Source organism: Eurosta solidaginis, chromosome 3 (genome assembly GCF_040869045.1).
Source record: "Eurosta solidaginis isolate ZX-2024a chromosome 3, ASM4086904v1, whole genome shotgun sequence".
Taxonomy (NCBI): domain Eukaryota; kingdom Metazoa; phylum Arthropoda; class Insecta; order Diptera; family Tephritidae; genus Eurosta; species Eurosta solidaginis.
This window is the reverse complement of record NC_090321.1, coordinates 233,320,773-233,392,861: the sequence shown is the minus strand read 5'-3', so window position 1 is coordinate 233,392,861 and position 72,089 is coordinate 233,320,773. Positions and strand designations below refer to the sequence as shown.

General features: G+C 34.8%; 1 protein-coding gene across 1 annotated transcript; it reads right to left on the bottom strand.

Annotated features, from left to right (window-relative positions):
• Positions 1-46,147: 46,147 nt before the first annotated feature.
• Positions 46,148-64,477, bottom strand: LOC137245244 (U-scoloptoxin(19)-Sm1a). The gene is made up of 3 exons (XM_067775585.1): positions 63,789-64,477; positions 47,170-47,319; positions 46,148-46,735 (listed from the first exon to the last, which is right to left on the bottom strand). The coding sequence occupies exons 1-3, from the start codon at positions 63,904-63,906 to the stop codon at positions 46,614-46,616; spliced, it is 390 nt and encodes a 129-aa protein (XP_067631686.1). The 5' UTR covers positions 63,907-64,477; the 3' UTR covers positions 46,148-46,613.
• Between the last annotated feature and the right edge of the window lie 7,612 nt (positions 64,478-72,089).

Genomic DNA, 72,089 nt, shown 5'->3' with positions numbered 1-72,089 from the left:
ATACCATTTGGGCAATTGCCAATTTAAAAAAAATTGCGTAATAAGTTGTTTCAAACTGCAAATTCAACCTTGTAAAGTATGTTTATTGAGTCGATTTAAACGTCAGTTACGCATGGCTCAACCATATGGTTGGCTCATTTCATCAGCTGATTATATGTTTTTCATTTCACTGGATTAGGGATTGTCAAAAGATGATGGATGGCAAAATAAAAAGCCAAAACATTGAACACATTTTCTAACAACACACAAAAATTTCAAAGTTTTATGTTTTCAGTCCATTCCATTCGTCTAATACGAACACGAACATTTTAACAGTCTGGACAAAGGTATGTTGTTGCTGTAGAGATGAGGCAACCAGCTATCAAATTACTAATGTGCAAGCTAAATTGAGTTGTATGAACACCACTCAATTTAAATCGAAATTGCCTAAATTTATTTTTCCGTTTGAACATAGTATAAAGATATTCAATATTTTGTTAAAAATTTGACTTAAAATTTTTTTTTTAAAAAAGTGGGCATGTTCGTCATCCGATTTTGCTAATTTTTATTTGGCGCACATATAGTAGTAGGAGTAACGTTCCTGCCAAATTTCATTACGATATCTTCTATAACTGCTAAAATACAGCTTGCAAAACTTTTAAACTACCTTCCTTTAAAAGTAGGCAGTGCCACGCCAATTGTCCAGAATTTTACTAAATTTCTATTCTCCGTCATAAGGTCAACCCACCTACCAAGTTTCATCGCTTTATCCGTCTTTGGTAATGAATTGTCGCACTTTTTCGGTTTTTCTAAATTTTCTATATCGAAAAAGTGGGCGTGGTTATAGTCCGATTTCGTTCATATTAAATGGCGATCTGGGATGAGGGCCCAGGAACTTACATACCAAATTTCATTAAGATGCCTCAAAATTTACTCAAGTTATTGTGTTTACGGACAGACGGACGGACGGATCATTTTGATTTATAGAAGTCTATATCTATCTCGATTAGTTTATGCGGTTAGCTCTGTTCAGCTGAGTATAAAAATAAATGCGCCTAAATGGCAGCCAATCGACCGACTTACCCCAACACGTATAACGCTGTTTCATATCCACAGAAAAATGTTAACCTTACATTATGGTATTTTGCTTTGTGGACACAACGGAGAATAAATAGCTTCTACTAGACATTGAATTTCACAAATTTTTTTATGGAAGCGCAAATCACAATATGTACACTGAAACGTTTTTAAATTGAAAAAAAGTATTAGTTTAAATGTTTAAAGAATTTTGGTGAAGGAATAAATTTTGAATTAAAAATTTTCACAGTGCTACAATATTTTTGAACAATATTTTGGTGTCAATTTGTTAGTGTAAATTTGAAAATCATACCGAAGTGCCTTGCACTTTCATATGAAATTCAGGCACTTTCATATGAATCGAATTTATATGTGAGGACATATGGGAGTGCTATGCAATTTTTTTTATATTCAAAGTGTGAATTCTCTGTGTCTATTCTTTAGGGCAGACAAAAAAAGTGCTTAAGTATATAGGAGTTGAGCAACTCTGTTCAAGACAATAAAAATCATGATTTTTGGGAATCACATCGGCAACATTCCACAAAATTTTCAGGAATATTTTTGTGGCTAGAGCAACACTAGCTAGCTCTTCCGCTATCCCATTCAGGTATCAAGCATCAGTATCGATATAGCAGGGATCTATAAATTAAGTGATAGGGATTTTGCTTCTTTTCGACCTCCACTCCACGTATAAGTTTTGCGGGAAAACCAAATTCAGACATAGAGGCAAAACATACATTCACGAAGAGGTGATGTATGGCAACTCCCTTTCCGCGGGTGTTTGTAAAGATTTTGCCCTTGTTGATGATAGATTTTCCGTGTCTGAAGTCAGGCGATTCGCGGGGCTTCAATCTTTCGCACAAACCGCTTGACAAAACTTTATATACGACATTTAGAAGGCTGATTCCGTAATAGCTGACTCAATTTGCAGGATCCCCTTTTCTTGTGAACTATGAAAAGAGCACTTAGATTCTAGTCATCAGACATGCACACGTCCAACCATGTTATGCACAGCATCTAATACATGTGCCTTATGAACTATGAAAGATCCGGGATTTTTTCCCCAAGATCTCGGAGACCGTTCAAAATATTTCAGGAGTAGCTCCTTGCGGAGGGATTGTTCCTCGTTCACTTACTCCAGAAAGGCTTCGAACCTAAACCCGATCTTTGGAATTGGTACTGCTGCATCTGCTGAAAAGAAATAGAGATACATTAAATAGTCACACTTTTGTCTATATATGTATATGTTCAAAGCGTAGTTTCACCTAGGGTTAACTCCTAGTAATCGTCGCGAACACAATTTCTTTAAATCATTTGTGGTTCCTTGGCGGTCACGCACAAAAGCGACTTACGGTTGCTATTAATGGTCTATTAATACTCATGACTCTCGTGCCACAGGGCGCCTCCAGTTTTTTCGGCTGTTTTTAAGAGCTACAATTCCCGATGTGCGAACAGTAGCAATCCCGACCACCAGTCGCTACCTCGCCTCCTCACATTATATGACAGCGCAGAAGCTATAGGACTGCGACTTCGAACTCATACCTTCGTTGACGTCTCTTTCCTAGAAGCTCTAGGCGTAGCTCCGAAGACTTTCCAACGGATGCTTTTATCGAGCTATGCTTCCGAGCTACACCAGAGAAGCACCTTGAAATGATAGGGAGTGGCAATTCGGCCAAGGATGCCGCCCTCGTCTATGTGGATATCATTGCGGATTGGGTGAAAATCGTATAATTCTCGGCGCATCTACATAATTAAAATTTTACAATGAACCTGGATAAAATTTTTAAAATATAGACCAAAGTTTGCAGGCGTTTGTGTTCACCACATTGATTTCAATAGTCTTCGTTAAATCAAACCGATATTTTAGAATGAAAGTCGACCGACTTTAAGTTGAAAGATGTTAACTGTTGTTTTCCAGCCTTATGATATAAGAGCTAATTATGGATGCCCGCGTAACTTCAGACTAGTTCGACTGTCTTGGGAAAGCTTTTACTTCACCATTTTGAGTGTTCTTGCGAAGAACAAGCCTCACCTGGTAAATATATGTACCTACGTATTCACATTTGTAAAAGGAGCCGTAACGTGTAGGTGATATTCAAACTTGGTTGATAGGCTATAATCAATGTTATTCACTCCAAGGGACTAGTTTTGGATAGGGCCGCCAACTTTAGGAATTGTCAAAACGGGGACTTGGGTGTTGAAGGATTAAGTGTGAAAATCAAAATTACCATTTCAGACGCTTTGTATAGTTTCGCAAATAAACAACAGGTGTTTGAATGTAAGCCCAAGTGTTTTTTCAAATTCTTCTCATACGTACATATATCCTCAACTTAAGTATGAGGTAAGAATGACTTCAAAGGGTTGTTTATGCCCCTAAAACCTTCTAAAGGATTTTGCATCACTGATTTCGCTTATTCTTTCAGTCCATCGCAATATAAATTTTTTTTTAAATCGGCACTTTTTGGGTATTTTGCTTGTTTTAACGACTTGAGGACAATTTGAAAACATGTTCGCCGTGGGTCATTTTATTGGAATTCAATGTTCATTATACATTTTTTGAAAAAAAAAAATATGCAAAGTGAGCATATAAATTTATTCTATAACTTTTCTTTTAGTCTTTTGTTTTAATAACTTCGTAAATTGGGTGATGCAAAGTCCGTGCTAAGCTGACATCGAAAGTGCCTGTTTTTATACTCAGTTGAGCAGAGCTTACAGAGTATATTAAGTTTGATTGGATAACGGTTGGTTGTACAGGTATAAAGGAATCGAGATAGATATAGACTTCCATATATCAAAATCATCAGGATCGAAAAAAATTTGATTGGGCCATGTCCGTCGTCCGCCCGTCCGTTAACTCGATAACTTGAGTAAATTTTGACGTATCTTGATGAAATTTTGTATGTGGGTTCCTGAGCACTGGCCTCAGATCGCTTTTTAAAATGGACGATATCGGACTATAACCACGCCCACTTTTTCGATATCGAAAATTTCGAAAAACCGAAAAAGTGCGATAATTCATTACCAAAGACAGATAAAGCGATGAAACTTTGCAGGTGAGTTGAACTTATGACGCAGAATAGAAAACTAGTAAAATTTTGGACAATGGGCGTGGCACCGCCCACTTTTAAATGAAGGTAATTTAGAAGTTTTTCAAGCTGTAATTTGGCAGTCCTTGAAGATATCATGATGAAATTTGGCAGGAACGTTACTCTTATTACTTTATGTCTGCTTAATAAAAATTAGCAAAATCGGAAAACGACCACGCGCACTTTTTAAATTTTTTTTTTTTAATTCAAATTTTAAGAGAAAAGTTAATATCTTTACAGCAAATAAGTAAATTATGCCAACATTCAACTCCAGTAATGATATGGTGCAACAAAATACAAAAATAAAATAAAATTTCAAAATGGGCGTGGCTCCCCCTTTTTCATTTAATTTGTATAGGATACTTTTAATGCCATAAGTCGAACAAAAATATACCAATCCTTTTGAAATTTGGTAGGGGCATAGATTTTATGACGCTAGCTGTTTCTGTGAAAATGGGCGAAATCGGTTGAAGCCACGCCCAGTTTTTATACACATTCGTCCGCCTGTCCTTCCGCATGGCCCTTCCGCATGGCCGTTAACACGATTCACGTACTTATCTGAACTCCATTTATCTTGGCATAAAAAATTGAACGAAATCCAACTATGACCACGCCCACTTTTTCGATATCGAAAATTACGAAAAATGAAAAAAATTTCATAATTCTATACCAAATACGAAAAAAGGGGATGAAACATGGTAATTGGATTGGTTTATTGAAGCGAAATATAACTTTAGAAAAAACTTTGTAAAATGGTTGTGACACCTACCATATTAAGTAGAAGAAAATGAAAAAGTTCTGCAGGGCGAAATAAAAAACCCTTGAAATCTTGGCAGGTATTACATATATAAATAAATTAGCGGTATCCAACAGATAATGTTCTGGGTAACCCTGGTCCACATTTTGGTCGATATCTGGAAAACGCTTTCACATATACAACTACCACCACTCCCTTTTAAAACTCTCATTAATACCTTTAATTTGGTACCAATATCGTACAAACGCATTCTAGAGTCACCCCTGGTCCACCTTTATGGCGATATCTCGAAAAGGCGACCACCTATACAATTACCACCACTCCCTTTTAAAACTCTCATTAATACCTTTAATTTGATACCCATATCGTACAAACACATTCTAGGGTCACCCCTGATTCACTTTTATGGCGATATCTCGAAAAAGCGACCAGTTATAGAACAAAGGCCCACTCCCTTTTAAAAATACTCATTAACACCTTTCACTTGATACCCATATCGTACAAACATATTCTAGAGTCAACCCTGATCCACCTTTATGGCGATATCTCTAAATGGCGTCCACCTATAGAACTATGGCCCACTCCCTCATAAAATACTCTTTAATGCCTTTCATTTGATACACATGTCATACAAACACATTCCAGGGTTTCCCTTGGTTCGTTTTCCTACATGGTTATTTTCCCTTATGTTGTCACCATAGCTCTCAACTAAGTATGTAATGTTCGGTTACACCCGAACTTAACCTTCCTTACTTGTTTTAAATAACGTTTGAACAGTTAGAAATAGTTAAATTTCGCAACTAGTTTCTTATAACTAGCAGTGATGCGCATCCGTTGATACCACTTTCGACCATATCCGCCCAATTTTCGACATGAACAATAAATGGCCTAAACAGTCTTAAACGAGAAAATATAGTAATGCGCTGAACGCCGCCGCCGCGCCGATACTTTTGACATTCGGCGACGGCGTTTATTGTCGGCGTATATCTCTAATTCACACAAGCCTAGTCAAATTTTCGCGTATTGAATGTTGTCAATATTGTTGCCGCTGGCGGTTTAAGCACCAGCTGGCTGCCTTTCATGTTAACATACTCATAGATAAGCTCAGGTGTGTTCACATGCTCACTTGCATAGAAGCACTGAATTACAAATACATACGTATAAACGGGCTTAAATATACACATAGTATGTACAAATGTATGTTTGGCATATATTAACCGCTAAACTGCAACCTGTTTACTTTACCTCCGGTCCGCTAACTATTCCTAAATTGCTTCAACAATCAAGTGTGTGTATGTATGTTTGTATGTTTTCATGCTCATGCGACGTATCGTTTCAATATGAACGCACCTAAATATGTATGTATATATGTGCGTTTGTTTATGTGTTTACATTGATGTGTAACAGGTGCAGATCTAAGATTTGCCAATAACACTCACTCACACAATACATACATACAAACATATTGCCGATATCGAAACAAAATTGTCCTATCAGCACTATCGATGGCGGTTTAATTGGGTTTTAGGTGTCAACGTTTTTAATGGTTGTCTCGAAGCGATACTTTAAATAATGCGTAGTGTGATGTGTGAATGAGGATTAGATATACATATGTACATCTAAATGTGTATATATGTATGTAGATGTATATACGTATCCGAATGCGTGTGTTTAGTTTATATAAAAATGTTTGATGTACAAACATATTTGCTCTCCATCCAGAATGTAAGCGTAAGCTTAGTTTGTGCGATTGGTATGCTGTATGATGGAATACGAAGTGTAAGCGTAAGTGTAGCCACTACCTGTAGAATAATGTGGGAACAATGTGCGTGCTGGAGCTGATAAGACTGAAATCACATAGTAAATTAAGGCAAGGAAAAGGCAGCGTAGTACACACATATGTAGGTGATGACGATTTGTTATCAATGAGTTATCGGTTTTTTTATCGACGTTTACTGATCGCGTTATCCATTTCTTATCGATGAGCTATCGCTTTTTTGTTGTTTTTCGAAGAGGTTATCGATTTTTTATAGCATTTTATAAGGTTGCTATCGGTAATAGATGTTATCAATGAGTTATCGGTATTTTATCGACGAGCTACCAGTATTTTATCGAAAATTTGTAGATTATTTATCGAACAGGTACTATTTTGTGTTCGAAATGTTATTGATTTGCTATCGAGAAGTTATCCACTTGTTATCAAAAAGTGTTTATCACACTCAATTGAAAATGTATCGATTATTGAGCGAAACGTTATCGATATTTCATCAAAAAGTTGATGATTTGTTATCGGAACGTTGTCGATTTGTTACCGATGGTATGACAATTTAATAACGGCGCGTTTTACTTTTGTTATCGAAAAGTTATCAATTCGCTATCGAAAAGTTGACGATTTGTTATTAATTGATAACGCGGTTGTAACCGATGGGAAGCCCATGAAGGTATTTTCAGAAAGCCCAAAATTATATGTTTCTGCTTAATTATATTTTGGTTTAATTTTAACTACTGGGCGAGCTTTAGTTGATTAAAAAAAATTTCTGCGCAGTTTCATTGGGTGGCTCAAATCCTAATTTCGGCGTAATCGAGGATTATTTGAGAACACAAAATTTTGTCAGCGGATAAATTCTGGGAGCATGTGCGCCAATATACTAATATCTGGGGACCTTCATCTGTAGTTGACTTGCAATTTGCTCTTTCACGAATAGTCTGTTGAGAAATTAAGCAGGACGAGCATTGGCACTACTTTTTGTAAGGCGGCAAAGTGTTTTTGTTCTAGTATTGACGCCAGGCGCGTAGTTGACTTCATTGGTTCCGGTCAATTGATTTATCAAGCTAGGTGGTTCATAGGACGTTTCTTGAATTTCTTTGCCGCAGAAGGGGAGGAGATTACTTAGGTTTAAACCCCAGAAGCAGTGTGTTTATTCAATTGAAAAAAATGAACAAAAGTTAAACTGAAAAATATAACAAAAAAATTGTATCTTGAACTAATATTTGTTCTGATGCTTAAGCAATCAAATTCAATAAATTATAAAACATTAAGAAAAAAGGCCTCCTTTGAAATAAACAAATAAATAACAAGGTATAATTTATTAAAAAAAACCACCCGACGAAAATGAAACAAAACAAGTAAGGAAGGCTAAGTTTGGGTGTAACTGAATATTACATACTCAGCTGAGAGCTTTGGAGACAACATAAGGGAAAATCACCATGTAGGAAAACGAACCTAGGGTAACCCTGGAATGTGTTTGTATGAATGGAAGGTGGTAATGAGTATTTTAAAAGGGAGTGATCCTTATTTCTATAGGTGGACGCCTTTTCGAGATATCGCCATAAATGTGGACCAGGGTGACCCTTTCTTCTACTTAATATGGTAGGTGTTACACCCGTTTTACAAAGTTTTTCCTAAAGTTATATTTTGCGTCAATAAACCAATCCAATTACCATGTTTCATTACTTTTTTCATATTTGGTATAGAATTATGGCATTTTTTCATTTTTCGTAATTTTCGATATCGAAAAACTGGGCGTGGTGAAGTCGGATTTCGGCCTTTTTTTATACCAAGATAAAGGGAGTTCAGATAAATACGTGAACTGAGTTTAGTAAAGATATATCGATTTTTGCTCAAGTTATCGTGTTAACGGCCGAGCGGAAGGACAGACGGTCGACTGTGCATAAAAACTGGGCGTGGCTTCAACCGATTTCACCCATTTTCACAGAAAACAGTTATCGTCATAGAATCTATGCCCCTACCAAATTTCACAAGGATTGGTAAACTTTTGTTCGTCTTATGGCATCAAAAGTATTCTAGGCAAATTAAATGAATAAGGGCAGAGCAACGCCCATTGAAAATTTCTTTATTTTTGTATTTGGTTGCACCATATCATTACTGGAGTTGAATGTTGACATAATTTACTTATATACTGTAAAGATATTCAATTTTTTTTTTTAATTTGACTTTAAAATAATTGTTTTTTAAAAAGTGGGCGTGTTCGTCATCCCATTTTGCTAATTTTTATTTAGCACACATATAGGAATAGGAGTAAGGTTCCTGCCAAATTTTTTCATGATATCTTCAACGGCTGCCAAATTACAGTTTGCAAAACTTTTAAATTACCTTCTTACCATTTTCCTAAATTTTACTAATTTTCTATTCTGCGTCATAAGGTCAACCCATCAACCAAGTTTCATCGCTTTATCCACCTTTGGTAATGAATTATCGCACTTTTTCGGTTTTTCGAAATTTTCGATATCGAAAAAGTGGGCGTGGTTATAGTCCGATTTCGTTCGTTTTAAATAGCGATCTGAGATGAGTGCCCAGGAACCTACATAACAAATTTCATCAAGATACCTTAAAATTTACTCAAGTTATCCAGTTTACGGACGGACGGACGGACATGGCTAAATAAATTTCTTTTTTCGCCCAGATCATTTTGGTATGTAGAAGTCTATATCTATTTCGATGAGTTTATGCCAAAGTTAATATACTCTGTGAGCTCTGCTCAGCTGAGTATAAAAACCGTGCAATCTGAAGCGCAGTTAATAAATTCTGTAGGCCTGAATGCAGTGGTTCTAAAACTTTTAAGTTCCTTCACAAAACTTTGTAAAGCTTCCTTTGGCAATTACTGATGCGGGATCACTTACCAACGCACTTTAAAGGAATACGCCTTAATCGGAAAATGCAAGCAATTTATTACTATGATGCCTCTGAAGAGAAGAGAATTTGTGACTTGAGGAAGTATATTTCTAACATGTGCTGTCCAGTTCTATGTAATTACGACTGAACTAGCTATGTTCATTTCGAGGTGTAAGACTTTTGCAGAAGTATCTTGGGATAGTACAAAATAGAAAGCTTTCCCGCAAAACTTAATGTAGAGACCAGAGCTGAAAAAACGTAGGTTCTATTTCTGACGCAAAGTATTTTTGCGGGGTTTCTCAGGGGGCCCGCGATTTAGAGGTACTAAGACATTTTTTTTAATTCAGGAGAGTCTTTAGTTGTTCCATGTGCAAATTTTAAGCCGAATTTCAAAAGCAACGAATATTGATAATGATTTTATGCCTGAGCCGGAGGAGACAATAAAAACATCAAACAAAAATGTATGTTTACATGAATCTTCGGATCGTAAAGTCTTCGTGGTGACACTGATGAAGGTTCATCTTCAAAAAGTCTTCCAACTATACCACCAACTCTGTACCAAAGTCCAGATTATTTAAACGACTTCGAAATTTGTACCGTGATTAATGAGTTTTTGCGATCTGAAGAAGTCAACGAAATAATTCGTCGAGGTCATCAAAAGTGTCCTGTTATTTTTCCACGTGATTGTCATGACGATTCATTTCCTACCTCGTTGTTAAACAGAATCTTGCCAAACGGAGAGAAAGTGGAGCGTGACTGGTTAGTGTGGAGTGCCGGTAGCAATGCTTTTTATTGCCTACCATGTCGTCTGTTCAGCACCAATACTTTAGATCGACCTAAAATTTGTTGTCCTGGCGGATATTCGAAATTCCACGTATGGAAGAAGCTATACGATAAACTGCCATCACACGAAAATACTCAACATAACAGTAAATGTTATATTCAATGGCGATCTTTACAAAATCTAATACAAAAGGAGGCTACAATTGATACACTTATCAATGACCAGCTAATCACTGAAAATCAAAAGTGTAAAGAAATTGTATATAGAATTTGGACACTATTTTATTTTTGGGTGAAAGAGGCCTAGCTTTCAAAGGCGAAAGTATATACAAATCTTGGTGAACGAAACGATGAACATTTTTTGAGCATCTAAGTCTCATAAGCCAATATGATCCGATACTTAGAGACAATTTGGAGAAAGTTAGGATTTAACAACAGCAGCACAAACGTTTAGAAGTTCACTATCTTTCCGCAGACATTCAGAACGAGTTTATAGAAATTTGCGCAAAGCACGTGAGGGAAACTATATTAGATCAATTCAAGAAAGCTAAGTATTTTGCTATTATCGTTGATGCTATGCCTGATGCCAGCCACGTTGACTACGTTTATTTTACGCTAACTCCATTTCAATTCGAAAGCAACAAATTTTACAATTCATGAACTGTTTTTGGCTTTTGTGGACTGTAACCATAAAACTGGTAAGGAAATCGCGGATTAATTTGCCATATTCTAGGTAAACATGAAATCCCATTAAAAGATTATCGTGCTCAAGGGTACGATAACGGCGCCAATATAAAAGGAGCATACAACGGGGCACTACGTCATATTCTCGACAAAAACTCGAATGCCGATTACTCGCCTTGTGCAGCCCACAGTCTCAATTTATGTGGATTTTATACTGCAGAATGTTGTACGGCTGCAATTACTTTCTTCGGAATTGTACAAAAATGTTTTACTATTTTCAGCAGCAGTCCACAACGATGGGCATCCTAAAAAAAATATACCGAGCTCTTATATGAGTTAACCGGGGATTGTCCGTATCGCTTTAAATGTATGAAAACATTTATTTCAAGCAATTTTTAATTTTATAATTTATTTAATAATTTGGGAAAAATTTAAACAACGTGACATCAGGACGGAAAAGGCGACAGCTGTTTCGATTATACCTTGTAAATCTCTTCAAAGCCTTTTCACCCGGTAGTGGAAGTCGAACCCGCACTCCTACGATAGTTTAAGTGGTTATAAACGCATTCAGCTACGTCATGCCTTAGTTGTTGTAAAGTTTTTCCCAATTGCCTTCTTTCGCATATATTATCTTCCACACATCACATAATTCGTATGTAGTTATGTGTTGAAGTTATGCCTGTTTGTAAGGCGTTTTTCAGAGAAACTTGGTGTTTGTTGTTGTTTTTGTTCTACTTATAGAACTACAACGAATTAACCAAATGTTGTCTACTTATAAGAGTCAACCGTGGATTGCCCGTATCGCTTTAAATGTATGAAAACGTTTATTTCAAGCAATTTTGATTTTATAATTCTTCACATTCCTTCAGACACTAGGTGGTCGGCTAGAATTTGCGCAGACGTTTCGCAAACCATGTTCCAGGATTAACACAAGCACTAAACGCATTACTTAAGCTAAATTTGACTGCACAAGCATACGGATATTTTACCGGCACTCTCAAGTACATCACCAAGTTCGAATATATCTTGCTGTCCTCAATATTTACTACCATTAATGAAAGAAACGTGGTCCTCCAAGCTAGAGACGCCACCATAGATGTTGAAGTCCGACATCTTATTAGCTGATTTGAAGTTGATCAGGAACCATTGGGAAACAATTTTAAACGAATGCAAAACAGTTGCTATTCAATTGAACATCTCGCCAAAGTTTCCGGACATTCGAAAAAGAAAATCCAAAAGGCGTTCTGAAGATAATTTAAATGAGATGATTACGGATGATTCAGAGTTGATTTTAAAAACAATACATTCCTGGTGATCTTTGATTCGGTAATCTCTGGCATTACTGAACGATTTGCAGCTATGAGAAATTTGAACGAGACGTTTTCGTTTTTGTGGCAATTTGTAGACATGGATGAAACTACGGTTCGGGCGAGCGCGGCAAAATTGGTCGAAAAATACAATTAGGGCGTTTCTCAAAGCTTAGAATGCCAAACAATTCACTTGAAACAAATTTACGAAGCAAATTTTGACAAAGGTCTATCACCATAGGAATTGCTAAATGCCATCTATGTTCAAAATCTGTATACAATTTTCCCCAACATTGTTGTTGCTTTACGTATATTTTGCACTATACCTGTCACTGTAGCTAGTGCAGAACGTGCTTTCAGCATCCTTGCAAGAATCAAAAACTTTCATAGATCGTGTTCATCTCAAGAGCGAGTTTCAGGACTTCCCACGCTTTGTGTTGAATCCGTTTTGGCAAGACAGTTAAATTTTGATATTGTTATAAAAAATTTTGCAGCGAAAAAAGCAAGTAAGGCCACTCTTTGATATCCGAACTTTCTATATTTAGTAATTAAAATTTATAATCATCATTGAATTTATCAGAAATATATTAAAATATCACCAAATAACTAGAAAAGCTTATTTGAAACAATATGTGGCTGTTAAAAGAGAATTTTATTTCTACGTTACAATAAAAAAGTGTAAATAGTAAATATTCTGTCTTAATTTTATTGTCAGCTCCTAGTCCCAAACATTTTTGTGATGTAATCCATCAATAATGATATATGAATGGGACGTCATTAACTCAAGTTAATCAAATGTATTAGTGGATTTTTTTAGGGGGCCCGTAAATTGTTTAGTCCCGGCGCGGATTTTCTCTCCACGGCCCTGGTTGTGATTCCCAAAAGAGTTATAGGTTGTTCTTGGAGTGTCGGGCAGTTGAGCAAGATCTGTTAATACACACATCCCTATTACCAAGTATATTTACCAAAGTTTATTTGACACTTCTCTTCGCTGAGTGGAGTTTTAAAAGATGTATTGTACAATGGACTAGCTTCAACATTCTATGCAATTCTGGACTAATTTTACAAAAACATTGCTAGAGTAGTTTATTTAAGGTAATGTCAAACATCTGAAAAACTAACCAAAAGTCGAATTATCCTCTATTGGAATTACATCGTCGCAACACAACATTTGGGTAGCAATTGGAAGCTTGTGTTACAGCAAGTGTTGTTCCGATACCATCCTGCACTCAGATCGGCGACTACATGCTTTATGCTGAATCCGAACAGCATCTACAAAGCAGATAAGTTTTGCGCTGAGAAGCTTTTCAAGGCAGAAATACACTTGGAATGGTTTCCAAAATTCATCTGAACGGCGACGCCGCTTAAAAAAATGTGTTCGTAATAAAAAAATTTCTTCTAAAGATTTTGTTGCCCGCACTTTGGAACAAGGAGTTTCGTCTTGGTTGGTAAAAAAAAAAATTGTTTTCTACGGTTCATTTAAGTAAGGTAAGTGTCGAAGATTATGTGTAGGTCTTACAACCTTAAACTAAAAAAGTTACCTCGTTCATTAAAAAGAGAGGGCTGTAGACTCATGATGGGTATGCTGACTGGACATTGCTATCTGGCGTCATAAGCCTTTAAATTAGGCTTGGTCAGTTATAGCAGATGTAGGAAGTTCGGATTGGAGGAGGAAATGATCGAGCACGTTCTGTGCTAGTGCCCTGCGCTTGCCAGGCTAAGACTCCAGCTATTAGTTAACTCCTTATGATGTGGATATGATTTTAGGTGCGCTTATGAAAGCTTAGTAACATTTAACATTGGTTATCCACACCATTAGGAATAAACTACATACAGAGTGTATGTTCCTAAATGGTGAATAAAAGGAATAGAAACTAAAAGGCAATTCTTAGAGACCAATTGTAAAGCGAGCAACGGGACATTCATATGGCTGATTAGCTAAAGGCATCTGCCTCTGCACTGATATGAATGTTGGAGATTCGAGTTGAATGCTCAGCTCCCGAAAAGCTAGCTGATGAAGAAGTGAAATTCAGAAACATGTCCTAGTAACCATCGCCGTTTGTAAACTTTACAATTTTTCTCTAATATCAATAACAAAAACCATTGTATAAAGCAATATAAGCAAAGCCCGCTAATTAAATACATAGTTCCTGGTTTTTGATAGAATTTTTCAGTTTGGTCGTTAAAACAAACTTCTGGTAACACTACGGACTCATTCAGTCTATATGAGGTCCTCATGGACCGGCCATTTCAACCTAACCTAACTTCCGGTTCAATTACTATATTTACTTTACCAAGATAACGTATTTCCTATCTACTGTACGGGAAAAAAGTAGGGTTCCGAATTCTTTCTCCTGTAATGAAAACGCGTCGTTGAATATCCCATTAAAAGAAATCCCAATTTTTGGTGCACCCTATTAACACAGTTAGCCTTGATTTCCCATTTTTTCTAAATTGTATGTGTGCTGTTGGTGCCAGTTTGGAGATAGTCATTAAACCTGTAGTCCGAAACTGTCGCTTTACGTGTCAGTTTCCATATTCGCTGCAGGGCAGTTACAGATAGTTTTCACAAAAATTTAGTTTGATGTCTTTCTTTTCCTTTGTTGTTGTTGTTGTTGTTGTTGTAGCGATAGGGACACTCCCCGAAGGCACTGGGGAGTGTTATCGATGTTAAAGGTCCTTTGCCGGATGCAGATCCAGGACGTTCCGGTAATAAGCACCATTAAGGTACTAGCCCGATCATCTCGGGAACGATTTGGTGTGAACACATGAAACCTTCTAGGCCATAACGCCCTCTCACCCCCTAATCCATGAGGGGTCGCCAGAGCCTTGGCAGAAAGGATTCGGCGCGGGTAGGTGAGGTTGACTATTGGATTTGAGAAGCTGTATATTGCGCTGGCAATCCTATTGAAAGGGCTGTGCTACACAACCCTTTGAATCAATTTTCTAATAACTAGCGGTTATCATTTCGTGTTTCAATAAATTTAACGGCTTCGAAATGCTACGATATGGTTTTGGTTTCATCTCTTAAATGACAGTACGATAAAAGGTGGCCGATCCACGAACAGGCTTGCTCCTCCCATAAGGTACTTAGGGCGATGAAACGACCTCTGTTATTATCTTACCTCTCAGCCCATATAAATATCAATTTTCTAAGAGAATATTCAAGAATACTGCAAATAGTTTGAGAAACACTAACACAATTAAATGTACTGAGCTTAACTAGAAAATGCAAGTATCATTACATCACTGCCATACGTCGACGATTCTTATATATTTATTTACGTCCACTTAGGAATTTTTAATTTTATTTTATTTCTTAAAATTAACAAGAACAATCTCTAACAAGGTCATTCGTCATATTTACATGGCATTGTATGAGGTTAAGTGAGTATACAATTCGTTTACAATTACATAAATGATGACAATGGCAATGAAAATCGCAACGGATGCTTCATTGCACATGATATTTACGTAAATTAATTGAATTGTTTTATTTTTCTTAAACAGCAATAGTGGAATTTGAAATTATTCTGCTCTTGCCACTGTACAGCGAAGAATAAGTAGACTTACATAAGTGGTGATGTGAAATACTGCAGTTGTCTAACTTACTTACTTTATTCACCTCTTCCTCTGCCTCTGAAATTGTATCTGTATTTTTCTAAGCTGTTTCTGAGGCATTCTTGAATACCTTATCTTATACATATGTAAGTCACTATTTTGTTTTCAAAGTTCAAGTAATGTTTATTTGGAATAAAGATTGCACACTTAATTCCCTTCCAATTAATAAGAAACACAATTGCCCTAACCAAAAATAAAGTTTTAGTCCCCCGAATTTCGCAATTTGCAAGGATGAGATGACCTTTTTACAATGAACGAATCATTCATACCAAAAAAAGTAATTCGAAAAAATTCCAATGAACGAATTTCAAATGACTATCGATTAAATGAAAGTTAGTGAGCTATCGAATAACTCGATAGATTTCATTCGATAGTTCCCAACACTACTCACTACGATACTGCTGAGATACGATGTTAATGAGTAAACTTTTAAGATACTACCTTTCTATTTGGAAACTCGATATAAAACGTTTTTCGATAGTCTTGAAATGACATATCGTGTTCTAAGTGTAAGATCACGCTATCCCAATATCGAAATTCTGTAGTACCATGAATGTTTCGATCAATTTAAGCCACTTTATTGTTCAGATTATACATCACGTAAACAAATTTGAAATAGAACGTTTCGAACCTTTTTACTGTATGCAATAAAAAAAACGTTTTTAATGTTTACTCAATTCCCGAAGAACCAACTACTGAATATGGAGCTATGATACAGAAATCTTGATCGCTACACTGAGATAAATCTATGCGGATATTGCATGAGATTCGTCGGAACTAGAAAGAAATTGGCACAGCAGTCAAAGCATTTCCATCAGTTGTAAATTTTGGTTTCCCTAAGGGGTATCTTCCTCCACTGATACTACTTATATTATTATTTTAAATACATATTTTTCGTATTTACATGTCTTTTTAGGCTTATCACATACTCTACAGCTGAAACCTTGTAGCATATAAAATCACATGTGCGTTGAAGTGAGCACGTGATTATACAGAGTCGGGTGACGCTGTGATTGATATGCTAGCAACCATAATAAACTTAATCATACTGATATATGTATGTAATTATATGTAAACGTGGCCGCAAGTTCAATTTAAGTACGTTTCACAGTGGCGCCTCTGCCATTAAAGCATGGCAAAAATCAAAAAAATCATGAAAGCGTTCGCCAAATCTAATACATGTTTCTAATAGAGAATTTTCCAGGGATCAAGAATATACAACTGTTTTTTCACATAAAATTATAGTTTACCAGGTAGAGCCGCTCAAAGTTGACCAATTTTCAACATTGGGAAAAATTTGAAATTTTTCTTCTTCTTCGTTGTATTTAAAATGGTTTTGTGAGTAAATAAGGCGGCCGGTTGTCGTTTTCTTGTATAGCAATTAAATTGTTTTTTTTTTTTTGTTAAAAGTTGGCGGATATACCTGTTTTTCGAAATGCCTATTTTTAGGCCCTTTTTAAAACTTTAATGGAATAAAAAAAATGTTAAAATATGTGCTCCGTCAAATTAACAGTAGTTATTTGTGAAATATTCAGTTACCTAAATTCATAAAGTCTACCTGCGTCCAGCTGCAACTTCACTTTTTACATCAAATAAAGTTAAACAACCTTGGGCATAAATACGCGCCTGAGCAGGTATATATAATTCAGTACGGCCGTAAGCTCGGTTTTGTTATTGGAACTTGTTAACAACATCTTTTGGAGATTAAGGAACTAAGTATTCTGTTTACTTAAATAAAGTGAATAGTATTTTTAAATATTTATTATGTTGTTTGGGCCAATTTATAACTATTTGGTTTGCTAAAATGAGCATTTGTGGCCATAAATTAAATGGCCAAAAATGCTCATTTTAGCAAACCAAATTTTTAAATATAGTTCACAGTTTAATATTTAGTCAGATACACTCGAAGCCAATTCTAATATGTATCTAGAAAACTATTTGCGGTGTTTAAATCCACAAAGTCAAGACGGGACTTCGTTGAGGCTATTATAAGAGAATTAGCGAGTGAAACAAGCATTAAAGAAAAGGAAGGCCTGGAAGAAAAAATTGGTTTACAATACATTATGATAGAAAGAAAATGGAAGGACATCTATGGTTACAATTCAAAATTTCTAAGTATGCATGAAAAGCGCTAGCTGACGTGTAGCTGGACGAAGAAACGCCTAGCACGTCAGCTAATCCAACTAGAGGGAGACCAACAAAACCCATAGAAGAGTGTTCTACCTACACAAAGAAAAGGAAGCTGTCTCATACCACAAAAGCTATGGCCATGACTCATCTTTAAGAAGCACTGGCTATTAAATATAAAAAAGACGAAGAAAACGTGAAGTCTCATATAATAGAAGCAGTTGCGGTAGCAAGTCCAGTGCGACTGATGAGGATCAAAAACAGCATTCCCACACCACCAAATGCGCTACCTAGGAAATACACTCCCGAAGAAGCTTTGGCGCTGTTTATAGATCTCGGTTTAACGAAGAAAAAATATATTATGTTACGTAAGTCATTATTGCAACGTAATGCTCATATTTTACCTGGATACAAAATAATTACTCAAGCCAAGAAAGGCGCAGTTCCTCTAAGTCCCAAAATAACCGAAGTACCAGCTGAAATTGAGCTACAAAGCCTAATTAGAAGAAAAGTTGAAATCACTGCCAAAGGAGCTAGCGTTGATAACTAAGTGGGGCTGTGATGGATCATCTGGACAAAGCGCATATAAACAAAGAATAAATGTAGACGATGAAACAATTACAGATAGTAATATGTTTATGGCTTCTATTGTTGCATTACGACTAAAAGATGAAGCTTCAGAATATTTGAAAAATCCACGTCCGTCATCAACTATATTTTGCCGCCCGATATTATTTAAATACGAGAAGGAGTCTTCGGAACTCATAAAAGCTACAGTGAGTGATATAAAAAATCAAATTGCCAAATTAGAACCAACAATGGTTGAAATTGAAGAGGGGAATGTCATTACAATAAAGCATGATTTTCTTCTAACAATGGTCGATGGAAAAGTTTTGAACTTAATAACAAATACGACATCTACAATGAAATGTTCAATTTGTAAGAAGAGCCAAAAGGACTTCGAAAATCTTGATGATTCAATAACTGACGAACTAAATTATGAGTATGGAATATCTCCTGTGCATGTTAGGATAAGATGTATGGAATTTGTTTTGAAACTGGCTTATACACTACCACAACAAGGAGAAGTTTTCGACGGCAATACAACATGTAAGGAGAAACAAAACAGGAGAAAAAAAAAATAATTCAGGATGCATTCTATAAAGAGATCGGCCTTAGAGTTGACTGTCCAAAGTATGGATACGGAAATACAAATGATGGTAATTCCTCAAGAAGATTTTTTTGAAAACGATGAAGTGACTGCTCGCATAATAGGAGTTGATAGAGATATTGTGAAAAGATTGGGAGTAATTTTAAATATTAATATTATTAATATTTAAACTGCCATGAACCAGTTAATGGACCCAAATTTGGAGAACATGCATCTAAAACTACAGAGTTGCTGCATCAAAAGTATCCTGAGAAGAAATTTACACCAACGGTACATAAAATTTTAGCACATGGAAAAGATTTAATAGAGTACCAGTGCTTACCACGAAGACCTTTTCAACATGTTAGCTATCCCTTCTGATCCAGTCATATCATCTATGAGGTATGTAAGAACACAAAAAGATCTTACAGATGCGTATAGCTCAGAAATGGTTGCTTTGTTAGATATATGTTCCAGTGACGATGGCTATGTTAAGATAAAATAAGTTTCTCACTTCTTATCACAACAATGAAAAAGAGATTTACTAATCAATTTCGTTACTTTATTCAAAAATTAGTATCTATGTACAAGCTAATTTTTTATTTCAAATAAAAGAATTAATTAATTTAGTAATTTATAAATATATACTTTTCTTTATTGCATTTCTCTAAAGTTTATCAAATTTATTTTAAAGCTTAGGCATTTCGCCTTCAAACGAGTATTATATTTTTATAGAAATCAGTACATCTATCGAGTGTGGTACAAATTGGTAAAGCGGTTACTAAGATCAAAATTTTTAGCATAAATGGGCAGTGCCACTCCCTTTTTCCAAAATTCATTGGTTGTTTAATCTTTAGCTCAAATAAAATTTCATTGAACCATTTTCAATAACTTTTAGTTATTAATAAAATACTTATTTGGCTTGTAAGTTAAAAAAAAAAATGTAAAATTTTACGATGAATTTTGAAGCACCTTGTTATTGTGGCACCAAAAACGGACATTTGAGTTTTATACGAGTATTGCCATTTAAAAGAAACAATACGTCTATCTATTTTGGTAGTTATTGATTACGTGACTACTTTTACTAAAAATATTTTGTTTTTGCATTTTTCTAAAATTTTCGATTTTGACAAAATTTTTGAAGCACCCTGTATCTGTGACATTCTGAGCTTTAACACAATAAATTTCCAAATAATTAGCTTTCATTTGCATTCAAAATTTTTAAAATATCTTCATTAGTTCAAAAGTTATGATTTTTGCAAAGAAAAAACTCAGAAGGCGCCACTGTACGTTTGTAAAAAAAATTATATACTCCAGAAAAAATTAAGGGCGAGCTTTTCATCCAATTTGTGATGTGCTATATTTTAACTTTTTCTACAAGTGCGAACGGTATTTGTTAACGCAAATGACCTTTTCCTTAGTGCTTTTCAAGGAAAACGTATACCAAATTAGTTTTCTTTTTTGTAGGACTGCATAATTGTAAGATGCACTCTCACTTGCTAGATACATACATGTTCCCGCTTTCCATTCATGAAAGGTATAAGCCTTCTACAAAGCTGAAGACATCGTTTTCCTTACTGGTTTCATTTATTTCTACATATTACCGAATCAAAACAAGACTTTTCATTTTATTATATTTATTTGTTTAACAATAATAAATTTGTTTAATAATAAGTTTCAATCTGTCCAGACACAACTCACGCACTGGTACAACTGTACCCAGCAGAAAATTTTAAATGGGATCATGTATTACATGACATAACAGCTTAACGAATAATTCTGTCCTTTAAGAGAGTTTGTCTTACTGTCTTGTTCATATGGCATACTAGCCTTATAGATTTCCACCAGCCGAACTTTAAGAAATCGATACAAATCGGATGCTCTCCCATTATCTTCCATGCAGAAATCCATAATATAGTAGTTTGAGGAAGAGAGTTTCCACGAAGAGGTTTACCCTCGGTGGGAATTAACATTACATGCGCGTTCCTCTTTTAAGCACAACTCCTAAGCTAGTAGGTGGTTCGATGAGAGTGCTAAATGATAAAACAAGGGAACGTGAATAAACAGACCATATCACCACTGAAATTCACTAAATTGAGAAGATAGCACTTACGAACTCTGAATTGGTACAGTGGGCTAAGATAGATAAACTAGGTTAAGTTGGCCGCGGTGGTGTGGTGCTAGCGTGCACCGCTTACTACAGCGAAGATCCTGGCTTCATACCCCGAGCCTTTGAAAATTTAGAAAAAGGTTTTTTCAATTAGAAACAAGTTTTCTTACGCGGGGTCGATCCTCGGCAGTGATTTCGCAAACACTCCGACTGTATTTCTGCCGTGAAAATCTTCTCAGTGAAAATTCATTTTTCTTGCAGATGCCGTTCGTGCCGTTATAAAACATGTAGGTCCCACCCTGCAAATTTGTAGAAACGTAAATTAGAAAACCCGTCAAACCTGTCCGATACACAAATGGACCGCTTTTTTTGACCTGCTTAAGGGCTGCTTTAGCGAGACTAAGACTATATGTTGTTGTGTTATCAGTGTTTCGCCCCGTTCAAAGGGTGCAACCACTCACAAATTGTCATGAAAGTACCCTAGCGGGAGTCCAAAGAAACTAGCAGTTTTCACAGGATGGAAGTTGGAGTTAGAGGCGTAGGTTCCACATTACAATTGAAAATATTGTTTGCGTTATGTGAGCACACATCGTATACAGGAAATACATTACGTATATCGGGGTTGATTCTGAACAAGTAAGAATTTAGCGTATTACCAGAACGAAGTTGATCCAAGGACACACTCTTGGTAGTTTGCTTTCTTTTTCTGCAAGAATAGGATATTGTATATTGATAGCGACACTCACCGGCGCGTCCTGGCAAAATCTTGTCTGGATCAAACGGCTTTGTTGGCAGGTACTTATGGAGACATTCTCTTAACCCTCTTGGAGGCGAGGCTAGACAAAGCAGTTGTTTGATAGGGTGTCCAGGTTTGTGGCAGTTAACCAAAAACTGCCTGTTCAACGATTCGTTATGCTCTTTAACAATGAGCTCTTTCACTACGTAGATCATCACCGGGAGCATAAGGAAAAATCCCGTAACAGCTCTGAATGCAGGCATGCAACATTTTCCAGTGTGTGTTTTTAAGACCAGGCGACTAAAGTGGTGACGCGTGGCACATGAGCGGCCGGTCAATTGTTTTGTACGTGATTAACATCGTAACGTATCTTTTCCCAAGTGCTGCCGGCAAGTGACTTGAGGATTTTGTTTCGGCCTTGTAATTTAGATACAATGTGATGGCATTCGCCTCGAAGATGGGAGCGTTGCCCACAAGGCTAAGGTAACCGACAGTCGGTAGCGTAACACCATCGACATGAACGTGCAATATTTGAGTCATCTGTTCCTTCCACGTGATGAACAGTGTGACCTTGGATTTAGTTGGTTATAATAGCAGGCTGCGCGAGGTGAAAAAACTGGAGAGAATGGGAAGATAGCTGTTTATTCTTCGTTTAGTAATTAGTTCGTCAATTGGAGAGCCAGGTCCGGTTGCCATTCGTGCAGTCGACGGCGTAGAAAATGATAGTAACTCCTTCTAATGAGGGAAAGGAGCTTTGATATTTAGAATTTAAAACAGAAGCGGGGATGGGATACCACCCTGCCGTAACCTTTACTACCCTTTTTTGTTTCCAAAATAAACCAACGCTTGCCGAACATTCAGATAACTTGCGGTCCATCTTTATAGACAAAGGGGAGTGTTGGAGTAAAATGCCTTGGTTGATCTTGTCAAAAACTTGACAGGTCTAGTGTCATGAGCATCATGTGGGGTTTTTGCTGATTTAGTACGTAATTTATTGGCGTGCCTATGGCGTTTAGTGCGGTGGTAGTGATTTGTATTTTTCGGAAGCCATGTTGATGGGTGGCTAGGAGAAGATTCGCAGTGAAGTTGTAAACATTTAAATCAATTGAAGATGCACACTTATTGCAAATATATTTATATATGTACACTATCAGACCAGGCAGACGTTGTTCTGTCCTACATTTGGCCTACCTGCATACATTTTAATAAGCTTTTTCCGTCTAACTCTGCCCTGCCCCCCTACACTTTTTCCTAATCTTTTTATTCACTCCTCCCTGCATCTATAACCGCACTGCGTTACACGCTTTACGCAACAAAATGCACCCCTGAGTGCAAGTGGCATCGCCGTCAGCGTTGCTGAAAAGCAATGCCAATTGCACTCAGCAGTGGTAATAACATTCAGCGATGTAAAATGATGGCCGCTGAGCTTGGCTGGAAAAACGAACCCGATGAGTTTCGTTTAGTCAGTCAAGGTAACCGGCCATCTCCTCAGCACGCGCAAATAGTTAAAAACTGAAAAAAAGTTAAAGAATAAAATAAAACTAAGTAGTGGATGAGTGAACTGTAAATTACAAATAAGTCGAAGAAAACAAAAGGCTTACCACATTTTTATAGCTCAAACAAAAAGAAACGAAACAGAAGTTTGTGAAAGAAGCTATAAGTTAATTTATTGTGAAAATATAAAGCTATGGTTATTGCGTTATCCTAAAGAACATTTAAAACTAAGGTTGCGATTAAATAAAGACTAAATAAAATTGTAAAACTGAACTAAGTGTACTTTATTGAAAAAAGGAGGAAAGCGAAGAAGGTTTGTGTGACCAGGCGTGCGAGTGGGCAGCATACCCACGAGCAAGCGTGAGTATTTCCCAAATCAAAGGAAAAATGGTTGGCGTTAAAAGGCCAATCTTAAATGGCGACCGTGACGCCGGGCCTCAAAATGGCGGCCATAGTGGCGAAGAGGCAGGCCTCTTAAAAACGCAAAAACTTCAAATAAAAATTTAAAATCAAAAAAAAATTTTTTTTTAATTGAAAATGAATTAAACCTACAAAAATTACAAAGAGAATCAAAATGAATTATTAATAAATTACAACAAAATACACATATACAAGAAAAAGTCACAAATAAATATCCAAAAAAAAAATCTACAAAAAAAATCATAAAACCAAATAAAAATCCAAAAAAAAATACAAAACGAAAAAAAAAACCAACCAAAAAAGAAAAAATTTAAACATGCAAAAATTTTACAAAAAAAATTTTTAAAATTCAACTATACAAAAAAAAAAAAAAAAAAAAAAACGTTCTTTAAAAAAAAAAAAAACTACAAAAATTACAAAAAAATTACAAAATTTAAAAACCATTACAAAAAAATATATAAAAACGCAAAACTCTTACAAAAAAATATTTAAAAATTAAAAACTACACAAAAATTTTTTTTTTCTTTAAAAACAAAAAACTATAAAATCTACAAAAAAAATTTACAAAAATTTGAAAAAACCCTACAACTATGTGGAAAATTACAAAAAAAAAAATAAAAAACGGTTAAACATTACAAAAAAAATTATAAAATTGAAAAACAAACACAAAAAAATTTACAAAATCTAAAAATCCAATCTTAAATGGATTTACAAAATCTAAAAATCCAAAAAAATTTCGAAATTAAAACACTAACTTTAAATGACTGTACCAAAATTTTTACTATAAAAACGGCATTAGCCACGCAACATATAACGGCCCTAGCCACGCTACCAACATAGCGGCAAACCACCGTAAGCAAGAAAAAAGGTAGCAACAAACACCTTGCAGTACATGGCAGAGCACAAACGCAGCAGCTGCAGCGAAATAGCAACCGAAGCAGCAGTCCATTAGCAGCAGCAACATAACGGCAAGCGAGCAAACGGTATCGAAACAGCAGCAGTTGGTATGAAATAATTTTTTTAAATTAAACTTACATTTTTGTCAATTTCTTATGAACATTCTTACATTCATTTTCATCATTTTCTATCAAAAAAAAAAAAAAAAATTATTTCATATTAACCTTTTTCTACTACAAAGTAATACATTTTAAATTAAACTTCAAATTTTCAAAATTACCATTATAATCATACTTATGCAATTACATTAAACAAGAAAAAAGAAGAAAAAAAAAAAAAAAAAAACTTTTAATTTCCCGACGTATACATACACATATAGATGTGTGCAAAATGTGTGAAGGTAGGCACTGTGGGACAGGGTCGGACAAAAACCGAAACTTTTTTAGTCATCATTAAGGGCGTTGTTGGTTTGTGACTTGCATAATAAATGTTGAAATTAAATACATTTTAAAAAAAAGTTTTCTAGTTTTAGTCCCACTCTGCCCTACAGTGGGCTCCATCAAAGAGAAAAATAACATGAAAAATATTTTTTTTTTCGTAAACGGTGGTCCCGTAAACAACCAATGAATTTTTTTATCCCGGTGCGTCCGAGGATTTTCGTATTATAAATTTGGAAAGATGCGGTGCGCCCGTATCTACAAAAATAAAGCCATACAATTTTAATAAAAACGGTGCGTCCGTAATAACACAAACACATTGAGATCTTTTTAATAAAGCGGTGCGTCCGTTATCAGCAGCCAAGTCCTTTTATCAAATTAAAATATTTTCCTTTGAAATCAATTTAAATTAAATTACTTCAAGATACATTCAATTTATCATTAAATATTCACTCTTTCATTAAATTGCCGAATAATTCTTCCAATTTCAAATCAACATTCAATTCAATTTCAACTTCTGTTAAATTTTCGTAAGCAATTTCTACAAATTCGACTTTAATCAGTTTAAATATTTCTACCTTTGCTTTCTACTACATATGTTCCTTAGAAATCAAAAAGTGGTTCCTAGAATTTCAGAACAAAACTCAGATTCCGACAATTCCGAAAATTCCAAAAATTCTGATTCCAATTCCAAAAATTTTAATTCCGAAAGTTCCGATTCCGAAAATCTCAATTTTAAAAGCCCAGTTTCCGAAGGCTCAACCACATATTCGCCCAATACAATCAAAAACCTTGTTGTTAGACTTTCTTTGTCCGGAGAATTTCACGGATTTGAGGAATTGCCCGAAACTAATATTTCAAATCCTCCTAATTCCGATACAAATATGGCGACTCCTGAAGAAAAAAGAACGTTTATCGGCATATGTGCTGGTATTATGCGTGAAAATTATAGCGGTGAGCCCCTAGGTCTCGAATCTTTCATTACTAAAATTGAGTTAATCGAACAATTTGTCGACGAAAATTTAACTAGCATTTGTATTTCATATATTAAATCCAAACTCGATGGTAAAGCTCGAGAAGCGATACCAACTCAAGTACTTTCAGTTAACGATATAAAAATAGCACTACGTAACCGTATAAAACCCGACAACTCCAAAGTTGTGGCCGGAAAATTTGCAGCTTTGCAAGTTAATAATAATAATTACACCGATTTTGCAAAACGCGTTGAGGAATTGTCTGATGCTTTAGAGCGTTCGCTCATTATCGAAGGGATTACTCAGACCAAAGCCCGTGAAATGGCCATCGAGCAAACAGTTAACGTTTGCCGATTGAACGCAAAAACCAGTTTAGTAAAATCAATCCTTGCTTCAACCAATTTTTCTGATTCCAAGGACGTAGTAGCCAAACTGATTGTAGAGCAATCAAATGAAATAAAAGAACGTCAAGTTTTGGCATTTAGAGCGCGGAACAATAACAATTTTAGAAATTTTCAAAGTAATAACCGAGGTCGAAATTTCCAAAATCAAAATCGTAACTTTAACAATTATAGACAAAATAGACCATCCTTTAGTAACAGTAACTATGGCAACAACTTCAATCGCGGCAATCAAAGGCAAAATTTCCGTTCCAGCGGCGGAAATAGGAATCAGCCTAACAATAATAATAACAGCAACAATAGTCGTACTAGCAATAATAGCAGCTCTAACACATCCAATAATAGAGCTAGAAATGCAAGCGTTCGGGCTTTAAACAGGGAAGCCCCTCAGGAGCGAACACTGAGGGAGGACGAGACAAATTACTAACTGATTCAGCTCACAATTTTTCTTCAAAAAACGTTTATTGTCTTAACTTAAATTATTCCGATTTTATACAAATAAATATTACTGGCTCTAACAAATTTTGTACATTTCTAGTCGATACACAAGCCGACATTTCGTTAATCAAAATTTCCTCTCTTAATAAAAATTTGTCAATTAACAACAATGATACAATTAATATTACTGGAGTAACTACAGATACAGTTTCTACATTAGGTACTTTTACAACTAACTTACACTTTTCAAATTTTTATATCAAACATACGTTGCATGTGGTAGACAATGATTTCAACATTCCATCAGATGGAATACTTGGTAAGGATTTCCTAAAAACAAATAAATGCGATATCAGCTATGCAACAAATTGCATTTCCTTCTGGATAGGCAATGAAAAGATCGCACTTCCCATCCATCACGGAATGGAAAGCGATACATTTGTTATTCCACCTCGTTGCGAAGTTTATAGAATTTTCGCTTTAAAAAAAGACTCAGAACCACTTTTCGTGGATTCTCAAGAGATTTCCGACGGTGTTTTCACAGCGAAATGTATAGTTGATACTAGTAATCCGATCATTAAAGTAATAAACACCACAAATAGCGTAAAATACGTAAACAACCACAACATTCAAACCGAAAAACTTTCTAATTATCACGTTTATAAAATTAATAATCCAGTAAAGCAAGATAGTCGTATTAAAGAACTTAAAAGCATTTTAGAAAAACAAATACCTAATTATGCTGAAAACAAACTTATTAACTTATGTTTACAATATTCCGATATTTTTGCGCTAGACAATGATAAGATGACAATCAACAATTTTTATGAACAAAAACTAAGACTAAACGATACGACGCCAGTATACATTAAAAATTACCGCCTACCGTATTCTCAACGTGAAGAAATCAATAAACAAGTTAATAAATTATTGGAAAACGATCTGATTGAAAATAGTTGTTCAAATTATAATAGTCCCTTGATTTTGGTACCGAAAAAAGACCTAAATGGCCAAAAATCGTATAGAATGTGCGTTGACTTTAGGGCTGTAAATAAAAAGTTAATTGCCGATAAATTTCCTTTGGCACGTGTAGACGATATTTTAGATAACCTTGGCCGTGCGAAATTCTTTTCTACATTAGATCTTTTTTCGGGTTTTCACCAAATCCCACTTCACAAAGATTCAAGAGACATAACATCTTTTAGTACTGACCGCGGAGCTTTTCGATGGAAGGTTTTACCATTTGGTCTTAACGTAGCTCCAAATTCATTTTCAAGAATGATGTCAATTGCATTTTCTGGTATTTCACCCAACCAAGCCTTTATGTATGTAGACGATATAATAGTAATCGGATGTAGCGAAGCACATCATCTCAATAATCTAAAAAAAGTTTTCGAAACCTGTAGGAAGTTCAACTTGCGACTTAACCCAAAAAAGTGTAATTTTCTTAGACCTGAAGTAACTTTCTTAGGGCATAAATGCTCAGCAAATGGTTTGCTACCAGACGATTCAAAAATTGAAGCAATTAAAAGGTATCCTAAGCCACGCGATAAAGATGCTGTCCGAAGATTCGTGGCATTTGCAAATTATTATAGGAGATTTATCCCAAATTTCGCTTCTTTAGCAGCTCCACTGAATCGTTTGAGTAGAAAGAAGGTTGAATTTAATTGGGATACGGCATGTGAGTTAGCTTTCGAAAAACTAAGAAAAAGTCTGATTTCTCCAAAACTTTTACAATATCCAGATTTCACCAAAGAATTTTTAATTACGGTTGATGCTTCAAAATTAGGGTGTGGTGCGATACTGAGTCAAAATCATAACGGTAACGACTTGCCAATTTGTTTTGCTTCAAAATCCTTTAGCAAATCAGAACAAAATAAAGCAATAATAGAATTAGAACTTTTGGCAATATATTTTGCAATAAAGCAATTTCGTCCATATATTTATGGCACTCACTTCAAAGTTAAATCAGATCATCGTCCACTAGTTTATCTATTTAATATGAAAGATCCGTCGTCGAAACTTTCCAGAATCCGTTTGGAATTGTCCGAATATAATTTTACCATTGAATATATTAAAGGAAAATCTAACGTAGGTGCAGACGCATTATCGCGAATTTCAATCCAAGAACTTAAAAATTCCAATAATCAAATTTTAGCGGTACAGACGAGGTCTATGACGAAACGTCACGAACAATTACAACAATCGGCTGAAGACGTAAACGAAGAAAATGTCAAATTACAGGTATTCGACAAATTTTCATATAATTTTTCCAAGAAAATCCATAGGATAAAAAGCCAAATATGTCATGACAACGATAATGATAAAATCAATTTAAAAATATATGCGCATTTAAAACATAAAAAACTCGAGTTACTTAATATTGTGTGTACTAACAAAATAATGCAATTAGATGAATTACTTTTGAAGCTTGAAAAAGAAGCTGGTAAACACAACGTTAAGAAAGTAGAATGGCAAAAAGATGATCAGTTATTTAAATATTTTTCTATTTCAAATTTTAAAAATACAGGAAATTCAATTTTAAAAAATTTAAAAATACTATTAATAGAACCTGTTGAAACAGTTACAGACAACGACAAGAAACTTAAATTAATGGAAATTTACCACAATGACCCGATATCAGGAGGTCACTGCGGAAATAAAAAGCTTTACGCAAAAATACGTACGAAATATTATTGGAAAGGTATGACCCGTGATATTGCCACATACGTCAAAAATTGCAAAAAATGCCTTTTGAATAAAGTCAAGCCAAAAACCAAAGAAAATTTAGTGCTTACACCAACACCCTGCAAACCTTTCGATGTCGTAGTTGTAGATACAATAGGACCTTTGCCTGAGTCGAATAATGGGAATAGGTTCGCGGTTACCATTATGTGCGACTTTAGCAAATACCTTGTTACCATATCAGTCCCTGATAAGACAGCAAAAACAATTGCAACAGCCATTTTTGAAAGCTTCATCCTCATTTATGGCATAATGAAATCAATTAAAACCGATTTAGGAACCGAATATAAAAACGAAATTTTCTCTGAATTAACCAAACTCCTAAAAATCGAACATAATTTTTCTACAGCTTACCATCATGAAACCCTAGGTACAATTGAAAGAAATCATCGGGTGTTTAATGAATCTTTACGAGCTTTTTTAAATGATAACTTCCCCGAATGGGACGTTTATTTGAAATATTTTACATTTTTGCATAATACAACTCCTAGTACAGTTTTTGATAATGGATTCACTCCATATGAATTAGTATTCGGTAGAAATGTTACCTTACCAAATGAAGTTCAAAAGGAACAAATCGATCCAATTTACAATGTTGAAAGTTATGCAAAAGAAGTAAAATATAGACTACAAAAAACGCATAAATTAGCAAAAGATTTAATTAATAAACATAAAATTAAAAATAAAGATCTTTATGATAAGAGGGCGCGTCCGTTAGCTATTAATATAAACGATAAGGTAGTAATACAAAAAGAACCTAGAAATAAACATGAAAGCATTTACCAAGGACCATATATAGTCACAAAAATTGATGGAGTTAATGTTACGGTTTTTGATGAAGTAAATAAAAAGGGAAAAACCGTTCACAAAAACCGAATCAATAAGGTAAATTAAAAATTTTTTTTCTCATACAAATTTACAAACTAGCTTGTAACTAAGTGTAAATTTTCATTACTTTGTTATTAAAGCATGAAATATCAAATTAAAATTTATATTAATATTAATATACAAAAACAAAAAAAAAAAAAAAAAAAAAAAATTTCAATTTGCATGTAAATAAAATCAAAAATTAATATGCCCGCATTATTTGTAATAAATATATATAATACATTAATTTAGTGCAATAGAAACTAGAAAACAAATTACATGTAAGTAATTAAATTAATATTAACCTAATTTCATATGTGAAAGGAAAAAATTGTTCTGATTGAACGAATGAGAAAAAAGGGGAGGAACACCCTAATATCATACATTCATTCAACCAAAACAATTTGAAGGTCAGAGAACAAGAAGAATATGACAAATCTGATCAACTTGTCAGATTCTTCTTTTTCTAAGGAAGGGTGGTATAACCGCACTGCGTTACACGCTTTACGCAACAAAATGCACCCCTGAGTGCAAGTGGCATCGCCGTCAGCGTTGCTGAAAAGCAATGCCAATTGCACTCAGCAGTGGTAATAACATTCAGCGATGTAAAATGATGGCCGCTGAGCTTGGCTGGAAAAACGAACCCGATGAGTTTCGTTTAGTCAGTCAAGGTAACCGGCCATCTCCTCAGCACGCGCAAATAGTTAAAAACTGAAAAAAAGTTAAAGAATAAAATAAAACTAAGTAGTGGATGAGTGAACTGTAAATTACAAATAAGTCGAAGAAAACAAAAGGCTTACCACATTTTTATAGCTCAAACAAAAAGAAACGAAACAGAAGTTTGTGAAAGAAGCTATAAGTTAATTTATTGTGAAAATATAAAGCTATGGTTATTGCGTTATCCTAAAGAACATTTAAAACTAAGGTTGCGATTAAATAAAGACTAAATAAAATTGTAAAACTGAACTAAGTGTACTTTATTGAAAAAAGGAGGAAAGCGAAGAAGGTTTGTGTGACCAGGCGTGCGAGTGGGTAGCATACCCACGAGCAAGCGTGAGTATTTCCCAAATCAAAGGAAAAATGGTTGGCGTTAAAAGGCCAATCTTAAACATCTTTTTCGCTTCATCTCCATCTTCGTCTCATTCTATCTCTTTCTCAGTCTTCTTCTCTCTTTTCTCTTCTCTCAAGTTTTTCTCCTTCTTCTTCATCTCTTATTGCCAGTCCCAGAGGGTGGTATGTATTTTGTTCCAGTCCCATTCCGAGTCTCAGTCCCAATCCCACATCGAGTCTCAGTCTCAGTCCCAGTCCTAGTCCTAATTCCAGTCCCAGTCCGTCTCTGGTATACTTCCCGGAAAAAAGCATCGTAAATACTAATATAGGCAAATTTATATACGAAATTTCAGGCAAATCGAATATGACGTATGTAAATAGGTATGTGGGTATTATTAATTCTTGTCTTTATTTCGGCTTCGCATGCATATTTATCAGTTTTGCCAGGTTGATGCGGCTAAATCGAATATCACAATGAACTTTAGAGCTCTCAGCAACAGCTTTCATTTGATATCCATAATACACACACATTCTAGGGGCATCCGGGTCCATGTTTTGGCCTATATCTCGAGACCCTAGTCACCGAGCGGTGTAAAATTTGCTCTATATTATAGCACACATCAACTGCTTCAATTTGATACCCATAATATAAAAACACATCCTATGTGTATCCGGGTCCACGTTTTGGGCTATATGTCGAGACCCTAGCCTCCCAGTTGTATGAAAATTATCCTGTATTATAGTACTCATCAACAGCTTTCATTTGATATTCATATTGTATAAACACATTCTAGGGGTACCCGGGTCCACGTTTTGATCTCAAGGCCCTAGGCACGTAGCGAAAAAAAGGTAGACGTTGGCCGATTCTCAGACCTACCCAATATGCTCACAAAATTTCATGAGAATCGGTTCAGCCGTTTCGGAGGAGTTAAGCCTCTAACACCGTGACATAAGACATAAGAATTTTATATATTAGACTAGCAGACCCGGCAGACGTTGTTCTGCCCTAAATTTGGCCTATCTGCATACATTTTAATAAGCTTTTTCCGTCTAAGTCTGCCCTACCCCTCTACACTTTTTCCTAGTCTTTTTATTCACTCCTCCCTCCGTGTTTTTCGCTTCATCTCCATCTTCGTCTGATTCTATCTCTTTCTCAGTCTCCTTCTCTCTTTTTTCTTCTCTCAATTTTTTCTCCTTCTTCTTCATTTCTTATTGCCAGTTCCAGAGGGTGGCATGTATTTTGTTCCATTCCCACTCCGAGTCTCAGTCTCAGTCCCAGTCCGTCTCTGGTATACTTCCCGGAAAAAGCATCGTAAATACTAATGTAGGCAAATTTATATACGAAATTTCAGGCAAATCGAATAGGACGTATGTAAGTAGGTATGTGGGTATTATTAATTCTTGTCTTTGTTTCGGCTTCGCATGCATATTTATCAGTTTTGCCAGGTTGATGCTCCTAAATCGAATATCACAATGAACTTTAGAGCTATCAGCAACAGCTTTCATTTGATATCCATAATACACACACATTCTGGGGGTATCCGGGTCCATGTTTTGGCCTATATCTCGAGACCCTAGTCACCGAGCGGTGTAAAATTTGCTCTATATTATAGCACACATCAACAGCTTCAATTTGATACCCATAATATAAAAACACATCCTATGTGTATCCGGGTCCATGTTTTGGCCTATATCTCGAGACCGTAGTCACCCAACGGTATAAAACTTACTTTGTACTATAGCACTCATCAACAGCTTTCATTTGATATCCATATTGTAAAAACACATTCTAGGGGTACCCGGGTCCATGTTTTGGGCTATATCTCGAGACCCTAGCCCAGTTGTAAGAAAATTATCTTGTACTATATCACTTATCAACAGCTTTCATTTGATATCCATATTCTATAAACACATTCTAGGGGTACCCGGGTCCCAGTTTGGCCTATATCTCGAGACCCTAGCCTCCCAGTGGTATGAAAGTTATCCTATATTATAGCACCCATCAGCAACTTTCATTTGACATCCATATTGTATAAACACATTCTAGGGGTATCCGGGTCCACGTTTTGGCCTATATCTCGAGACCCTAGTCACCCAGAGGTATGAAAATTATCTGTACTATAGCACTCATCAACAGCATTCATTTGATATCCATATTTTATAAACACATTCTAGGGGTACCCGGGTCCACATTTTGATCCCAAGACCCTAGACACGTAGCAAAAAAAAAGGTAGACGTTGGCCGATTCTCAGACCTACCCAATATGCTCACAAAATTTCATTAGAATCGGTTCAGCCGTTTCGGAGGAGTTCAGCCTCTAAAACCGTGACAGAAGAATTTTATATATAAGATGTAATCATTCATATATAACTGTATATAAATATTGACTAGCCTTTAATTTTTGCAATGACAATTTCACTTTCAGCATCATTTTACAGCGAACGCTAATTCAAGTACATTTCCAATGTCTGTAGCCAACGCATCCAGTCAACAGTACTTTTCCTTACTACTTATTTTTAGATTTCTTATTTAATTTATTGAAATTAATCAATTATCAATTGCGCAATAAAAAAATTTATTTTGTAAACAATTTTCATTTTAATGGATGTTTAGTTTTGTACATATATAATTGTGAATTAAAATTTTGCCACTTTTATTTTCTACTGGAGCCAATAAAAATAACGAACTGTTTTTTAAGCCAAATAATTATTCGAGCTGATATGAATAATGTTTTAGATAGATTGATAGAAATAAAGAAAACAGACCTTTTCTGAAATCGCACCCATGCCAAAATTAGGGACGACTTGCTTTAATGTCGCTCGACTGATCAACTTGAGACTTGTGACCCGTCCTCTAATGAAGAAAGTTTTTCGACTAAAAACAGGATTTCATATTTCATTTAGCTTTATTAAGTCATGTGGTAACCACCTTATTGACTAGATTACACGTTAACTTAAAACTAGGCTAAGAATTTTTAAATCAGATTTACTGTGATAAGTAATAAGACATCACATTAAGTGACTTAAGCAAAGACCTTAGAATGGCAAAGTCCAGATCAAGACTTCTGAATATGCTATCAAATTCTACAAGCCCTCCTAGAAAAGGTACAAAACTGTACTAATTCGAACGCTGAACTTCAAAACGGAATGTACCGTGAAAGCGGAGAGTTCTGCTAGTATTTCTGAACAGCCAATGACACCGGATATTATGTTAAAAATTAACATTAAGTTTTGAACAAAGCGCCTTATTTCAAGTGGCAATATATTGACAAGCATGCATCTAGCAATGCAGAGTGGCAGGGGACTATCAAAGTGTAAAGGTTGAAGAGTCATCCCGTATGAATTTACACTGAGTTCTTTCAAAAAAACTTTGCTTAAGATTGACCCCGGTCATAAAGGGATAGAAGGTAACCAACATGCCGGGTGCACCAATCGCTGAAACGACGATAGACATCCCAATTTGTTTAAATAAATAAAATGTAAGGCGCGATAGCCTCCGAAGAGATTTTGGGCCAAACTTTTCTTCCCATTTGCGCTGTGGTCCTTTTGATTTCTCCTGAAAATTGGCCTGACGGCACCAACTTGTCTCATGCCGGCTGCGAACGCCAACTGCGAAACAGATCATTTTTGACTGAGAGCTTTTCATGGCAGAAATACACTGGGGCGTGAAGCCAGGATCGTCGGTGTGATAGGCGGAGCACGCTACCATCACACCACGGCGACCGCATACCATATGATCCATCAAGTAGGAAAGGCGTGGACAAAGGCGCGCTGCAAAATTTCTAATATAATGTGCAAAGCCTACGATATAAGACTCAAAAAGTCGCTCATACCTCTGAAGAGAGAAGACTCACCATGGGCATACTAACTGGGCATTGCCTTCTGGCGTCACATGCTTATAAGCAAGGCTTCGTCAGTAACAGCAGGTGTAGTAAGTGCAAGCTGCAGGAAGAAACGGGTGAGCACATTCTGTGTTCATGTCCTGTGTTCACCAGGTCAAGGTTCCACATATTAGGGACGGCAGAGTTGCCAGATCTCAAGGCTGAAATTAAGGTCCTTGAAAACTTCAAGTATTTATCAAGGGGACGGAGTTATTCTATTACATAAGGCCTGGTACCTGACTGGGGTTCTTCCGTTTGGTCGTCAAACAAATTCTGGTAACACTATGAACACATTCGGTCTATGTGAGGTCTCTATTGACCGGTCTGTTCAACCTATCTACTGTTGATTCGGTCCATTCAGCATCAACAATTTGTGCGAAGTAGTTTCAGCAGCTATTCGGGATGGATAAAAATGTACAGAAATTTCGGTTGAATTGAGCAGTTCAGTTGATTTTACAAGCTCTTTCTTCCAGTGTGAGTATATAATTTTATAGTCATTTTTCGGTACTTGAGGTGTGCGAAATATCATTGCCAAATAGTTGTAAGCTTCATCGGTAATTTTTTTTAATGATCTGCTATCAAATATTGGTCAGTGGTTGCTTGCCATACAAAAGCTATGGAGTGAAATCGAAAAATATCTTAAAATTCTATTTTTAAACGCTTGCGTGTATTGTATACATATACATATACTTAAGATCACGACAACCATCTGCCAATCTTAACGTTACTATATTTCTTTGACATGAACACGTGTGCCATTTGTTTTGGAGCATTTTTAAAATATTTTACAAGGCCATTTATTTTGAAAACTATTAAGGCTAAGAATTTTATGTGGCCAATGCTCTAATGATAAGTGCAATGTGCCCGAATAGTTTGTACTTGAAAATATTAAGTTTTCAAAATAATGTTTCGAAAATATGTAGAGATTTTATATGAAGTAAATACGTCCATGCATGCCTTCAAGTATAGAGAATAAATAAATATTTACTTAAATGTGAGTGAAGCGTGAATTTCATTATACTTCATTATTTGTTTCATTTTAATTTCACCGAAAATTTCCCGATTTAGCTAGTCAATAGGTCACACATTATACTAATAAATTAACCGATAATCTTAGTATTGTTTTTGTTTACTTCGCCAATTAAAATATATTTGATTTGAGTTTTTGCTCGTAAACAGCGCACACACACGATTTTATTTACTCGAATAAATGGATTCGCAGAAAGTGTTCTACAATAATTTTAATTAATATGTTTATTAGATCGTGTCGGGGAAACTTATGTTTTCTTCGGATTAAGGTCGATATTTGGAATCTTAATCTTAACATTAAGAGATTATATGTTTCATGAATCATATGTATGTATATGATCAATATTTTTTTTTTTTTTTTTGACATTCGCACTTTTTTATTATAATTACATATTTGGCGCATTTTTGCAGAAATTTCTATTTCTTCTCTAGAACATACAAAAATCTACTCAGAATATTGTTTCATTCTTCGCGTAACTAAGACAGAAGTTCCTTTTCTTTTAGAAATAATAAATACCCACTAAGACTAAGTTTTTTTTTCAATTTTGCAGATCTTCTACCTTTTCAAAAAATCCGAATATTTGGCGTAATTTGCAGAGGTTTTTTTGCTTTTCAGGAACTTAATAACCATTGCACAGCTTCACAGAATATAAATATTATGGAAAGCCACAGAAGTTTTGACGGTAATTTTTCACTGAACAGAATTTTAAGCACAGAGCACTTCAATAACATTGTGATATAAGGTAATGTTTTGATAAAATAATTATTGATAGGCCTTGAGCTCGATTCGAACCCGCGATGTTACAAGTCAGTAGGCCAATATATCAACAAAAATTGTCAGTACATCCCAGAGCACGGGGAAAAAAGTGTCAATAAATTTGACACTATGGCTTTTCTGATCCACCCATTTATATTAGACTGATTTTTGATGTGTGAACTTCTTTGCTCATGGTTGGGAGGATACCGAATGTAAGCGTAAGGTGTCCATGTGGTATGCTAATTGGGGGATATATGTAGAAGGTAAATGCAGGTGTAGCGGTATTTGTATATTTTACAAGGGTTCTACAGAATGTTTAAAACAGGCGTAGGTAGTGGTATTGGTATGCTGTATAGAGTAATACGGAATGTAAACGTAAGTGTAGTCACTACACTGTAACGTAGTGTGGGAACAATATATGTGGTAGTTTGGATATGAACGAAATCAGACAGCAAATCAAGGCAGGGAAAGGTGGATACAGGAAAGGTAAGGAAGTAAAGGAAAGTAGGGGAAATGAAAGGAAATGAAAAGAAGGAAAAGAAAATGAAATAAAAGGAAAAGAAAGGTAAGAAAAGAAAAGAAAAGAAAAGAAAAGAAAAGAAAAGAAAAGAAAAGAAAAGAAAAGAAAAGAAAAGAAAAGAAAAGAAAAGAAAAGAAAAGAAAAGAAAAGAAAAAAATAGGAAAGGAATGGAAAGGAATGGAAAGGAAAGTAATGGAAAGGAGCGGAAAGAAAAGAAAAGAAAAGAAAAGAAAAGAAAAGAAAAGAAAAGAAAAGAAAAGAAAAGAAAAGAAAAGAAAAGAAAAGAAAAGAAAAGAAAAGAAAAGAAAAGAAAAGAAAAGGAAACGAAATGAAAAAGAAACGAAAGGAGAGGAAAGGAAAGGAAAGGAAATGAACTAAAGGTAAAGGAATGGAAAGGAAAGGAAACAAAAGTAAAGGAAAGGAAAGGAAAGCAAAGGAAAGGAAAGGAATGGTAAGAAAGAAAATGAACCGAGTTCGATTACGTAACAAGAATCAAAAGCCGAATCCGGACGGCTTGTTATCAATTTGTTATCTATGTAAGTAATTACGATATCGATTAGAGTTATAAAAAGTTGCACGTAAGGTGCGATAAACCTCCAAAGAAATTTTAAGCCGAGCTTCTCTTCAAAGACGAGACCTATTTGTTTTATGACGACTCCGAACGGCATCTGCAAGGCAGTTGAGTTTTTACTAAGATGCTATTCATGGCAGATAGATACTCGGAGTGCTTGGGAAACACAGCCGAAGGGCGACCCCGCTTAGAAAAATTTTGTTCTAATTGAAAAAAACATTTTTTTAATTAATTTGTCGGTATCGGTTGTTACAGATGAAAACCCACAGGTTCTTTGTACTCACGTCATTTTTTTATTTAACACAACACTTTTTACAGAAAAATGTAAGTTATATCTCGTCTTAAGAAAAAATAAAAAATTCAGAAACAGTCTAATATTCATACAAATAGGCTAAACTTGACATTGAACTTAAGCACTTAAGTTAGTGCTCATGAATAAATGTGCTTTATAATAATACGTAATACTTACCTATAAAATAAAAACAATTTATTTAAATAAATCATTTTTAAAAACAGCTTATGCTTGGTTTTCATTAGGTCAAAATGAAATTATAACATCAAATTTGATATGCCGTTGGGCAATTGTTGTTTACACTTATTGGTCAATTTAATTGTCCTTTGTAGTCAAAATGGAAGAAAAGAAGTGCATGTTGTTTAACAAGCCGTTTTCATGATTGGCCAAGTCTGTGGGCAAATTTTTCCAAGTGAAAACCAAGCATTACAATCACTTACTTTCAAAAAGAAACGAGGGAGAGCTGATAATATCATTATGTGATCGTGGTATGATTTTCTTTACTCCCCAATTAATGGAAATTAATAGAAATGGAAACATAGACGAACATATATACACTAACAAATACATATTTATCACTGCAGTACAGTTATGAGCCAGCCACAAAACAACACTGTCTTTGGGGAAGATATTTCGTATATCGTAGCGATAATAGTGAGCAGTTTAAAGCTTTAGCTGCATATAGAGCCGGAACCAGCAGTGTCATGATCTAGCTCTACGCTAATGGCACGCTAATTGAATTTTCTACACAATTCTTAGAATTTTCTTTCATGCCAATTTGTTTATAAACGTTAATTTTAATTAATTACCTGCTGTCTATACCATGCAAATTATGTATATTTTTCGCGAACTGTTGAAAGCTCCGGAAACCAGATATATTACACTTACATATACATATGTACAAATTCATACATACTTACAATATGCTTTTATAAGAATAAATGTTTATAATAGCCGCACGTCCATTAATGCACATTAGCGTAAATATAAATAAAATATAAACTGATTGGTTCATTTGGGGAAAATTGCACAAATCAATATTTCATTTGACGCTAATGTGTTCATGTAGATGTACATGTGTATGTATTTGCATATGTATAGGCATTGACCCACTTTATTTAGAGATTCCTCAAGGCCATGAATCCATACTTTGAAATTTTCATTTAAATTGAGTCAAAAATAAAAAATAAGAAACTAGAAATTAATATATTGTGTAAAGTTTTCCTCCACTGGGTTATCCGGACTAAGTATGGGACTATTTTCTCTGTCGCCAGTTTTTCACACTTTCAGATCTAGAGGTTTTAGCCGCCTCTTGCGACACAGTATGTCTTAAAGCGGCTCCTTTGCCCGTCGCACAGTGGCGCCTTTTGAGTTTTTTCTTTGCAAAAATCATTACCAATAAAGATATTTTAAAAATTTAAAATGCTAATGAAAGCTAATTATTTGAAGTTGTATTGTGTGAAAGCTCAGAATGTCACAGATACAGGGTGCTTCAAACAAATTCGAAAATTTTTAGAAAAATGCAAAAACAAAATGTTTTTAGTAAAAAATAAAAAAAAAATAAAATGAGATTTGTCTTATAATGATGTATTTAAGCATTAAATAAGATAATCTAAGGCTTTTGATAAGATAGCGTAGCACTGTCCACTTATGATAAAAAGTTGTATCTAAGTAGTCACGTAATCAATAACTACCAAAATCGATAGATGTATTGTTTCTTTTAAATAACAATACTCTTATAAAACTCCAATAACCGTTTTTGGTGCCACAATAACAAGGTGCTTCAAAATTCATCGTAAAATTTTACATGTTTTTTTTTTAATTTACAAGCCAAATATGTATTTTATTAATAACTAAAAGATCCATCACAGCCCCACTTAGTTATCAATGCTAGCTCCTTTGGCAGTGATTTCAACTTTTCTTCTGTAAAACTTTGAAGCAGTCGTGTAGACGTATGATCCATTAGGTTTTGTATCTCAATTTCAGCTGATACTTCGGTTATTTTGGGACTTATAGGAACTGCTTCTTTCTTGGCTTGAGTAATTTTTTTTATATCCAGGTAAAATATCGGCATTACGTTGCATTAATGACTTACGCAATATAATATATTTTTTCTTCATTAAACCGAGATCTATAACCAGCACCAAAGTTTCTTCGGGAGTGTATTTCCTAGGTAGCGCATTTGGTGGTGTGGGAATGTTGTTTTTGTTCCTCATCAGTCGCACTGGACTTGCTACCGCAACTGCTTCTGTTATATGAGACTTCACGTTTTCTTCGTCTTTTTTATATTTAATAGCCAGTGCTTCTGAAAGATGAGTCGTGGCCATAGCTTTTGTGGTACCAGACAGCTTCCTTTTCCTTGTGTAGGTAGAACACTCTTCTATGGATTTTGTTGGTCTCCCTCTAGTTGGGTTGGTTGACGTGCTAGGCGTTTCTTCGTCCAAAAAAGTGTTGTCAGCTAGCCACTTTTCATGCTTACTTAGAAATGTTGAATTGTTACGATAGACGTCCTTCCATTTTCTTTCTATCATAATGTATTGTAGACCAATTTTTTCTTCCAGGCCTTCCTTTTCTTTAATGCTTGTTTCACCCGCTAATTCTCTCATAATAGCCTCAACGAAGTCCCGTCTTGATTTTGTAGACTTAAACACCGCAAATAGTTTCGACTCTTCTATATACATATTAGAATTTGCTTCGAGTGTATCTGACTAAATATTAAACTGTGAACTATATTTAAAAATTTGGTTTGCTAAAATGAGCATTTTTGGCCATTTAATTTATGGCCACAAATGCTCATTTTAGCAAACCAAATAGTTATAAATTGGCCCAAACAACATAATAAATATTTAAAAATACTATTCACTTTATTTAAATAAACAGAATACTTAGTTTCTTAATCTCCAAGAGACGAATGATAATGTGCATTGTATGATAGATAGCTTTATATACCTACTTAAATTATTAAAATGAATTTCAGGTATACAACTCGTAACTAAAAAAATGTATGTTGTTAACAAGTTCCAATAACAAAAACGACCTTATGGCCGTACCGAATTATATATACCTGCTCAGATGCGTATTTATGCCCAAGGTTGTTAAACTTTATTTGATGTAAAAAGTGAAGTTGCAGCTGGACGCAGGTAGACTTTATGAATTTAGGTAACTGAATGTTTCACAAATAAGTACTGTTAATTTGACGGAGCACATATTTTGACATTTTTTTTTTCCATCAAAGTTTTAAAAAGGGCCTAAAAATAGGCATTTCGATAAACAGGTATATCCGCCAACTTTTAACAAAAAAAAAACAAATTTTTTTCGTTTCAATCCTAAATTAAATTATCTTTAATTGCTGTACAAGAAAACGACAACCGGCCACCTTATTTACTCACAAAACCATTTTAAATACAACGAAAAAGAAGAAAAATTTCAAATTTTCCCAATGGTGAAAATTGGTCAAATTTGAGCGGCTCTACCTGGTAAACTATAATTTTCTGTGAAAAAACAGTTGTATATTCTTGATCCCTGGAAAATTCTCTATTAGAAACATGTATTACATTTAGCGAATGCTTTCATGATTTTTTTGATTTTTGCCATGCTTTAACGGCAGAGGCGCCACTGTGCGTCGTGGGTTTCAAAATACACTTTGCCACTACAGGAAGGACAATAAATCTTCCGGAAAACTTTTATCTGTATACCCTTGTTTCAACACTATCCACAGCGTGGTTTTTATTCGTCTGAGAAGGAATAAGCTTTTCAATCATCAACTCTGCTCAAAGCAGAAATTGTTGGCAAGAATGATTATCCATGTGAATTCTAGGATGTCCTTGTTTTCGCTGATAGTACTGGATTCCGGATCGAAGCTCTTCACATTTTAGAGCTAATAACTGTCGACAGTGACAACTAAGATTTGCTGATTATTATTCATATTTTTTTTTTTTTTTGCTGAAATCAAACACTTTGTGTTGTCTTTGCTCACCTGAAAAATTTTGGTTTTCTCGCTTCTTCATTAAGGCCAAAGTTTTTTAGAGCCAATAATATGATGATGATTTCATCAGTACATGGCAAAAGTTTGCTGCTATCTTCTCTGGCATCAGGTTAAAGAAATTATATGGACTCGAGTAGTATTCAATGAAGGCTTCGTTGGTTTGTAATACTCGAAGAGCGTTCTTTCCAATTGTTATATAGAATTCAGTCTCAAAGACAAACACAGTCCTTTCAAACTGACAGTTCGGAATGTAGTCCTTCGTTTACTCGCGCTCAGTTCCTTTTTTGTCGGGATATTGCCATTCAATAGCATTGGGGGAAGTATTCCTGACCAATTTTATGTATCATCCAGTGGTGCGCAACGCCAACAAGGCTTCGAATACACACTCAAAATTTATTGTAATAATACGAGTAGCTGTGTTTTTTTACAAGTTTATACATCTATATTTTTGTGTAAAAAAACGCTTATCAGCACTTTGGTAGGGTTTAGGAGACCCATGTAGCAGCATTTATTGAAAACTCTCGGTAGGGGTAAATAACTCACAACAAAACAGGATGCACTGAATAGCCGAGACACGCACCTATGTTGTTCTAGCTGAAACGATAGCGATGAATCGTGGACGCACACCATTTTCGGTCATAGAAGTGGAGAATGGTGTAGAGATGAAATGAAGAAACACATTTCAGTTGCAACTGAGTATAATGCATACTGAAACTCAGCAGTACTAATTTCTGCACAACACGTTTAGATAAGGTTACAACTTAGCAGTTCGTAAAAAGTTTAAGTGCATATGTATATTTATATACATGTACTGTACAGCTGTAGGGGAGCTGTTGCGCGAAGATGGGGACTATCACCGTATATTACTCTGTGGCTCTACACGGCTGTGGTTAGACCAATCCTTTCGTACGGGGCATTGGTCTGCTTAGATACTAAATCAAACGTACTGGTATTCCACAAGGTAGAAGGAAGTACTCTCTGCGTGGGGGGTGCTCTGTGCACCATCCCTACGGAGGCGCTGTACACTATTTTTAATGTGTTGCCAATAGATTTAATGACCAAGCAATGTGCGGCCTTTTCTGCTCTGGCTGGAGAGACAATGTGGATGGCCATGCAGCCATCCTTAAGAATCTGGTTTCGCCTTCTTCAGACTATTGAGCTCCGACTGTCTTTTTCGATATGAAATACGAGGTTGCTTTTCGGGACAGGGATTATTGGTTGAAGGAGCCGCCGGACCTGAGCGATAGGCTGCAGATATATACGGCTACAAACTGGAGAATAAGGTGGGTAACGGTGTCTTTTCACCCTACCTAGGATAGAAGCTATCCTTTAGTCTACCCGATCATTGCAGCGTCTTTCAGGCGGAGGTGGCTTGTATTAACGAGGCCGTTGATCACCTGAAAAAGGCTGTTCGCGGCTATAACTAAATTTGTATTTACTCTGACTGCTGACAGGCTGCACTAAAAGCGCTTGGATCGATCACATGAAAGTCCAGGAAGGTAGAGAAGTGCCCCAAAATCTCTTAGCGATATCGCTGAGGAAACTTCCCTTAGTCTGGTATGGGTGCTTGAGCACTCGGATATACCGGGCAATGAGATGGCTGACGAACTTGCAAGAGAGGGCACATCCGTTCCGCTTTAGTCGTCCTGGAAGGGATTGAGCATGCCGCTCGCTACCTATAAGCTCACTTTGAAAGCGATCTTCCTTAGGGTAGCGGGTGTGATATGGAACACTCTTGAATCCTGCTACCCCACTAAGCTCGTGTGGCCTGAATGGGATGCGAGACGCACGAGAAGTATCCTTCTTTTTGGAAGCGTGGACATATCTCTGGTGGTTGGACATATAAACGGCCATATAGCAATCGGGAGGCATGCACAACGGCTGAGTGCTCCCTATAATGATTACTGCAGGAGCTGCAGAGACAAAGAGGAGATAGAAACAGTCGAGCATATTCTGTGCGATTGTGCTGTGCTTTGGCACACGGGGAAGAAATCTCTGGATCTCCCTTCTTTCACGATCTTTGTGATCTGGCTAAGTTGTATCCTACAAAATACCTGAATTTTGCTGAATCGACCTCTTGGTTTGAGTAGGGGAGAGATCCACGTGGTACCGCAACGAGACCTTTATAGGCCTAAGTGCCTCGCACCCAGGCATGCTTAACCAACGAACCGATATCATTTCGTTACGATAATTAACGTTAATAAACGAAACAAAGTCATTTCGTTTCGTTTATTAACGTTAAAAACGTCAAATTAGCGAAATGATTTCGTTTCGTTTTCTGCCATATCAAAACGAAATCAAATCGTTTATGTTGATTATTAATTTAAAACTATGCTGGCAAAGCTGATTGATGGCGGAGTCATTAAAGGTGAAAGCATTCGCCAAGCTGATTGCAACTTTTCTCATGAATTTTGACAGTACGAACATTTCTCAGAGTATTTTTGACATTACCACCAACGAATTACACAAACAAATTACATGGAGTTTGTGTGTGTATGTGCCCTCGTTGTTACCACCTTACGGCTTCACCATGGCTATAGCATTGCCAGCACAATTCAAACATAAAGTATCACGTTTTTGTTAACGTTTTTAACGTAAACGAAAGCTTTTCGTTTCGGTTAAAAACGAGATACAATTTATCTTGATAATTTCTTTATCGATAATATTTCGAAGTGTTTCAACGGAAACGGTGGAAATTTTTTGATAAACGATTAGCTTAACGTTAAGGTGCATCCCTGCTCGCACCGGTGGCCACTCTAACCTAACCTAACCTTCAGAAATTCTACACTTTTTGATAAAAAAACATTAACATGTGGCAACGCTGCCGCTCTCACATGGCATAAAAGTGAAGGCTGAACATTTTTCACATTGTGAATTCATACAAGTGAAAGATCTTTCTATTCCCCCATTGCCATTCCTACCTGTCAAATAATAGCTGACAGGGCTATCGCGAATGGCCAGAGTATGGAAGGAAGTTTTGTCTTTTGCTCGCCGTTATTAAACTGAAGTGCCATGAATCGCCCATTTGTGTTTCAAATCAGCTTTTCTTTTAATTGTGTATACGGAAAGTCAGACTACATATTGACTTTAATGTCTAAAATCTAGTTGTAAAATATGAGCAGCCAGTTAAGCAAACATTTTAAAATATGTAAATAATGCAATATATCAGTCGTCTAAAGAAATGTTTGAAAAACATTTACTATTGTTTCGTTGTTTTATTATCGTTGTTATGTTTTTTTTTTTAACCCTCGCCACTTGTATGAATTCGCAATAATGTTTCCGAAGTCGTACGAAGATCTTGAGAGCAACTCTGGTAGAGCCAATGAAAACTATGCAACATAACAATATTTTATAAATTACAACATATATTTTGTTTTTAATTATAAATAGTTTTATTTACAATTATTTTTTTTTTTATAATTTTTGTTGTTTCAGCTGCTGTTAAGATCAATTTGTTTTTGTATTTAACATACATTAATATTTATACCTACGATGAGATTAAGAAATGATTAATAGACGAGCAATTTTAACTTATCAACTACTTATAAAATTTAAAAATATATCAAAAAAAAATAAAAGGAACAAAAAATATTCTACAATGCAAATAAAAGTACAATTAAGATTTAACCATAAAAGTAAATGAATTTTGCATATAATGCAATCATCAATTTTTATGAATTTAATGTTAGTTAAAGCTTAAAATAATTGTAAAAACAATTTCATATAAATACATCATTAAATAAAATCTTGTTTTTAAATATTTAAGTTTAAATCAATTGATTGTTCGACAAAAGCATCTTTAGGCTTAAACTAAAACACAACAAACTTGTGCGCCTTCACAATCGGTAGCTGGTCGCTGTAGAAGCTCTGGGCAACGATTCATGCACATACCATAATGTTGTTCACAAGGTGCCGGCCTCAATGGCACTGCTCAAGATAAATTAATGTGGAAGATGATTTCAAGTTTGTGTTCAATCAAGGAATGCAATCAAGTTTGACGTATACGCAGATAAATGTTGAATTTCCATAACAATTAAACAACAGGGAATAAAACGGATTTATGGTGTCGTGGTAGGTGTTGGGTTAAAGTTGGGAACGAAATAATAAAGCAGAAGAAATTTAAGTATATATAGAGCTTGTTAGTGAGTGTGAAAGAAATAAAGCACATTATTTGTTAATAACGACTTTTCAAGGAATTATAATGATTGGATGATAGAATTTTGATTTGGGTTTGAGGTTGTGTTGTTTTCGTTTTTAGCTTAATGATTTTCAGGATTTACTGTCGAAAATTGTGTAAATGTTAGTTATGTATGTACCCAGCCAGTGTGCGATTCAAGTGTTTGTATTTATATTGTACTTACATTCATAGCAACACTCAACGCCACGATGTGTATTCGATGGGCATAATCCTCGATTTGTGGTCGGTTCCAAGCAGTCACTCGAGTGCACGCATAATCCACCAACCAAGGTGCATTCACGATCTCCTGGATATACTTTTACGCCTTGCAATACTAAAAAATAAAAGAAAATACATCTTTTTTATTCCCAGATAGAACATTTTTATTTATTTTTTACTTAGAAGCATTAACCGTTAAAATATTTTAAGCTGCTAAGCACTATATGCTACACTTTTTCTTGCTTGTTGAACGTGAACATCCCAAACAATAGGACATTCCGTTCATCACTCAACCCAATAGCTTCAATGTACGCCATTTCGCACATCCCACAGGTAGATCTATTGGCCTTAAGCATAGAGTTAACAAATGCAAGTTGATGAAATAGTTATATAACTAGCATCATATAATACTGGGCGTACAGATTACCTAGTGGCGTGCTTGCGTTTGGATGTGATATTGGGTGTCCAATCATATTGGAGTAGATGATAATAAAAAGATGAGTTGGAGAAGGAGGGCGCAACACTAGAAGCATTTACTATAGACATCACAACTAGACTGATCAAAAAGATGCAAGAATTACGCATGTTCAACCAAGCTCGAGGCTGTTTCAACGATCATGACCCACAAATAGGTTCCTCCTATCAATGGGTACCAGTTAACGGTCATCATGAGTAGGCCGGCCAATTTAACCGAATCTAACTAATTTTTATCTGTAAACAGTGACAGCACTGTCAAGATGCCGATATGATCGTTCTTACACCGATTACAGCAAGTACTTCGGTTTATCTTTGTACTTATCTTTTTTATTCACGCCACAGATGATTGATTTCAGTACCATTAGAATATGTCGTTAATTTAACGTTGTACATCGTTACCTAAATGTGCTGCTAGAATTAAAATATGCAGCATCAGCTGAAAGAAATCGCGCGATTGGAATTTGCCTTATCTGAAACCACGTATGTTTTCAAATGGCTATAAGAGTTCTTTTCTAATTCTGACTGAGCTGCTGTTGTTGGTCAACGTCATTTTGCGCAGCCATATAAGTTTTGTCGGAGAAACAAGTTCAGACATAACGGCATTCGTGCTCCTTTTCGGTGCTGTCGAAGATGGCTTTGAAATCGACAAAGTGGTGATGATTCTTCTTTTCGGCGGATTTTTCGAAAATTTGGGATATAGTGAAAATTTGGTCAATTATAGACTTACCCCAGGTATGAAGCCGTACTGATGAGGTCAACCAGCCAATTTTCGGTGGGCTAACATATGAATTTGAAATAGATATTCCTATATTTAAGTAGTTGAGTCGGGAAAAGAGGCGACAATTGTCGTTTTTCTTAAAAAGACCACGACAAAAAATTACCTGCTGTCATCAAGCAAAGAGTCGGCACATTTGTGCCTTTGCAACTACGGCACTGTTGGCACCCATAGCTTCGAAAAAGTAAAATACTTCGTTTACTTGGAAGCCAACATTAACACAAACAACAACATCAGCTCTGAGCTCCAGCGAAGAATCACTCTTGCAAATAAATGCTACTTTGGACTAGGTAGGCAATTGAAAAGTAAAGTCCTCTTCTGGCGAACGAAAATCATGCGGTACAAGTCACTTATCATTCCAAACCTGATATATAGTGCAGAACCATCTGCCATGACAACCAGTGTTGCCAGGTGATGAAAAAACAAGAAGCTAGATTTGCAAAAAAAAAAAAGTTAGAAAAAGCTAAATTTAGAAAAAAAGAAGCTAAAAAACGGCCAGAAATTTTTTTGGTTAATTCATAAAATTTTTTTTATATTTTAGTTTACACATTTGTAAATAAAAACTTATAAACATAACTTCAACATAACTTCTTGTTTCAAAACATATCAGGCACATTTTCCTTGACTAGCACATGGAATTACTTTAAATGATTACATATGTGTATATACATAAAAAAAAATATTACAAACTAATTATTTATATAAAATATTCCCCGTCTGAAGAATCAGAAGAGCTTAAGTCTGCGTATAAAGTTTGGCTATTTACCTAAATATGAGATCATCGGTAATTTCAAAATCCTTACAACATTTAGATACGCGTTTTAAAGAGCATCTAATATTAAGCAGCGCATTAAGCATTTTAATTTTTGGTTTGTTCCTTAATTTATTTTTCAGAATTTTCATGCCACTAAAAATTCTTTCAACCTCCGCGTTACTGAGTGGTAATACTAAAAAACTAAATATGATTTCGACAAGGTCTAAAAAAGGAGGTTCGTTTAATGCATTTTTATGTTCTAGGACTTCCGACCAAAATTCCATGGTGGAGTGTAAATTTTTCCATTGTATTGTTATAAGTTTTCGCCACTGCAGCTCTCTTAATGCTATTTGACTTGAAGAATAACTACACTTCTCTTTTTCAAAGTAAGAAAATACATCTGGCTTTGAAACTTTCAACGAATTTTCAGCAGCAAAAGAATTAATCTTTTGTAGAGAACTCATATTATTAGGTATTAGGTGTTCACAGTAACTATTGAAATTATTTTATTTTAGAAATTATTAAAAATACATTCGGACTAAAAAAGGCTAGAAAAATGTCACGAAGCTAAACCCAAAATTTCGAGGCTAAAGGCAGAAAAAAAAGGCTAAATCTAGCCTCGAAAAGGCTAACCTGGCAACACTGATGAGAAAAAAGTTCTTCGAAAGATTTACGGAACTCTACGCGTTCTAGAAGGCCAGTACCAAATTTATTTAATGATGAGCTGTACGAGCTTAGAGCGGACATCAACATAGTCCAGTGAATTAAAACGCAGCGGCTAATCTGGCTAGGCTATGTTATGCGCATGAAAGATGATGCTCCGACTAGAAAAGTCACTAGTCAACCCAACAAAGAAGCGACTGGGCGCGCCTTGTTGGATGGCCACAACCGTTCAAAAAGACTAAGCGCCATTTAAGTAAGTAAGTTATAAAATTCAAACTGTAAAAATGTTTGAAAACTCCCGAGTTTTCGGTCGTACCCTCATTTAGTTTTCTACAATCTAAGGTGCTGTTGAAAAAATACCTTGAAGAATATTTTTTATTAACATTTTGACAAATAAAACCAATGTCGCAATACATTTTTTTAATACGTCGTATATTTTGCGTCCGAACTTTTCCAAACAAATTGTATATTTTTAGTAACATTCGCCAGCTATTCCTCTCCTGTCAAAACTTTGAAACATACCTTATCTGAATGTAGATATGTGTAAGTAAATAGAACTATACTACATAGTCCTTTCCACTTTATCACACCTATTATTGAGAAAAGGATTACCTTCAGGGACTTCACTCTAGACAAGCCGGAGCCGAATGCTTATTACATGTGGGTTTAAGTGGACACTTGTGAAATTCGTGTGAAAACTAACGTAAAACCTAGGCGAGTGGTGACTTTTTTCTAAGTCAAATTTAAACTTCCGTTAAACTACAAAGCAGGTTTTCAGTCACAGTTTAAGGCCGTTTTTTACGGCAACATTGGATTTTAATTATCTAGATAATTTGTAGATGCAGCAATGGCTGCATTTTGTTTACCCAACAAACATGGATAACAAATTTCTACAGCCTTAGAAATATATTTATCTAGTTATGTAGCTGTTATCCAACCTAATTATCTAATTAGTCCTAAACCTGATAGTTCTCAAGTTGAAATTCAACATCATTTTCCAATCACTATCCAACCTTTAATAAAATATTCTTCTCCAAGTTGGTACCACCAAAGTCAACAGCTGTTCATTATGAGGAATAAATACCTGATTGGTAGCTGGAATGATGCCTTTCAAATTAAAAGTGTATTATACATGTTAAGTTATATTTTTGCGAAAATATTTTAGTATTATAATCATACATTTGAATCCAATAAGAGAACCACACTTGAGTACAAGTTGAAAATAGGATAGCTCCCTTTTCCAACTTAAGTAATAGCGCTTTTTGCTTTATAAAAAAAAAATTTTTTTTTTGCTGAGAACGTTTTGATTCTCAAGATCGACTACTGTTTCAAAACAACGATATAGATTTTGGAAGTATGTTAGTAATCAACATGAGCTCTAATGGTACTCAGAACCAAATGTTTATTGGGTATATTCGACGTCGTTGCGGACGAAATCAATTAACTATGTGTTAACTACAGTTTAACCCAGCCAGATCGGCTGCTTAAGCTCATCTTAAACTTCATTTTCATTTCATTTATTTCAAGTATAGAAAATAAGTTTAAGTTTAGTTTAACAGACAAACTGAGTTGAACCTATTCTGAAAACCCGGGCCCTTGGCTATGCGTCATAGTAACTGCACTTAGTGGACATGAATCAGCCTAGGAATTTAAGATGGTTGCCTATTGAAACTAGTGATGATGCATGCATGTAGAAAAAGCCTGTCCTCGGTGTACATATGAAAAAGAATTTTCAGCAGTTGTCATGGAAGCCCATATTACCAGGCCTGAAACTCCTGTTTTTTAATTATTGCATTGTGTGATTGCAAAACTTAAACTTGTTTACAAGAATCAAAGTAGTCACAAACAACACAAAACAATAAACGCAGCAAACCAACAAGCCCACGAAGAAGGTCAAACGACTCGAATTACTTACTTTTACCTGCCTCAGTCAGCCACACAAATCGATCGGTAAGAACCACCGTCGGTTCTGAATGAACACACAGCACATACACATCAATTTTACCAATATCTGCTAATGTACCTACGAACTATAAATACAAGAAAAACGACAACAACAGATCAGAATGAAAATCGACACTGATCATGGCACAATGCCGAAACCGTTTTGTCTCGGAACCAAATTTGACAAGGGATGACGGAAAATTATTCCAATATACATCATACACCCTGTTGGAAAATCATCAAAAAATACCTAAAAAGTTATATAATTTTTCAAGTATATCTCGAAGATCTGCTGCATATATACATATCACTGCATACAAGACACCCCAAAATAGTAAGTTACATACAAAAAATCGATTATTCGTACCCTTGGGCTCTTGCGAGCCTATAACATTTTTATAAGAAGTGATTTAGAACTTTCCAATTATTTTATAGGAAAACGGAACACAACTGTGAAAATTTTAACAATGAAAACGATTTTTTTTCACTCCTTTTCGGGTTTCGTCAACTTTGTTGGAACCTGTAAGCACTAATTTATAAAAAGTGTGGAAATTAATTATGTGTTTAATGAGTATTCATTTTCTTTGTATATGCTAAAAACAGACTGAGTTATTCAAATTTAAATGAAAACAAAATTTAAAAAAATTTTAATTGTATCAAAATGACTAAGAAATGTTTACCTGTTGTTTAAGTTTAGAATCATTCTCTTCAGACTAATATGACTGTAACTTCTTGTAGTTACCAACCGATTTTAAAAATTTTACCAGTTTTGAATAGACTGTTTTAAGGATATATTTGAACATATATGTATATTTACCCAACAAACCAATTAATCAAAAACAAATTGGTTTGTTTAGTGATTGCACACAAATGTACACGTAAATCGTAAAAAGTGTGTATGTAACTTTAAATAATGAAGTTTGATCCATCAAAAACTGGATAATTACCAACCATGTTATAGGCTCGTAAGGTACGAATAATCAGGTTTTTTGCCCGTAACTAATGATTTTGCGGGTGTCCGAAGAAAATCTTTTACGCAGTCTTTCTTAAATCTTCGAGATCTACTTGAAAAAATGGTAAGACCTCCCAGGTATTTTCACTTTTCTTTTCTGTAAGAATGTATTCTTAGTAGGCTACTGCAGTTATACATCAGAGTTCTCTACATTCGGGTTTCCTCTAAAATAACTGTTCCACAGTTGCGTCATATAACAAATAAGTACTAACCGGTATTTAAAGCATGAAATCTACCAAATATGATTATTCAAATTTATTTAAATTTCGTTTATTAATAACAGGGCTAATGTTCATAAATATTTCTATTTTAGGCACATACATACATATATATAACCAAAAGAGCAAACAAATTAAAAAAAGGTAAAAATCGGATCAGTAGCCTCGCACCTTAAACACTTGAAGTGTTCCTCAGGGCTCTATTTTGGGTGCCTTGCTATTAAGATATTTGTTAATGACATATTTTTAACTTGCAAATACGCTACCCAAGGACGCTTATGCTGATGATATTCAGCTGTATCATTCAGGTCTCCTTGTTAATGTGGTTGTTTAAAATCTAAATAAAGATATAGACTCCATTTCTCGCTGGGCTACTCAGAATTATCTTAGCCTAAATGCAGCAAAATTATATGTCCTACCCACACATAGTCGGAAAGTTATAGTCTAAGACATTCCAGCTGTTATTCTGAACAATTATGCACCAAAGTGGTCAGTAAAGTTACCAACTTGGGATTCATAATCAACTCTTCTCTTAGCTGCATAATCTGGCGCTACAATTGATTTTAACTATTATTACATACTCTAAGCTCTGAGTTAGTATATAGTAGACTTTATTCTAGTTCTTCTCATAAAATAGACGTTCTATCTAACCACGTTTCCCGATTTGTTTATGAATTGCGTAAATTTGACCATATTTCAGCGTGGAATGTTCCGAATATATGAAATCCAGAAACTGTATTTTCTTATATCGGCTTATTCACTGTAAAACACCTCGGTATCTATATGATAAAATCACATTCCCCAGATCGGAGTGCTCCTTGGAGTTAATACTTCCCACATTTAAGTTTAAAAATTCGGTAAGACTGCTTTTCATTAACGCCGTTCGTAGTTGGAACTCAATTCCTTATTTTGTAAAAAGCCAGTTTAACAAAGGTAACTTCAAAAAACTGATCTACAGCCATTTCTCTGCTAGTCAATGAATCATTATATTTTTAAGAGTGACTTAACTTCAGGCTGTATGTTCTACACAAATTTGAATCTTAGAAAATAATTGTTTGGTTTTATGAAATTTTATTTTATTTTTATTTATTTATTTATTTTATCGGCCCTAGCAAGCCAGGATTAGTGGGGTTGCTGGTTTTTTAATTACTTATTTGCATTACTTTTAAGATATGATATATCTGATATCTCAATTTTATTGTTTCCACACGCATTTGCTTACTTATTTGCATTACTTTTTAGATATGATGTACCTGATATCTCCATTTTATTGTTTCCACACGCATTTACTTACTTATTTGTATAACTTTTTAGATATGATGTACCTGATATCTCCATTTTATTGTTTCCACACGCATTTGCTTACTTATTTGCATTACTTTTTAGATATGATGTATCTGATATCTCAATTTTATTGTTTCCATACGCATTTATATTTTTAATAATTTTAGTACTATGATAGTAGAACACATAAAAGACTAAGTCTTAGTGTACTAATGTTTAATTAGTAAATAAATACAAATACAAATACTTTTACCTTGCCCTAATATATTGTGAGTTTTAAGTGAACTTCATTAGTATTACTACTGTTTATTAGTTACTTAATAAATTTATTAAATTGAATTAAAACAGCCAGCAAAATACTCAGGCTTAAACTAATACACAGCAAACTTCCCCGCCTTTACAATCAGTAGCTGGTCGCTGTAAAGCCGGGTTGCAACGGCTCATACACTCTCCCAAATGTTCGCTGCAGGGTGCGTGCTTTATTTGTGCTGTTTAAAATTATGTATGGAGAAGTGGGCATACGAGTATATGAAGATGTAAAAATTCCACGTGATTTTGTCAGGGCGGCATGCATTTAGGTTGACGTATTTGATCAATGTTAGATGAGTAGATAGCAGATTAGTGGCATATGACAGGTTTTGTTTGAGAAAAAAATATAAAACAAATAAAAAGAAAGATAACAATCAGTCAAATTGTATAAAAACTAATAGCATATAATGAGGAAAAATGATACACATCTCCGTTTCTATTTCGACTGCTGAGTAGAATATCACCCTAGTTCGACTGATATTTAAAAACGCCGTACCTCAGAAAATGTTTGATAAGCACCTTATTCCAGAATTTGTTCCAAGAACGCCCTGTCTCAGAATTTTTTCAAAAACCGCCCATTGATGATAGGTACGACATTTATAAAGAATTATTTGAGGTGGCGCGTTCTTTGACTGAAATCTGAAGAACTTTCAATCAACCTTAAAATACTAAAATTAACCTTAAAGTAACATAAAGTAATGTGAAATACCTTGCTTTGAAAAAGCTGTCAAAGGATTTGTGATTTACCATTCGAGATATTAATAACAAAAATAACATAAATATATTTAAAAATAAAATAATTAAAAAAAAAATTTAAGTTAAACGGTTCTATTGAAAACAATACTTACATGAAGTAATAATAGTATTAAAAGCTAGAAAATAATTAGGTAGGTCCTAGGTACTAGTCATCACACGCCTCATCAATCTAGGGCGTTGATCAGACAATTAATTAAAAGCGTTGGGCGCGTGATTATTATTGCATTGTCATCAGGTTCTGAACTATATTCCAAGTTTCAAGCTTGTAGCTTATCGGGAAGTTACTTAAATTTCAATTACAAAAAAGTGCCGTCCAGCCTGTCATCAAGTCAACTTAAATAAAACCGTTTAAACAAATAAACACGCCGTAGCATACAGTGGCGGATCCAGGCTGCTTTTTGAGGGGGAGAGGGGGGGGGGGGGGGGGGTAGAGCGATTTCAGTCAGTAATTGCTTCTCCCAATAGCTGATGTGTTCACATCAAGATACTTTATATGTGGAAATACAAGACAAAACAACAAGGGAAACGTATAGCAGACCGTTATTTTTAAGGGGTAAATTTATTAGTATTTTTTTGAATCGTTTAATAATTTCATACACATATTTGGTTCCATTTAGTTATTCAAATTAACAATAGTACATCCAATTTTTTGACATCATTTTTATCTTCTGCATAGTTCATATTCACACAGTAAATTTAATTATATGCTTCCCTTTTTTTTAAATATCTTTCAATTATATGATCAATATCAATCTCAATATCGAAATGGGTATTTAAAAGTGCAAGACCAGTGAGTCTGTTCTCGGACATTGTGGACCGTAACCACATTTTCAACCGGCGAAGTGTCAAAAAACTCCTTTCAGCACAAGCATTGCTAGCTGAAAGCGTGGCCAGAATTTTGATAAGAGTATTTATTGATGAAAACGCATATTCATTGCAATCATTTAAAACTTTTTCAGCTGATAGTGGAATTAATTTTTTGTGTTGCTTATCAGACCAGCGTTCTGACCCCACTTTGTACTCTCCATCTAAATTAAATTTGTTTTGCTCCAATAAGAGATGCGTATCGTTTACCAAAATCTTGGAAAAGCTCTTTAGACAAATTCTTTTTTTGCAGTGTATTATCTTTGATGATTCGCGATGGGAGTAGCAAATTAAGATTAAAAACTTGTAATGTATCTTCAGGTAATCTACCTTGTAAATCAAGAATAATATGACCAAGAAGAGGTATATAAATTGCTTTTCGATAATACTCTTCAGCGTCTGATGAAGTGTAATTCACTCGATGTATTTGCTTTTTGGCAATTCGTGGGAGGACAATATCAAACTTCAACCCATCTGCTAAAGCGACTATTTTTTTGTAAAGTCCCGAAAAACGACTTCCTGCTTCAAGTCTATGGTTTTTTAATGTTCGCAAAGTGTCAATCAATGCTTCAGAAGCTTGATTCAAATCTATTGACGGTGTTTGCAAAAGTAAGACCACTAGGTCGTGTAAGAGAAAGTACATTGCTCAAACAAATCATTGAAATCACGAACTCTGTCTCGCAAATAGATTTCAACATTGAGCGGGCCTCAGTACTTGTTGTTGAATCTTGCCAAGTAGAAATTTCTTGAAACGAAGCAACAATTTTTGTGATGTTTTCTTCAAGCTGCATTATGCCATCATATTTTTCAGACCAGCGCGTTTCACATAGTCCACTTAATGATTCCTGCAGATGTTTTTTGAAAACTATGGTACGTTTCGGAGACTGTTTTGGAAAAGTGATAATTTTTTCATCAACGCAATACAATCCTTTGTTTGGAGAACTTTCGACGTTTTCATAAGCGACTTATTAACACAATGGTTGAAACACGGACAATGATTAACATTGGTACATATTTTAATAAGTTCCTGCACGGCTCCCTTAACTTCTGATGTCATTACAGAACATCCATCCGTTCCAATTAGAACGCAATTTCGAAGGGTAGTCCTAAATTATTAAATCACTATGTGTGCCAAGGCTACACCTGTCCATTTTTTCTCCTTTAAACCATCCTCTTTTCGGATCGAATCGTACGCATCAAGAAAAGTTACAAAATCTTCTCTTATATTGCCATCATATACGATTCTGAATAAACTTTATTCAATAAAGTAAGGTTAGATTCAGTATGTTATCAACAGTGCAAATATTTCTGAGCATTGGACTGATTTGCATGAGCATTCTTACTATTGAGCGCTAATATTAGTTGAAAATTGATACTCAATTAAAGTATGCATACAAAAACTGCATTATGAAAAGTAACGATCAAATATCCATCATTATATTTATACAAATATTGCATAAAAATATTGTTTCTGGGGCTTCGTCAAAAAAATTTTGTTCGGAACAAATTTTGGAGGGGAGGCGCGATCGCCCCTTATCTCTCTCCCCCCTCCTCAAACCCGCTACTGGTAGCACAGAGGTTCGTGTCTCATTTTGAAGCGAGTTATTTAATCACTGCCTTCTTCAATAATTGCCGCTATATGGGTCTCCTTGCGCGCCTAGTCTAGAGAGTTACAAACATACAAGTGAAGCTGATATAAGCGTGTTAATAACTAAAGTAACTCATCTTTGACTTATTTTGTTTTGTTGATTTCCCGAAAGGGTGAATAAATGATGTATATTGGAACGATTTTCCGTCAAATTTAGTTTCGAGACAAACTGGTTTCGGCGTTGTGCCATCATCAGTGTATATTATCGAATGAAACCAAATTTGACAAGGATGACATCATAACTCATCTTTATTTCATGAAGCTGATTTAAATACGAATTTATAAAAGCTCTATATTGTTATTATTAAATGTATCGAACAGTGTCGAACTGTGTCCCACTCGTGACAGAAAAAGTGGAAAATTGTTATACTAAATTTGCAAGTCGTTCTTTTATTTCATATTTGTTATGCAATGTTTAAAACTTGTTTTAAAAATGTTCAACAATTCAGCTTTGACTTCTATGAAGTTGTTCAGGAATTACTCAACAATGAAATATGCCCTACCCGTGTCAAATACCCAGAAACATTTGTTAGAAACAAGTAGTTGAAGTTGGTTTTTTCATGGCCCTTCAATCTGAATCAAAACCTTAGGAAGTACAAATTTATAGAATTTTTCGTAACTCAAAATTTATTTAGCACATGAACTGATTCCATGACTTAAACCATATTTTGAACCTTTGGAAAACTTAAAATTTAAATTAACAAGTTCATTAAATGCTTTTAATTGAAACAAAATTGGGTCAAAATATTTCACTTGTAAAGCAGCTGTGATTGCTTTGTCTGTTATACTTCAATAATAGCAGCTGTTTTGGTTTGAATAAACCTACGTTAATATTAGGGTGTTCGATTATTCGAATTATTTCGAAAGTCAGTTTATAAATTATACGCAAAATGCCACTTCTAAAAAACTGGTTTCAAATTTAGCAGGGCAGTAGCTATTTACTAATATTTTCTAAAATTTTGAAAATACTCTGCAGAAAAAAGCGGAGACAGTCACGCAAACTGGTGCTAATCGGATGCACGGCGAAACATTTGGTATCCACACTTGTATCAACAGCGCTGAAGTGGTGCTAAATATATTTTCAAAATAACCTACGATCGAACCAGTAAGGAACTCACTCAAAAAAGATAAAAGTGGCAGTTGGAATCACTGCGAGGGGACAGATTTAGAACCAGTACCGTCTCTTAGTGCAACAGTTTTATGTTAGCTCGGCACTAGCTTGATACGCTGTAGAGTATACCTGTAGGCATTCGTTTTCCCATCCACTTAAAAAAATTATAAGCCCATTCGTCAATAGAAGATAAAAATTGGGAATGCAAGGCATTTGGCCAAGAATCGGTAGTTCAGAAATGTTAATTTTTACCTTAATTCTTAACACGCTTATATTAGCTTCACTTTTACGTATGTTTGTAAATCCCTAGGCTAGGCGCGCAAAAGAGAGTTAGACCCATCTAGCGACAATTATTTGAGACTCGCGGCAGTGCTTAAATAACTCCATACAAAACGAGTTGGGCTAAGGTGCTATCAACATCAAATATCTAATTTTTTTAGTTTTTTTTAAACTAAACTTATTCTCAGCATTATTTGGTTGGTTAGAACTTGCAGGCCAATAAATACTCCACAATCACATAGTGTTCCCAAAGTTAGTTTGGCGACCAAGTATAAAACCTCAACTAAGTATCAGAACTTGTATTATAAAATAATTCTGTCCGCTTGGAAACATGAGAAGCTTTCTACGATTAACTCTACCTGCTAGGCCTCATAGCTGGCCTTATCCTTATTACTATACTGCTGTAACCGTGCATTATTGGCGTTTATGAAAAAATTTCGGAGATAGAGCGTTCTTGACTCAAGTGGGGAAAACATTTTAATAATAGGGGAGTTCAGGACTTCATGCAATAGTCTAGCATTATTGTATTTGCAAACTGGTGTAGTATTTTTACGCAAAACAGTAACAAATTTAAGGATATCCTACGTTATGACAAAAACGCTAAATCTAAAGCCATCGTTTTTTTTCAACATTGAATAGGAAATCAGCAACTTTCAATACAAAAAATTATGTGAAAATAAAAACTTTAAAATTGAAAAAGTTTTTCACAATCCGTAGCTTATACATATGTGCTATTGCATCGTTTCCAATATCAAATGCATAAAACTCTGAATCATCTTAAGGTTTTCTTAAAAAAAAAAATTGAGATAGGGTGTGTTTGAACTGTCAGCCGGTATCAGAATAAATTACACCCACGTATCGATATATAAAATATCCAATATAGTATTTTTCTAATAGGAGCATCGCCCAACTAGTTTTTTCTGAACAAACTTATAATAATGCAAAATGGCAAATGCTTAAAGAAAAGCTTAAAAGCTGCGAAACCTTCACAAATACCCTTTTCTCAGAGCCAAAACCCAGTATTTTATATTTACTTCACTTGAACTTAGATTTCTTTAATTGTTTTTATTATCTTATTCCATTATATTCATTACAACAAATAAATATTACAAACAACGTTAACACAAATGAGAACTCGTGAATGCAGTCATAAAAATTTCAAATAGGTTTTTTTTGTAAGGCATTCCCAATTCGTATTACCACTTGGGCTAATGATAACTATAACGAAACATGATACCGCACAATACGATTAATGTTCAATGGAATGAGCGGATTATTCATTGGGCAGGTAGAATTTTTAATTTTTAGGCAGAATTGTAACTGTTTTGAGGTTTTATTTCTCAAAGTGGCATATTTTAAGATTTTTTGCCAGAAGAGTTTGAGAATACTTCTTGATTATTTTATGGGCCTTCTTCGTAATTGGTTTTATTTCAAGATTACTGACGAGATTATTCCGGAACTGAGTTGTTGGAGACAATTTTAATAATTTTGGGACTATTTTTATGGAACCGCTTTCGAAATAATTTCAGAAACACTTCGGTACAATATCTTAAATTGAATTTTTTTTCGCGATTGGCTAGCAGTTCCTGAAGTACTTCCAGCGTTGTCTCAAAATTATACTTGTTTCAAAGTTATTGCATAACAACCCGAAATAAACCGGGAGTAATGCGAGGATAATAACCCTGCAAAAAATGTGATTACTCTTGTGAATCTGGGATGAGTCGCAAACGAGTATGCGACTAATGCCAGTTTTGAACTCTTTCTATGCGTTGGATTGTTCCCTTTTGTTTGAGCATGTCCTATGAAGAGACTAATTGTATCCATTTATACCCGAACCGGAACGATAGGACCAATCCCCTTTGTACCCATATGAAGACTAATCCCTTTTCCTATCAAAAAGTATGGTACGAAGCCATTTACATTGTAAATGCAATATTAAAACTTGCAAAAGATTGTTAAATACATCTAGGTAAGGAAATTATTAAGTCGCCAACTCATTTCAAGAGATTTAGGTTCGGCATAAGGTTTCAAACTTTTCTTAAATAATTCGAAACAATCACCTTAAATATTTCAATTTTACTCGTTCCGTTGCCGTGTTTTGTTTTAATGTTTTTAAAAAGAGTTACAGAGGTTTCAAACTGACTAATCCCAACTGTACCCAAAAGGGACTAGACTCTTTTTAAAGACTAATCGCACAATTTTTCGCAGGGAATAAACCGAATGAAGACCCTCATATAAAAAGTCCAAAAGCGATCAGAACATGAGCTCGAAATAATTCGTAAATTAATTCAAACGATCTTGCTGTTGTAAAAATGCAATGTTTTTCTAATTTCGTTAACCAGGGTTATAGGCCGGGCAAGTCCTGAACCACTAAAAAAACACCACCAAAGGAAACGTTAAGATGGATGTTGTCCAAATTCTAGTCGGAACCGTTTAGAGTAACTCAATACTGTAAGGGTCCAGTGAGTATTTTGTTTGTTATAAAAAAAATAAATGTTAAATAAGATTAGAGGATTTCGTCCCGATTAGCCGCGTTTTTTTTACACGCGTATACTTTTACGTTTGCGTAAAAAAACGCTTATCCTCGCTTAGATAGTGCTTAGGAGACCCACCTACCTGCAGTGGTTAAATAACTAGCTACAGAACAGGGTGTACCTAAGATCGGAGACACAGACCTCTGCTGGCCATATTGTATAACATATAGCTGAATCAGTTGCGATGAATTGTGGATTTCAGTTACACGTGAGTATAATGCGTATTGAAATTTAGTAGTATTAATTTTATGCGCAGCAATTCCAGAGGTGTATTTAAAGTTTGACGCTTAGCAGCCCATATAAAGTTTAAGCGTAAGCGTCTATAGATGTAAAAAAAAACTGCTATTTTAAATGTATTCTTCCAAATACATAGATATTAGTTGTTACGAGCTCTGCCTACCACACCGAGGATCATGAGTTCACGCTCCGAGAAAAGCAACATCAAAAATTTAGAAAAAAGTATTTTCAATTCAAAAAATGTTTTTTTAAGCGGAGTCGCCTCCCTCACCAGTGATGTGACCAACACTTCGTTTGTATTTCTACCATGAAAAGCTTCTCAGTGAAAACCCATTTGCCTTGCAGATTCCGTTCGGAGTCGTGGTAAAACTTGCAGGTCCCGCCCCACCAATTTGAAGGAAAACGGAGCACGACGAAAATTTGAAGACAAGCTCGGCTTAAATCACTTCTTTTCTTTAAACAAGCCGTTTTGTTTCTAAGCAGCCTTAGTCTACTTTTTCTAAAATTCTGAATACTCATCTTGTTACGAGGGATTACTGCATGTACTAAAATTAGCACCCGAAAATTATTTTTTTTAGAGGACTTATGTCACTTCTAAAAACCGTCCCAATTATTATTAATAATATTTATGATTCCATTGCAAATCATTGCACTGCAATCATTGACTGACATAGTCTATTGAAATGTATACGGTTGAAAATTTTGATCTTCAACTTTTTAGTCTACATATATGGCCAAACTTTTTTTGATTTTAAATGCAGACCTTGTAAAGTCTAAAACGAAACGAGCTCATATGACCGGTTTTGAGTTGAAATATTTTGGTTTCCATATTTCAAACTTCTGGACTAAAATTTAAATCCAAATATATTTAAAATCTTCTCATAGTTTATACTATAGACCAAAAAAGTTTTAAAACGCAGTACTATTTGGTTTTAATTTTAAACTTTTTATCGAAAATTATACTTTTCAATTGTCTGGACTAAAATAAAACCAAGATACCTTAAAAATTGCTTAAATTATTTAGTGATTTTGAAAGTAAAATACAAAAGCTTAAAATCAGCAATAAACTTTGCTAGGTGCTTGAAGAAATCACAAGAATTTTTTATTATGGTTTCGTACAATGACATAAACATAATAACAACCAGCAAAAGTTGTTTTTAAATACAGTAAAATGTTTCGTTTTTGTTAAAATTTTGAATATTGAGGGCACTTTTCATTCAATTTTTTCTTATGAGGTAGTTTTAGTTATACCCGGCTAGATGTCGCAAATTGTGTATTGATTATTTTCATGCTGCTAACTGTGAAATTGAAATTCACTTTATCCATAGCAAAACAGAAAAGTCTAAATAATTGCACAGTATTAAAAAAAAATTGTTCATCACAAAAACGATAGATATCGACAAAAAACAGACGTTATAAAATTTAATGGGAAATACTTTACGGAAACTAAGACTCTGCTTATTAAGTTTTGAGGTGCATCTTTGTGTGTCCGTCTTTGAATGTTTCAAATATTTTAACTAACTACAATGCAACTTCCAGAATATTTGAAATCACGGCACAATATAATGTCAACTTTCACTATACGTTATTTTTAGTTATTTCAATTTTATGTTCCGGAGCTTTTTTATGTTTTCAGTTGTTCGTTCGTATAAGATTTAATTTTATTAGAAATAAAATAATATAAAAATCATGCAATAATTTCGAGTACACAACACTCACAATAATACTCCGGCATTTGGTCGATCTCATTATCATCAGTGCCGGCACTGATGCCATTTATCGCCAACTGTGCGATAACTAAAACACTCAGCAGATATGAATACAGCTTGCAGGACATGATGATTTTTGATAAAAATATATTGTTTTTTTTTTATTCGTTATTTGTTGCTTTATAGGAGTGTTTAAGCACAATTTACTTTTGGATATTCACTGCACTAGTTTTTGAAATTTAGTGGTAGATATGCAAAAGAACACAGCCAAATTCGCAATTCTCTAAATTAAAAATTTTTTGTATTTCTATATTTTGTTTGTATTTTCAATACTTGTCGGTGCGCCAGCTCGTTCACAACTGAATATTCTAAATTATGTGTTGTTTCCTTTTAAACAAATTTCCAAATTAATAGCAAGAAAGAATTAAATTAAATTTTTAACGTTGCGCGTTTTTGTTTATATGAATTTTGTTTTGTTTTAATGTGTCTTAATGCATGTATGTCTTTTTGTCGTTTGTAAAGCGGTTCGCGCCTTCCTTTCTCTTTCTAGTTTGCTGTGTTTTTATTATTGTTGTTTTTTTTTTTTTTTTTGTATAGTTCAGCAAATTTTTTTTTATTCTATATATTTTTTTCCGCACAGCGACTATAAGAAACCAAGCTGTTTTACGCTCCGTTGCAATTCAATGAATGAATTTCTCAGTCCAAATAAATGGTAAATAATGCCGCTGGGGCTGAGCTGAGGAGTCCAGTAGACTACTCTTTTGTTTTGGTGTTTTTGTTTTGGCACTCATTTTCAAATTCGCAAAACTGACGATCATCACCAGTGTTGCCAGAAAAAAATTTTTTTGGGCCCAGAATCTAGAAAAAAGGGCTAGAAAGAGTTAAATTTCAAGAAAATCCAAAACCCGTTGCAAAAAGTGCTAAAAGTATATGTATATTTTACAATGTAAGTTTTCACATTTTTTTCAAATCAAATTTAAACAAAGTAATAAACAAGGCACAGTAAACTAAAAACAAAAATATAAGGTACAAGAGAGGTACATAAATAATACTATTTTTATAGTTCATTTTATATTTTTAAATAACAAAAATACGTTTTTCATTTAACTTTTGTTTTGCCATTTGGCGGTAAGGTATCGTTAAAAAGTAAGCAGTAATTTTCACACTGCTATGATGACGGCGCGGCTATAGGTTCGCCAAAAATACGACTTGCCATAATTTTGGCCGATTAAAATTAACTTAAATTTTTTCCAATTTTTGTTGTTATATCGGCCTACTGATTTGTAAGATCACGGGTTCGAATCGAGCTCAAGGCCTAACAATAATTATTTTATCATTATTATTGCTATGATAAATTTTTTCTTAATTGAAAAAAATATTAAATTAGAATAGAAGAAAGTATTAGGATTAATGAAGACAAACAAAAAGCCGCTGTGATGGCTGAATGGTTATAGCAGCGGCGTCTAAACGTTGCCGATGAAGGAATTCAGCAGTTCCCGAAATGGATCTATACAACGAGCTTTGGCAGTTGTCTAATTTTTTCTTTCTTCTATTCTTATTTAATAATTTTTTAGATTAAGAAAAAATTTATCATAATAATAATAACGATAAAATAATTATTGTTAGGCGTTGGGCTCGATTCGAACCTGCGATCTTAAATTCTTTCCAATTTTTTTACTCAATTTTTAACGTCCTACGGGTGTACAAATCACCATTAAAATACACGTGTCGATATTCATGTTTATGTTTGGACGAGAAATTTCGTCGTCAGAAGATGAATTATTATTATTGCTACACTCATAAATATTTTTTGTGTTCATTAATTTTAAGAAATCGTTGTTTATTTCAAAGTCATGACAGCATTTATTCAGCCGTTTAAGACCACTTCTTATTGTCAGAAGCGAATTCAACATAACTAAATTCATTTTGTTTCTGTGTTTGCTTTTAATCAAATTCATGTTTCATAACGTTCTTTCAACTTCAGCATTACTTAGTGGCAGCACAAAAAATGTAAGTACAAAATTGACAAGCTTTTGGAATTAGACTGTTATACTCTTTAAAATCAAACCAAAAACTTAATATGAAGTAAAATTTTTCCAGTTTTGGAGATAGATATTTTTCTATATTGTGCGACAAGCGTTGCTTTAATTGCTCTATTAATTTAATTATGAAGCCGCGACATATATTACGTATCTTTCTTTCAATGAATTCGTCTGTACGTATATCTTATTTTTTAATTCGTATATATTTTTCAAAGTTATAATGAAAATAAGGTACCGGAGACAAACATTTATTATAATCTGAAGTTAAAGGGTAAGGGTCGAAACTCTTAGAAGGTGACACTATGCTGTTGCACAAGCTGGAAAGCAAATGTACAACCTCATTGCACAGTTTATTGATTAAAGTTTTTGTTATCAGTTGAGTACCGAGTTGCCACATCATACATAACGAAATAAATAAAATAAAATTTCAACACACATAAAACACATTAGAAGTTTCACAATACGTATTGCCGAAATAGATTTTTAGCCAAAAAGAGCAAACATTTTAGAGAGAGCCAAAAAAGTGCTAGGTTCTAAACCGGAATTTTTGGAGATAAACGAAAAAAAAGGGCTAGATCTGGCTCCAAAAGCACCAAAATGGCAACACTGATCACTACCATAGCAAAAGAGAGCAACAACACTCGTGGGAGTGCATTGTTTAATTGGCGTTTTGTTTTAAATTTATTAGCAGATTTTGTGTGTATGTGTTTGACTATTAATATTTATGTGGGCGTTTGAAGATCAGTGAAAATCTCATCAATTTTCGAGAGTTATCAGTGAAAGGAATCTTATTTGATTTTTCTTATTTGCTCATTTCCTTGTTTTTTTTTTTTTTTTTTTGCTTTCATTCAAACAAAAATTTGATTTAATAGTTGTTAATTGCACGACCATATAAAATATTAGGGCGGGTCGATTTAAAAATCGCTCATTGCTCTGTGAAAATCGTATTCTAGGGATCAAAATAAGAAACTTTGCCGAAGGAACCATACCTCTAAAACGAATTCTGATGTCCCCCCCCCCCCCCCTTTGGGTCGAACTTTTGGGTAGGGGAAATTTCAATTCTACCTGCTGTGTCTTGTGGTGGCTTAAAAAAAACAACACAAGCAATTTTACGATCTGCAATTGTATCACAGTGATACCTTCATTTAAAACGGTTGAATAAAAAACCCACACAACTATGTTTACGACATGCAAATGCATCACAGTAATGCCTTGGTTTTAAAAGGGGGTTGTAAAAACGCTAATTTCTAATAAGTTTTTTTAATTTCTTTTCTATTACTGAGTTAAATTCATTTTTTCATTTACATATGTTCTGACTAAATAAATTTCTAAAGAGAAAAACAAACTCCAAAAAGAAAAAACATAGGCATTTCAAATTGGGATTTTTCAAAATTTGCCCCTACGACCCAAAGGGGGGGACATCAGAATTCGTTTTAGAGGTATGGTTCCTTCGGCAAAGTTACTTATTTTGATCCCTAGAATATGATTTTCACAGAGCAATGGGCAATTTTTTTGCCTCCCCACAAATCGACCCGGCCTAATGAATATACATATGTACATATGTATGTAGGTACGTTAGTACTTAAGAATATTAGGGTGCGCTACCGAAGTAAAGTTTCGAATTTCGCACCACTCCCTCTCCTCTATCTCTTTATGTGCTCATAGCTGGAGAAGCCGGGGTGTACCGGGACTTGAGCCTAGTACTTTAAGTGAATAATCGTATTTGTATATATGTAAGTAAAAAAATGTGTGATGATAATAGAACTATGAACTTTGTATACTGGATACAAAAAAACTGATTTGAATTTTTAAGTCCCTGTAAAAAGTCAGAGGTTTTGACCTTATGCGACTACCCTTAACCGTCACAGCACGGGACCAAAAAGTATATGTTACGTTTTTGACTTTGGTATTACCGTTTGAAGGGTTGAGACTGGGAAAAATTATTTATATGATTTAGAAGAACCACCCGTTTGTTCTTACATTCATTTATATGTATGTCCTTTTGTAGGTATATAAATTAATAAGCGACAATTGAAGGCATATCGCCACCCATATTTTTTCATTAAATCAGCATCACATCTGTGTCATGAGACCAAAGCCATCACATGGCCTTAACCAACACCATCTTCTTCAATACATACACACATATAATATAACTAGTATGAGAACAATTTATAAACCAGATTTCCGGTTATGTTGGGTTTTAATTAAGCACCAATGAACAACAACTTAAGCAAAGAAATTGTGGGAGTATTTTGCGGTTGTGTATGCATTCATGAACATATTTGAAAAAATGATTTATGTTAGTTGTTTTAATCGAGGATCGAATGCTCCTAAGGTTTCCCAAATACAGATATATGTTATATTGAGGATATTTTGATAAAACCTCGTATCTCGTAAAAAAAGTTCAAATAGTTAATACAAATTTATTTAAAAATAAAAACAGCTAGATATCTTAAAGTGGCGGTCTTGTGGAAAATATGAACGAACGGTAACCTTTTTGAATACTTTAAAATATTCCAAAGGATCAGAAACTAGCCAAGACATACACTGAAATCACGTTATCACAATTTTTATTTTTAATTTTAGTGTATGTGATATATAAGACACTATAACTACAATTTTAAAAATTCAGACTATTTGGATTAAGCCCCATCCTTTCCTGCTTTTATTTTGATATCTCGCAAAACATGTTGGATAAAATATCAATGTATCTGCTTTTATATATATTATTAGTTTAATGAAGAAGAATGTTCCTCAAAAAACTGACTAGCCATTGAACTGATTAGATCAATTAGCTTGTTTGAGACTTGTTAACAAAGACCATTAACGTCACGTCCGATATGTACAAAGAATGTTAAAGTAAACATCTTCTCGGGAAGTACAGTGGTTCCCCCAGTGTAAATATTGGTTAAATTTCAAGTGGCAAAATAAATAGAGAGAATGGAGTCCAGCAAATGGATTTTAGTATTCTCCTCAAGGTTTGCTTAACTTAAGTACTCGCGCTCTTGTTGTTCTTTCATCTTCTGCGAGTATATGAAATTTAAATTTACACATATACATAACAATTTAAACAATATTTTGTATGCAAACTGTGTATAAAATTGCTACAACAAGGGATTTTACCGGCAAAACAGACAACGTTGAGTAGTACGCAAATAGCATTGCTATGTCACAAGAATTATAAACAGTTTACGTGATCGCTGGGAACTACATATGCCAAGTCCGAATAAAAACATTTACCTTTTTATATTTATCTTTTTTTTAGCAAATATTTAAACTGATTAACAATGGTGGTAAAAGTTATGAAATGCAATTTTGTATTATAAACGTTCGCATTTCTATAGTTCCTTTAACTCTCCGTAGTAAAATGTGTATACAAGTACTAAAATCGATCTGTAATATATTAGCGTGCTCAGCAGACTATCGTCTTTCCGAAATTGCGTTTCTTTCAAAAAGATTCTCCAGGTTTCATCTATTTCTTTCTCCCTTTATGCCTTAGAATCTTCCACTCAAGCCAATATCTGGAAGTGTGTTAGAGCGCAAAGAAGTTAAAGAAGAGGTTTGCTGATTCCATGGACATAGGGAGTGAAGGCAAAGGGAGACGCAACACTTGAAATTTGCTCAATCAGATTCAGAGAGATAACAAACAGTAAAAAGTTGCACGTGCATGAAACCAAACACCGGGCTTTCAAGCGTTCGACATCTGTGCAAATCTCATGACTAGCAATGTTAGTCTTGTCACAGAAATAAAGAGACTCTAAGCTCATCATGGGTCTTTTTAAGGCCACTGCCTCTTAGCATCACACGTAAATCAAATGTGTCTGATAAGTGAAAGCGAATTGACACTTTCCTAAGTGTAGGATGGGTCTTAAAAACTTTCTAGATTTTACGTAGAGTTAGTTCGTAACATTTGTGGGTTATATGTATTCATAGTGCTTTTCATTTTGGTCGAACAAACGTTTAGTAACACTATGGACATATTTAGTCCATACGATGTCCTGAGTGATGCCAGTTCAAGCTAACCTAACCTGCTGATATTAAATATTGCATATCGATGTGAAGCATCTTTATACAAAAATTTTATATCTGCCTCGAATAGTTAAATAAATACAGCATATTCCGATTTTCTAAAAAGATGTTTGGCACTGTTCAGAGATTACTATGCAAAACACATTAGTAACCTAAACAGAAACACTATCTAACATAAAAGGAACACCATCATAAGATAAATTGAGAAAGGAAACCGGATATACGTAGCGCGCTGATTCGGGATTTGTCATGACCACGTATCACTCATCCGCAAGTGGATTGTTTCGTGCTCCTTCGTTGTGGGAAGGTGACCTAACCCTGGTTCAAGAGAGAAGTTCTACTGAATCTGCCAAAATATATTTATATTTAAAGGGTCTTACTTTTGATATTGTGTCTCGTGCTTTTGTCAGCAGATGTTTTGTATCTTTCGGTTCACATAGCTATGCGAAGATCCAAGTTCAGACCAAGAGCCAAAATAACGTGTCGCCACCACCTTCACAACCATAAAGTTTGAAGAAGCCTTAGGCGGAATAGCCATGTCGATGGTTAAAGACCTAGGCCGATGACTTATATATATTTACATAAGTACGGAAAGAGAATTAATTTCATTGGCATTATTTCCAAACCCGAAAGAGAACTAGTTTCAATTGACTTTAGAACACTTTGGAACTATATAGATATATATCGTAATATCGTATGATAATATGAAAAGAAAATTTTGGTATTAAAAATCGAATTGATGTCAATTTATCATAGTTCCATTAACACTTCTACATGTTACCCCTAGGCCGTAAGGGATTTATCAACCTAGCCGCATGTTTTCAAACCTGGAAGATGGAAACTGGCAAGTGTTCTCCTGTAAACTACTCAACCAAAGAGAATTAAATCGTTCTATATCTCACCTCAAATTTTTGATATACCAAGTATCACCACGGTGTCCATAAATTGCACAACGCTTACCACCTACCACCACATTAAGGGCCATGGATAAATTTCGCAGTAAAACAAGAAAAACAAGTAAGAAAGGCTAAGTTGGGGTATAACCGAACATTACATACTCAGCTGAAAGCTTAGCTGCGTTGGTTTGGTAGGGTTTCGTAAATGGTTTTTAAGGGGTTTTTAATTCCATATCACATTCGTTAGGGAAATATAGACCAAATTGTAGACCAAGGGTGACGTTTTTTGGAACGATTTCCCTTCATCCTTTATCAAATAAAAGAAAATCACCATGTAGGAAAATGAACCTAGGGTAACCCTGGAATGTGTTTATATGACATGGGTATCAAATGAAAGGTTTAATGAGTATTTTAAAAGGGAGTGGACTTTAGTTCTATAGGAAGACTTCTCGAGATGTCGCCATAAAGGTGGACCAGGGGTGACTCTATAATGTGTTTGTACGATATGGATATCAAATTAAAGGTATTAATGAGGGTTTTAAAAGCGAGTGGCCCTTAGTTGTATATGTGAAGGGGCTTTCCAGATATCGGAAAAGTGGGCGTGGTCATAGTCGGATTTCGGCCATTTTTTATACCAAGATAAAGTGAGTTCAAATAAGTACGTGAACTAAGTTTAGTAAAGATATATCGATTTTTGCTCAAGTTATCGTTTTAAGGGCGAGCGGAAGGACAGAAGGTCGACTGTGTATAAAAACTGGGCGTGGCTTCAAACCAATTTCGCCCATTTTCACAAAAAACCGTTATCGTCCTAGAATCTATTACCCTACCAAATTTCACAAGGATTGGTAAATTTATGTTCGATTTATGGCATTAAAAGTATTGTAGACGAATTAAGTGAAAAAGGGCGGAGTCAGGCCCACTTTGAAATTTTCATTTATTTTTGTATTTTGTTGCACCATATCATTACTGGAGTTGAATGTTGACATAATTTACTTATTATATACTGTAAAGATATTAAATTTTTTGTTAAAATTTGACTTTAAAAATTTTTTTTAAAAAGTGGGCGTGTTCATCATCCGTTCATCATTTTTAGTTAGCACACATATAGTAATAGGAGTAACGTTCCTGCCAAATTTCATCATGATATCTTCAACCAATGCGAATTTACAGCTTGCAAAATTTTTAAATTACCTTCTTTTAAAGTCCACGACCATTGTCCAAAATTTTACTAATTTTCTATTTTCCTTCATAAGGTCAACGCACCTAGCAAGTTTCATCGCTTTACCCGTCTTTGGTAATGAATTATCGCACTTTTTCGGTTTTTCGAAATTTTCGATATCG

What these genes read in the sequence shown, in the direction of transcription:
- LOC137245244 (XM_067775585.1), bottom strand. Translation starts at nt 63,906, where the DNA reads ATGTCCTGCAAGCTGTATTCATATCTGCTGAGTGTTTTAGTTATCGCA. An exon ending in CCAAATGCCGGAGTATTATT is followed by an intron (nt 47,320 to 63,788) that starts GTGAGTGTTGTG and finishes TTTATTTTTTAG; the next exon opens with TATTGCAAGGCGTAAAAGTA. An exon ending in CGTTGAGTGTTGCTATGAAT is followed by an intron (nt 46,736 to 47,169) that starts GTAAGTACAATA and finishes TATCTTGAGCAG; the next exon opens with TGCCATTGAGGCCGGCACCT.